At 40.0% G+C, this 72,089-nt stretch overlaps 1 protein-coding gene across 4 annotated transcripts; it reads left to right on the top strand.

Annotated features, from left to right (window-relative positions):
- Positions 1-20,029: 20,029 nt before the first annotated feature.
- Positions 20,030-68,801, top strand: ntrk1 (neurotrophic tyrosine kinase, receptor, type 1). 4 transcript variants are annotated; one of them, XM_085366686.1, is made up of 17 exons: positions 20,030-20,226; positions 27,530-27,604; positions 28,653-28,724; positions 31,820-31,888; positions 33,393-33,541; positions 36,102-36,244; positions 36,852-36,987; positions 39,410-39,736; positions 41,212-41,229; positions 41,977-42,035; positions 42,124-42,226; positions 44,158-44,313; positions 48,555-48,685; positions 50,570-50,742; positions 59,591-59,831; positions 62,343-62,501; positions 68,616-68,801. In XM_085366686.1, the coding sequence occupies exons 1-17, from the start codon at positions 20,030-20,032 to the stop codon at positions 68,799-68,801; spliced, it is 2,394 nt and encodes a 797-aa protein (XP_085222812.1). The 4 variants fall into 4 exon arrangements, with proteins under 4 accessions (XP_085222812.1, XP_085222811.1, XP_085222813.1 ...); XM_085366685.1 differs by lacking the exon at positions 41,212-41,229 and adding an exon at positions 41,853-41,867 and having other exon boundaries at positions 36,846-36,987; XM_085366687.1 differs by having other exon boundaries at positions 36,102-36,247; positions 36,855-36,987.
- The last annotated feature ends 3,288 nt before the right edge of the window (positions 68,802-72,089 follow it).

The following is a 72,089-nucleotide window of genomic DNA, read 5'->3' as shown; positions in this document are numbered from 1 at the left end:
CTCAGCCACAAAAGATGCACACATGCAGATATAGAGGCATTCAGAGATGGGCAGTAACGTGTTACAAGTAACGTTACAAGTAAAGCGATACTGTAATCCGATTACTTTTTCAAGTAATGAGTAATGCAAGGATTACTATTGCAAAAAAGTAATTAGATTACTGTTGCTTTCCTGTAAGCACTGTGTTACTAAACCGTGATTTTGTTTGTGCGAGTGTCTCATGACAATGACGTAAGCGTGTGCGACATCCGTGGCAGCAACAGACGTGTGTAGATCAACAATGGGTAATATGGAGTGCAGGAGAGAGTTTCAGTTTTCAGTTTTATTTGTCATATGCAAGTTAGCCCAGGGTCAACATTGCAATGAAATGTGTTTGACGAGCAGCAGTCACTCAGCAGCATGATACAGTAGGAGAAAATATAATAAAATAAAATAATAAAAAAAATAGAAAAATAGTAAGGAGCAAAATATTAGAGAGACATGGTAAAAGAGAAAAGATGACTAAATATATATGTATCTATAAATATAAATATATGTACACTAGTGATTAAATAAGAAAATCTTTAAAAGAAATATGACGGGAGGGCAGATGGGATATTGCACAGGAATGAGCAGCAGAAAATTACAGTATTGCACTTTTAAATATAAATATCGATAACAATAAAGTGAAGTGACCAGTGCAGATTAAACAGAGTACTTGTGAAGCTGCAGGGTAGCTTCTGAGTGCAGTGTTGTGTGTGTTTAAGTGTTGTGGTTGAGGTGTCGTATGGCTTGGTGGTAAAAACTGTTTTTAAGTCTTGTAGTCCGAGCAGACAGACTCCTGTAACGTCTGCCAGATGGTAACAAGGAGAACAGCTGATGTGCTGGGTGGCTGTGGTCCTTGATGATGCTGTATGACGTATGAGTATGACGATGCAGCGTTAAAAGCGTGGAAGTACACTTGCATTACAAAAACATTAGCGTCTGCTGTGCACTCTGTGTGGGAAGAAAACTTCTTTCTACAGCGAAAAATTAAACTTCAGATCTGAGCGAGCACCGAGCACGCTGCTATGGGAATGTGACGTTCACAGAGAAACCCCTAGATCCCTCCTCTGACATGACCACTGCGGCACTGGGCACATCTCCAACTGCTCCACTCCTGCTAAACAGGTGAAAATAGATTTAAGAGTGACAGGACTTAGTGCAGCTGAATCTTTGATTTTTTTTTTCCCTGTTGTGTTTACTTGCATCTATTTGAAAGAGTGAGTGTAAACACAAAAAATGATTTCATTTGATATGCTGGAATATGCAGAAAATAGGTTTAAATGTTAAAGAAATTTCTTCAAGTCAAAGACTGCATATAATTTACTTTTTGCTTAATGTAATGTGCATAAAATTAAAAGATTAAAACCAATAAAACAAATTTTAAAAAGAGATTTTTCCATTTGATTCAATTTTATATGATGGATTATGCAGAAAAAAATTGAGTTAGGCTGAAATGTCTATTGCTTTATTCAGGTTGGGTATCATGTTTATAAAAAGTAACTAAGTAAATAATTACTTTTTGAAAATAAGTAATCGGTAATAAGTAACTAAGGGCGATCGTGGCTCAAGAGTTGGGAGTTCGCTTTGTAATCGGAAGGTTGCCGGTTCGAGCCCCGGCTTGGACAGTCTCGGTCGTTGTGTCCTTGGGGAAGACACTTCACCCGTTGCCTACTGGTGGTGGTCAGAGGGCCCGGTGGCGCCAGTGTTCGGCAGCCTCGCCTCTGTCAGTGCGCCCCAGGGTGGCTGTGGCTACATTGTAGCTTGCCATCACCAGTGTGTGAATGTGTGTGTGAATGGGTGGATGACTGGATATGTAAAGCGCTTTGGGGTCCTTAGGGACTAGAAAAGCGCTATACAAATACAGGCCATTTACCATAATTACTTTTTTCAAGTAACTTAAACAACATTAGAGGGATTTCCCTTTCTTCCTCCTTATACACACACACACACACACACACACAGGTCCTTTGTGTTTCACTCTGCAGGGTGCTGCACAACTTGGAAAGAGCTGCTCTGACTCCTCCTGGCGCTGTAACAGCTGATCTGCCATTCTGCTCACAGAGTAGCAGCCAATCCTTCCTCAGTGGTCTCCCAGCAGCTTCTTGTTCTCACAAACGTTCAACCAACATGTGGCAGAATGAAATGCAGAGAATCTGCTTAGATGCATTTGTTCCTTTAATTGAGTACAAATGAACAAAATGTGTGTTGTTTTGTGCAGACTTGATTTCATCTGGCACTTTGTAATATTGTCATTATTTTTTTGTAAATGGCACAAAAACAAGATTCAGTTGTCAGTATTAATAATAATAAACCAGAGGGGAAATTTTTTTTTTTTGGGCAACTGGTTCGACTAATATTTGGGCTGATTAGCCCAAAAACAAGAAGCAAAAACTTTGACCATGCAAAAAATGGAAGATAATGCAGCGTCCACTCATTGTGGAGCATTATCTTGACTACTAATTGGAGTGGAAAAGCATGTATAGGTCTCTAATATGAATTCTTACTGTGCAGGAGAAACAGGACAAACATGTAAAGTTGATGATATATATCAGAAAGTTTTGTCTGGAACTCTTAAAAAAACAAACAAAACAATAAAAAAAGAATTCCAGTGTAAAACTACAGGTGCGCCAGGTAAAGCCAGCATCGTCTGCCAAAGCTGTGCACAGTCTTCTGAGAGGACTTTGGCAGTGGACCAGCCTTCAAGCATCTCCTGAGACTTCAGGCGATATAAATGACATTAAACTGAAAATTATGTTTGTTTTACAAAGGAATTAATTACTTTTTGGGGCTTTGTTTCAGGTCAGAGTTAAACCCGAGTTTTGCAGCAAGTGGTCACCTGCTCAACTTCTCAGCTAAGGCTGCATGTGTAGAAAGGAACTGATTCATCAGGAAGGAAAAATCAGACTCGACAATTAGAGCTGTGAAAGCTTGTTTTGTGTTGGTGAACTCATTCCTGTGTGAATAATGAAAACAGCGACTAACAGTGAAATTAACCATCTATTAAAACTAACTGCTTGATGAATCTAATCACAGATTACTGGGCTTTTTCTTGTTATTCTGAACATACCGTCCATGAAAAAACAAATATTTCATAGAATATGATGGTTTAAGAATGGAGAGCTGCTGTCTGTCACCTCAGGTGGCTGTTATTTTTCTCCATCAGTTGGGTCCGCTGTGCTGGCTGTTACGCCGTACTTGTAATTTATTTTCCACTAATAACTGGCGGCATCACAGAATGAGAGTGGTTTGTGATTATAACGTCCCTGCTATGTATTTTTCTACATTACTGACTTTTCCAAGAGCTGCAGAAGCTCATTCCATGAGCGTCTTTGGACATACAGCTTTTACTTTTACTGGATGAGTCAGAATATGCTCGCAGTTAATGCTATGAACAATTCTAGTGATTCTGGGAAGTTTGTGTGTGTCCTGAGAGGCCAGTCATAAAAATAATTCATCCGATGAATCATCACTTTGTGCGTACTTGTGTTGTGTGTGTGTTTTTCTTGCTCTACATAGGTTTTCTGGAAGCCTTTTTGTACATATAAGTAAGTAAAACTTTATTTATATAGCACCTTTTAAGATATAAAATCACAGCCAGTAATGGATCAAAAAGAAATTAATAGAAAGCAGATTTAAAGAGATATGTTTTTAACTGGCTTTTAACAGAGACCACAGAGTCCACCGACCTCAAATGGAGTTCCAGAGTTTGGGGGCAACTGAACAGAAGACAGAGCCTCCTTTTGTTTTCAGCTTAGTTTGGGGCACCATCAGCAGGCCCTGGTCACAGGACGTCAGGGACCATCCAGGCACATATGGGTACAGAAGCCCTCTGATATAACCTGGTGCCTGTACGTGAAGAGCTAGTCGGTAAAAGAATCTTAAATTGCACTCTGAAGTAAAACAGAAGCCAGAGTGGAGCTGGAAAAAATAAATGTACGTGTGTGTGTGTTGTTTGCTTCTCAGCAAACTGTAAAATATTATAAACTGTAAATGATTTAAAAAGCATAAATATGGATGTAATATTTGTAAGACAGAAACATATAAACAGTTTTTATTATTTACTTTGTCATTGCTTTGGAGTAATAGGGATTTGTCGTTGCTGCCCCTGGGTGAACCTTCATGAATGAGATGAATAGATGGGTTATGGCCACGTATTGTGAATAAAGTGGCACTTTACCCTCATTTTTCAATTAGGATAATGGAGAGCAGCTCTTTATAAACATGGATATGAGCTGCAGGGAGGGAGAGGGGGGCAGAGCAGGACAGCAATGGTAAACAAAGAGGAAATCTGCCATCTTTTTATTCTTCTCAAGTTATTTTTGTCTTTTAATTTATCTCGTCCTTGGAATAGAGTTTATAAAAAATGAATCTGCCCAAATGCTTATTAATATAAAAACTGTGTTGCAGCAAGCAAAAATGTGTCACCTCGTTTAGAGCCAGTGTGATACATAATAATATAATGTGATGGAACAAATACAGAAACATATTTCTGGGGATAATTTGGTAACAGAGTACCACAGGAAGCAGGGATTTTTTCAGTTTTGGGTTGTCTGAAAGTAAGTTCGGGTTTGACATGAGTCTAGACATGTTTTCAGCTTAGTTTGGGGCACCATCAGCAGGCCCTGGTCACAGGACATCAGGGACCATCCAGGCACATATGGGTACAGAAGCCCTCTGATATAACCTGGTGCCTGTACGTGAAGAGCTAGTCGGTAAAAGAATCTTAAATTGCACTCTGAAGTAAAACAGAAGCCAGAGTGGAGCTGGAAAAAATAAATGTACGTGTGTGTGTGTTGTTTGCTTCTCAGCAAACTGTAAAATATTATAAACTGTAAATGATTTAAAAAGCATAAATATGGATGTAATATTTGTAAGACGGAAACATATAAACAGTTTTTATTATTTACTTTGTCATTGCTTTGGAGTAATAGGGATTTGTCGTTGCTGCCCCTGGGTGAACCTTCATGAATGAGCTGAATAGATGGGTTATGGCCACGTATTGTGAATAAAGTGGCACTTTACCCTCATTTTTCAATTAGGATAATGGAGAGCAGCTCTTTATAAACATGGATATGAGCTGCAGGGAGGGAGAGGGGGGCAGAGCAGGACAGCAATGGTAAACAAAGAGGAAATCTGCCATCTTTTTATTCTTCTCAAGTTATTTTTGTCTTTTAATTTATCTCGTCCTTGGAATAGAGTTTATAAAAAATGAATCTGCCCAAATGCTTATTAATATAAAAACTGTGTTGCAGCAAGCAAAAATGTGTCACCTCGTTTAGAGCCAGTGTGATACATAATAATATAATGTGATGGAACAAATACAGAAACATATTTCTGGGGATAATTTGGTAACAGAGTACCACAGGAAGCAGGGATTTTTTCAGTTTTGGGTTGTCTGAAAGTAAGTTCGGGTTTGACATGAGTCTAGACATTATCTGATATTGTTTACAATCATAAAATATGAGTGAGTACTATCCCACTGATAACAAGTACGAAACTAAATATTTTTAAAATCTTTTCATAAAGGTTTCAGTCTTATTTTTTTCACAGAAGCATGTTTTTGAAATAAATAGTCACTTTATTCGTTCATGTTATCGATCTTGAAAGGTAAAACGGTTAAAAAATAATTTAAGTAATAATTTAAATTATTTTAGATAGAGAGTGCTGTGTGCTGCTTATGGACGTGATGTTACAGGTTGTTTTATGGGCCTGCTGTAAACTCATTGATTTCCCCTTTACTAATTCATCTGTGTAGTTGATGCATCTTTTGCCGTTGCCTGCCAGGTCTGCTGCTCTTGACCTGTATTGAAAACTATGATGAGAAGGAGTAATTGACACTGGAGGCAGACAACGCTGAATATAAGACTGCTGTATGTGAAAAATAAGGAAGACAATAGGGTTCACCGGGGATGTTAAGATCGAGATAAACAGCTGGTAGCAGCAGCTCTTCAGTCTGGAGAAGAACTGGAAACCAAACCACAAATATTTCTCGTCAGTGGAGCAAAGGCTTAAGTCACATGCTCTATGTATCTCAAAGTTAGTTTATAATGAATGAAAATCAGTTCACTCACAGAAAAACAATGAAAGCGAGCGTCATAAAGCTTCAGCTCCTGGATCAAACCATGAAATGCTTCCTGCTGCTACTTTCTCTTGAGAATTGAATGAACCCAGAATCTCTGTTTCCTTCTTTCACCAGCTCAAAATTGCTTGAGCATGACTGGTGTTGGTCATATCATTAAAATATCATAAAAAAGTTGATTTATTTCGTTAATTCCATTCAAAAAGTGAAACTTGTATAATTTATACATTCATCCCACACAGACGGATGCATTTTAAGTGTTGATTTCTTTTCATTTTGATGATAATAACTGACAACTAATGAAAACCCCAATTCAGTATCTCAGAAAATTAGAATATTGTGAAAAGGTTCAATATTAAAGAGACCTGGTGCCACACTCTAATCAGCTAGTTAACTCAAAACACCTGCAAAGGCCTTTAAATGGTCACTCAGTCTACTTCTGTAGGCTACACAATCATGGAGAAGACTGCTGACTTGAATTTTGCATGGTGCATAAAGGCTTTAAGCCTAAAAACCGAGTCCAGTCCTTTTGTTTACTGGAATAGTCTAATCCCTTATTGTCAGGATGTCCTTAAAGTTCCCTGAGAAGCATTCAATTGGTCCAAATTCAGTGAGAGTGCAGACTGTGAATAGGAAGAGAGATGACCTTTCTCTTCCATTGTCTTTTCCTCACTGGCTTCCTGTTAAATTTAGAATTGAATTTATGTCCTCGTGTAAAAAGTCCTGAACAATTAGGAGATGTTAAAGACCTCACAACAGAGCACTCTGCTCTTAGACGTCTGACTTACTTGTAGTTCCTAAAATTTCTAAAAGTGAAATGGGAGGCATGAACCAGCTCCCAGTTTAGTTTCAGGAGACTGGGACCCTCTCTACTTTAAGATCAGGCCTAAAGCTTTCTTTTTTGATAAAGCTTAAACTGTCCAATGCTGGGCCTCCAGATATGCTAGAGACCTCTTTTCTGTACTGCCACGAAGCAGTTGTGAACTGGTGCTAAAGAACAAATTAAAGTGAAGAGGGATGGGTGTAGATAGATAGCAAAAGAATGAAAAGAGAAAAGAGACCCTGTTATTCATTACTCCCTACCCCCCCAGCTCCTACCACAGCTCCTCAGATTTCTGCTCATCTGCATGAGCCTCTCAGAGGCCTCTGGTGTCCATAGCCCGGGTACTAATGAGGGGCTGAGACAGGCTTATCTGGTTACACATGCACCCACACACAGCCCATACACACACTCACACATAAACCTTCTTCCATGGCCTGCTCCAGCACATTGATTCTGGGTTTACCCCTGTGATCTACACACACAGATGCATGCACACTGTTCTGGGCATTACTGGTTGGGTGTTGATGACCCAGCCACAGATGAAAATAAGGGGGTTGGGTGACATTAAAAAAAATGATGAAGAATTTGAGACGACTTCACCCAATAGTGTTGTTTTGCTTGGTGGTGTATTGATCGGGGAGGAGAGGATTTTGTGTGTAGAGAGGCCGCGGCTGTGATGTCCAGATCTTTAGATAAAGACTATGCATAGGATGCTTGCTTACAAAGTGTCCCCTCTCTGTATCTTGTTCCATCAGCTTGTACTGATCTGATAAGACGCAGAGGACATATGCTCCCTAGTATACGTTGTTTATGGACGGGGACTGGGGATCTGGTTATGGTTCATCTAATCACGCTAAGATCTCAGCATCACTACTTTGAAACATGACAGCTCATCCTTCTGTGTTCCCTCATTTATGTCTTCATGTTTAGTGTGAATTTTTTTTTTTTGTCTGTTTTACAGTGGTCCCTCGTTTATTGCGGGAGAAACGTTCTAAAAATGACTCACGATAGGTGAAATCTGCGAAGTAGCCAGCTTTATTTTTTACAATTTTTATAGATGTTTTAAGGCTGTAAAACCCCTCACTACACACTTTATACACTTTTCTCAGACAGGCATGAACTGTCACTCTTGTTCAAACACTCTCAAAGTTCAAAGTTTCGTTGAAAAATCAGTCCAGCATTATAGAATGAAACGAAATGAAAGATCAAACCCTGTTTTCAGGTCCAGAACATGAGAATAGAGCAGCTGCCAGAGAATGCAACATTAATGAGTCAATGGTACGGAAGCAGAGGAAGCAAGAAGAATGAGTGAGTAAAGTTTGACTTATCTGACTCTTTTGTTTTGGTTAATGCACTTATGGTCCGAAAAATACGGTAACTTCTACATTCCCAGCATGTCCAGAAGTCCAACTTTTTGTGCGATGGTTAGCATCTTCCTCTGCCTTTTGGGTGCTACCGCAGGTGCCTTTGAGGGTGCAAAACGTTTTGTCGACATTGTTGTGTTTGCTGGGGGAAAGAAAACTTACAAACATACAGTACAGCACTTCAGAGTCGCACTTCTAGCGATCGAAGATTTATGTAAATTTGACGCAATCTGTACTGTACAGCAGCGGTCCCCAACCCCCGGGCCACGTACCGGAACTGGTCCGTGTCATTTGGTACCGGGCCGCAAGAGTTGAGGCTTGGGTGTGAAATTTATGGTTTTCAGGGTTTTTATCGTTAACTCTGTTTTCCTGGGTCTTTTCCCGTGTTGTAGTTGTGTCTTATTTTGAAAGAAATGTTTGCACGTTACCATAGCGACCAGAGAGCATTAAGGGGCGGAGAGGAGGATGTTACTCTCAATGTTGTTGTCATGGTCCTGGGTCGTGTGACCCAGTGTGTTATGCTTAACCTATTTTGATGTTTATTGTTTGCTTAGGTTCTTTAAGGTAGTCCAGCCCTTTTTGTAATTATGTCACCCTTGCATTACGTCTCCCTTGCCCTTCGTGTGTTTATGTCTGTGTGTCTTGTACTGTCAAGTTCATGCTGTCAGTTATGTCACCTCCCCCTGTACTACGTCTCCCCGGTTCATGTCTCATGTTTCCTGTTTTACTTTGAAGGCCTGCATTCACTGTCTGTGTATTCAGCTCACTCCTCCTGTCCTGTCGTTAAGTTCATGTGTGTCAGCTGCGTTCCCATGTGTGGCCACTTCCCCTGATCATCCCTCATGTGTATTTAGTCTCTGTGTTTCTTACAGTCTGTGTCGCGTCGTCTGTGTTATCTCCCCTACCCCTTGTCATAGTTTCCCAGCCTTAACTAGTCCTAGTTTGTACTTTGTTTAGCCATAGTTTTCCCAGTCTATGTTCAGGTTTTCCCTCAGTTGCTTTGCTGCCTTGTTCCTTAAGTTTTCGGCCCTAAATAAAGGCTCGCCTTCTGTTAAGTCCGGTTTTTGTGTCCTCACCTCTGTTTGCTCTTGGGTCCTCCACTCACTCCACACGGTCTGCCCCGGTGGCCCGTGACAGTTGTTGGTGCATTTTCAGGAGGACGCTGCTAATAAAGTTACACAATTACACTGTGAATTTGGTTTTATTATTATATTTACAAAATACCACAGTTTTTGTCTGGGTCGTATCATTTTATTTTGTTGTATTTATCCGCGACACATTAAAGGCCAGTCCGTGAAAATATTGTCTGACATTAAAACGGTCCGTGGCACAAAAAAGGTTGGGGACCGCTGCTGTACAGGAGACACAGCACGGAGGGGATCAATTGACAATGGTCTACAGCCAATCAGGATGCAGAACACAATGCGCTGTAAAAACAAACAAACAAAAAAACCAAAAAAGCATGCAAAATTGCACAAAAAAATCTGCAAAAGGTGAACTGCGTTATAGCGAGGGACCACTGCATTGGGTTTTATGTCCTGTCAGTTGATTGTCTTGATTACTTTTACCTGTGCCTCATTCCCCTTTTGTTCGTTCTTCGCAATCAACCCTGTGTATAAATAATCTGGTTGTCTTTGATTGTCTGTTGTTACTACAAGTTTTGACGTGTGTGAGTTTTTAATACTCCTGGTCATGTGCTTTGTTATTTTTGTATGTTTTTGCATTGGTTTACCTTTTTATCTATTGATTTATTTACTTTCTTACGTCTGCATTTAAGTTCAAACAGAAATGAACCTTAACACATTTCACTGTTTCTTTACATTTCAAAAAATGCCGTGGTCAGGTAATAAAGTTTTTCTTCATACCACAAGTGATGTTGGAGCTTCAGGCTTTTTAATGTTTTCCGTTCCTGCCACCTCTGTGTTAGTGGACAATCGGGTACGTCAGCTAGTTCCTGTTCGTCCTGTGTGAAACAGTGAAGCAGTGAAGTTCTGTTAACTGTAGTTGAGGTAAGAGGTTGAATTAACTCTTCAACATTTACCTCCAAAAAGCTAAAAGCGTCGAAGAATTTTGTTCGTTAGTATCTTGCTGAGAAAATAGTGTGAAGGCAGGACAGCGATTTTAAAAAGTCCCTTTAATATCAGGAACCGCTGTTTATTACAAAGGAAGAAACTATTGTTGTTCCTCTAATACTAAAATGGATTATAGCCTTTGAATTGAAAAGCGTTGTGCTTTTTAATGATGTATACATACAGAATGGATCTATACCATTAAATGTACAGTTGAAGTAGTTAATTTCACTTTGTGGTTTGCAAAGTTTAAAAACTTTAAAAGACAAACTGAAACAAATATTTTATTCGTTTTTCAATGAACCAGTGAAGTTCCAATAAAAAACAAATGCCCAGCCCATTCAATGAAAATGTTTTGAAGGAAAAATGAACATCTTCAGAATTAAGTACTCCGTTGCAGGGCTGCAGACCACTTCAATACAACAAAAACTTTTTTTTTAAAAGGGAAAAACCTTCAATACCATCTGAAACAGGGTCATTAGTTTGGAATTATATTACGATTTAGTAGAAATGACAAATTTAACCTTCTGTTTAATTGCCCAAGGCTTCCACATGTCCTAAGAATAAAGGGGGACGTGCTTTCAAACTTGCAAAACAAGAAGTGGGTTGTAGTAGAGAGGTATTCCTGTGATTCAGTTTTTACTTCCAAAACAACTGGGGGACTCACATGTGACAAAGAGTTGATCAAATCACTAGTATGTGTCGGTTTCTATAAATACTGGATGCTTGACATAATCAGGATTTTTAAAAAAATTATTATTATTATTATTATTATTATTATTATTATTATTATTATTATTATTATCATCAAAGCTCATTTCAAGGCCACACTGAGAATTTTAAAACCTCTACCTGCTACAGCCATAGAGTCCATCCAAGGCTTCAATCACACAGCGCTGGGGACTGGGGAGCAACCACCGGCCACAGGGGAAACGATTCTCCAACTGGTTGGTGAGTGGTTCTGGGAGGTTGCTGGCTCACACTCCCGGGAAATCGAAGAAGCCCTCCTTTTCAAATTTCACAGTAATAAATAAATAAAGATAATAAATGAAATAATATCAGGAATATCAACTGAGAAAAAATAGTCTTGATGGATTGGGGGACAAAAATTGATTTATTTTTCAATGTGAAAAAGATTGGTGATCATCTTGTTTAGGAGAATTATTTATCGGAGCAATGAATCATTGGATAATTAGATTTTTCTGGTTGTTGTTTCGAGCATACAGCAGGTAACATGATCCATCGGATCACTCTCGCATACACGAGTCAATGCAGAGCGAGTGAGCGTCAGGGTACATACAAACATGGCTGCTTTGTGCATTTACCACTTCAAGTGTAAAAGACTTTCCTTGTACTTGATCCAAAAGAGCTTTTACTCACCCGCTCGTTCTCTCATTACGCTCCCTCTCCGTTCTTCACTCTCTCTCTTCCTCCATTGCTGGACTTAAATGTGAAACAGATTGATTATTGTTTAAGGTTCTGGCAGAAGCGCTGCCTCTCTTTCACTCTTCCCATCCACATGTGTTTAACCTTACACGCGCTCAGATGTGTGGGACATATTACACATTCACAAAACAGAAAGTGTGTTTTGATGGGCTTTATTAATATTATTATTATTATTATTATTATTATTATTATTATATTTTTAATCATTGCATGATGTAGGTATGTTCTCCTACATTCCCCAGACTTTTTGAATCCACCCCCAACACTGTATATATATTTTCTATGCTTCAGCATAATTGTTGTCTTAAGACAACGGTAATAGGTAAGACAAACACATTCAGTTTTCTGATGTTGCTACATCCCTGATTCACAAATATCCCCCACTAGCACTTACCTCTATACTTTATGTTTTCCTTTCAGCTTTACTTTTTGTACAATATGTTGACCAAAAAGATAAGTACCGTATTTTTTGGACTATAAGGGACACTTAAAATCCTTTAATTTTCTCAGAAATCGACAGTGGGGCTTATAATCCGGTGCACCTTATGTATGAATGCTGGTTGTGCTTACTGACCTCGAATCGATTTTATGAGGTACATGGCACTCCATCTGTCAAACAATGTTTTAGTATGACTTTGGTAAGCTACGAAGTCGTCCCGCTTGATGGATTGTCGGAGCATTACGGCTGCCGTAGTCAGGAGCCTCGTGGAATAATCTGGGTCCTAAACTCCGCCTTTCAGGTCACAAAGTCAAACAAACACTGCGGCATCACTGAGAGTTACAAACTGTCTAAATTCTTTCATCTTTAATAAAATGATCAGTGTTGCTGCTTTACCAGGTGTAACAATTAAGTTTAACATCCAGGCATCCATGAAAACAGAATTTATTAAATTTAACGGAGTTAGAAGTTAGCAGGAAGTCAGCTCGCTAGTTTCCAACTAAACATGATACAGCTTGTTCTGACTGAGATTTCTGAGAAATCTCAGAGAAATCTCTGAGAAAACATACAGCTCTGTTATCACTTCCAACATAAATGAAGACAGAAAACTAAACAGCAGTGACTTTTGTAGGGTTACTGAAGTTGTACTAGCTGGTATATAATGATGTGCTACACAACTATATTAGCATAACATAAACACAGTGAAGTTGGATGATGAACACTAACTTTTTTCCACTCGATAAAAGTTTCCGTGAGGGTTCCCGGTGGTTAGGGACAAATGCGATCGCATGGCAGGATGCAGTTAAGGGATCAGACTTCAGTCAGGAGAACAACTGGGATAATCCATCCACAATATGAGGTTAGTCATTAATATACTGCAAGAACATGGGAATAGAGCAGCTGCGAGAGAATTTAGCATTAATGAATCAATGTTACGGAAGTGGAGGAAGCAAGAAAGTTTGACTTATCTGACTGTTTTGCTTTGCTTAATGCGCCTGTGTTTCTAGATGTGGATTTCCAACCCTTATTTTACTCCCATAATTACACATAAGGTCCTCTTTTGAATGATGAAAAAACAGGAAGCTGCTGGCTTGAGACATTTTTCACTTCTTAATAGGACAAGATTTCTTTTTAACACTTCTTTTGTATTGTTTTAAATACTGTATGAATATATTATTGATTCAAAATAAGTTATTAATTAGAAAAAGGTATTTGGTTGGGCAGTATTGCTGCCCAACCAAATGATAGGTTTAGACAATAAAAGCTGCTCGATAAGGTTTGCGTAACTTATTTTAAAGCTCAGTTTTCTTAGTTGCCAAGAGACTGGGTTGATGAATAACAGCCCCCATGTCAAAAACACAAATATGATGTTTGCCTTCTGGGGACCATGAAAATCTTTATGTACTGAATGTGTAACACAGAATTTTATAAACACAGTTAAGAAATGTTTGTGTGGACCAAAGTGGTAGAGCACTAGCCGACAGAAAGGCAGCTAAATCCACAGAGTCGAACGGCGACTGTGGCTAAAAAGGCAAAAAACCTTTCTGTGCTGTAGTTCTCAAAGGGGAATAACATGTCATTTGGTAGGATTTTTATACACGTTTGGAGCTCCAGTGTGTACTTAATGCAACATGCATGTGAGATTAAATCAAAACAAAAAAGAAGGAACATGCCACTCATCGCAGCAGTGTAGCTCACTAATGCATTTTTAATAGTTTTTCAGCAACAATGGAGCTCCACAGTGGAACAATACAGATATTTTTCATTGGATTTGTTGACAGCAAGAAAGTATAGAATGTTACTTAGCTTATCTTTAAATCTGCGTGTAATGACTGATTTATTGAGGCTGTTTTCAGTGCTGCTGATTGTATTATGCATGTTTCTGTGTGTGTGCATGTGCACCAGAGAGATAGCGACAGGACATATGTTATAGATACGGCTGCTAACATAGTCAAGTCTCTCAAACAGGATACAAAAACGTCTGTGTCTCGTCCCCATGAGTGGTGTCCTAACTGCTGTATTTGTCTTTGACATGACGGGGGAGGTTGAAAAAGCCAAGTGTCACAATTAACCCCTTCTGTGACCATCAATCACCATAATGCATAAAAACAGTAATCTAATTAAACAGCCAGAGAGAAATGAGGCCGTTATTATCTGTCAAAAGTTGACCGTTTCCAAATGACATGAGTTTGAAAAACTGTCTTACGGCTTGTGGGGAAATTAGATTGTTTTTAAATGAATTGTGTGGATTTTTGTGGGGAGGGGTGCAGAAATAAGCAGGATACACGTTTAAACCAGCTCCATCACTTGGAAATCAAAAGACAGATCAGGGAAATGTGTGAAGTTTTTCTCCTCTAAATCGCTGCTCAGCTAAAACGTAAAAAGCAGAATGAATGTCCACTATGTTATGACAAGAGGAGTATTTTTGATTTATTGTTGTTCATTATTATAAGAGTAGTTGATTGTTCTCATTCTTCTTTTGTTTTGAGCAGGGAAATTTCAAAAGATGTTTTGTTGTAATTTTCAACTTTTGGAAATTAACTAGAAACTCTGGAGGAAGCTGATGATGTGTGTGGGCAGTAAATGTAAATTGCTTGATTGGTTATTGTTTTATCAGGAATTATATTGTATCCAGCCTGAACCGAGGGTCGCTAAATTCTTTGTCCCTCTACTTAGCTTTCATTTGGATGTAAAACTGGCTGCATCACTGCGGGGAATTCAAGAGAAACAACAACAGGGCAGCAAATAATGATAGTAGCAAAAGCAAGAGGGGTTTAATAAGTAAAGGAGATTTAAAGTCTGCATCTGTAGTACTATGTAAAAATTACAGCTACAGTGCAATCTACCAAAATCTGTTATTTATAAACGTATCATAAAAGCATAAACAAACACAAAAAGAAGGTGCTTTACAAAAGGAGCAAATCATCAGCACAACAATAACCAACACTCAGGGGAAAGAAAATAAGAAGAAACTTGTATAATGCTGCACTTTGGTCAAAGCAGTGGAGCCAGTTAAAAATGCTACATCTATATGTCAGTCTTTATTCTTTTGACACATATACAACGTAGATACAACGTAGATACACGTGGGTCTATGTTGGTCTGCGTGGTGTAACTTTTATCATCGACCCAAGTTTGAGATTTGAGACTGTTTTTTTTTTTCAGGTTAAAATATTTTACATGGATTTCTCGTTTTCCTGCTGACAGGAGATAGCAACATTTTTACAGGTGCACTTGTGGGATGTCAGCATGTACCTCTGCAGTGTTGTAAATGGACAATTAATTTTTAGTATATTATGGACCTTGCATCTTCTTTTGTTGACAGAATTTGAAAGAACGAATGCTGTGGTTTTCTCTTTTATTTGGGTTCTCAGACTTTTCACATTAACAGGGCATCAAATATGTTTTGTAAAGTTATCTGGCATCTCTCAGGTACCCACAAGGTGTTCTTTGGCAACAGGTTATGGTAACAGGAGGAAGAGAGAGGAAAATTAGTCCCAGGTTGTCACATATGGATGCTTGTACAGGAACCATCACATTTTTGGTGCCTGTATAGATATATAGATATATAGATATATCAATATCTCTCTCTCTCTCTCTCTCTCTCTCTCTCTCTCTCTCTCTCTCTCTCTCTCTCTCTCTCTCTCTCTCTCTCTCTCTCTCTCTCTCTCTCTTTTGGCACATCTTTTCCATCAAGTTTCCTATGCCAAAGGAGGCTTGTGTATGTCTCTCTGACTCCAGTGGCATCTCACAGAAAGTCCTGTAATTGACGCCTTGGGAACAAGTTGGTTTTTTTGGACCTGTTGCGATTTGCTCTCTTTCTCCCTTCGTGGGTTCTGCACAGTTATTTTGCAGCTCACTCCATCTGGAGGCCTGTAGGAGAAACATTGAAGTACAATTAAGAGATGCTGAGACATTATTCTACCTTTAAATCCTGGGCCCTTGGTACTACAGGGAAAATTATAAAGCTGTTTCTCCAACAGCTATTTTAGTAGAGCCCCAACTAAGTGCACCTATGCAGATATGCAGATACGGGAAGAACAAGCGACTCCACACAGAAAGGCCTCGGCCTGGATTCAGAGCCTGGACCTTCTTGCGATGCAGCAGTGGTGCTAACCACCTTGCCACCAGGATATCCTTGTGTCAAACAGAGCTTGGAAATTATAGAAATGTTTTAATAAGAATGTAAATATGTTTTTAATTTTTTTTAAACGAGAAAGCACACATTACAACCTGCTTGCATTACATAAACCTCAAAGAAATGTATCATCTTCATCTGCTACGTCTAAGCTTTCAGACACTTTATCGTGTGAATGAATGCTTTTGCTGAGCTAAGGCCAAGCAAAAGGAAGTGCAATTAAGCCACCAGATAATCCTGATGACAGCAGCAAAAAATAGCTATTTAGCTTATGGCCAGTAACTGTGGTCAGGACATTTTGACCTTACTCATGTGCAGAGTGACCAAGAGAAATGGGGGTGGGGCACAGTGCATGGCCCACTGATGAAAATTGGCTGCACTCATCTAAAGAATATATGAGTGATGGACAGTAACGGGTCTCTGCAGCAGGTTAATGTTTGCAGCTGCAGGATAAATCACACCGTCAGTGAACTCGCCTATCAGCATGGTCTCACTTTGCTTTTTAGCTCATACCTCTTTCATGTAGAAGATGGTTTGAATATGTTGCAGTTTATGCAGAAAAACAGCAGAGGTTGTGAAATAAGTAACATAATGCAGATCTACGGTGTTGTCAGTGATGTTCTTTGACAGCTTTTGGTGGTGCAGAGGTTGGAATGGGTTTTATACTATTAGAGTCTTTACTATAAAATACTGTGAGACAACGGTTGTTGTGATTTGGAGCTCTATAAATAAAGCTCAATTAATCAGAAGTATCTGTAACCGATTGATTGAGTGGTTTACGGTACGTAGATATGGTGCAAAATATGAAATTGTAATTCTTTAGACCTGCAAATTGAAATTCTGCAAGGTATTCAAAGAAATTTGTCCCACACATCATTATCTATTACAGATTTGGTGATAATACTCCAGGACATCATTAGTCATGAAAGTTTATCCAGATTCAAGCAAAACATGTCAGAATAAAATTTGTGTTTCTGCTGCTTGTACTTAAGAAAAAATCGTATCTAACGGATGTGAGTCATCTGGAATTTCTAGTGAGTTGTTCCTCTTGTATACAAAGGTTCTGGTCTATAAATATTTGTAGAAGTCTTAATATATTTGATATATTATATCGAGCTTCCAGTGAGTCAAATGTCCTAAATTCCCCATTCTCAAAGAGGTCAAAGATTCTAACAATGCCAGTTCTTTGTCAAAGTGTAAACTTTGCAAGATTATCTGTCAGTGTTGTTATACGATAAAGAGGATGAATATTATAAATATTTTTGTTTCCTCCAGGCCCATAATGCATAAGTTATCACATGGTTGTTTTTCACAATGTGTGAGAGCTCTTTCAGGTTCCAAGGATGAGGGGCTACTCGGCTGAAAGCTCATGGTGGTCAGACGAGCAGATGGTATGATAGGAGTAACAGAGCAGGAGGCTCTCAGAAGGGAAGGAATGGTGATGTGCAGAAGAAAATTAAAAATGAGAAGCAGAATCTTAAAATGAATGCGTTATTTTACGATATTTTGGTGGTTCTAATGTTGTCATGTTTAGATTTACAAACAGCTCATGCTACAAACCCCGACGGTACCAAGCAGCAAGGCTGAATTCAGGCTGGTTCATTATTTCTTCCACTATTTAGGATAATTATTGCCAAATTACTTTCTACCTACATATTAGCCTGATTTCTTCAACACATTCAGTTAATGCTGCTAATTAGTGAGAATCATTTGTTAATGTCAGAACAATGTCATCGGCGTACAATAAAATGTTATTGTTTGTTACCCACTGTTATTTCTTGAATATCTGGATTTAGCCAATGCTAAGGCTCCTAATCAGCTGTGCCTCTTTTTATTTTGAAGGGAGCAGATAGCAGACACATATCTTCCCATTCAGTTCTACTGACTTTTTCAGCCTCAGTGGAAACAGCAGCACCTAACTTTTTATGGGTGCTGAGATAATGAATGATATAGAGTAGGCGTCTTTTGTTATGTTATAGGATTCAAGCCCTAATTAATCTTACCTCATCTTTTATTGAAGTTAGAACCTTCTCTCCCCTGAAAGCCAGTATCTTGGATAATACTTATACATATTGGCTCTGTACACTCATTCAGGGAGTCTGGAGTCCACAAATGGGTTGTTAAATACCTCTATCAGTAGGTTATAAATTTTCTCCTTGTTTCTCCGTGTTCTCCACGACATTTCCCCGGCTGAATTGCAGAGAATGGGTTATCCATTTCCAGCATGGAGATGGGGATACCAAGAGGCTTTGATAACTGTGATACACGAATGATCCACAAACCCACCTACACCCGTATCGATCTCTAGGCTCTACGATTTAGTGTATAGAATATTTTAAAGCTCTCATTAATTCAGGAATTATTGGCTTGTCTTTGTTTATTCTCAGTATAGCTGTTAATGAGGTGAAACTGGTTTAAACCTTCCTGGTTTAATAAGGGCTGCTTCTTATTTTGTTGTATAATAAGCTTCCTTTAATTCTAATTGGATTCTTTTATTTTACTTAATATTCTATTTCAGCTTCTTTGGCAGCACAGTCCTTTTTTTCCTGACTTGTATGCAACATAATCATGCCACTCATAGAGAGTAGCATTTTATTTAATTTTTTTATTGGGTTGTATGCAATTTGTGGGAAAAAGGACTCTCAAGTCTATAGTGAGCAATAGTTTTTGAAACATCTGATTAAACAGATGTTATGTCTTAATAAAGGCTGTACTATAACATTTGGCAGAATGTTCAGTGGCTACTAGTTTAGATGGACTCCATATAAATCAAGTTGATACTCATTTGTCAACATGAACTAGAAGTCACTTTTTTAAAATGACTGTGAGCTAATGATGTGGGGCTAACGACACTTTAAATGATCCATTGATGGAAAAACAAACTCTAAAGACCTACATTCCTCTGCTTTTGCTTCCTATTATTGAATCCTGTTGGGAGTTTTTGGAAAAACAGCTTACTGTAAATAGAACACGCGCCTCCACAGCTACTTAGTCATCACTGACCTCCTAAGTGTCAACAGTCATGAACCTGCCAGCAATTGGGACACAGTCACTCCCAGAGCGCTGTCACTCCCGGGGCATAGAGATCCATCACTGCAGCCGGATGTTGCTGCAGTGGGGAGAGCGTGAGTCCGCTGCTGTATACATCCAAGCACCCAAGAGCCCTGACTTCTTGGCTTGGCTGGCGGGACAGCAGACTTCTCACCCGGGAATGGGGGAGGAGGAGGAGGAGTAGGAGATGAGTTCACCACCGACCATATCCCCATCTCCTCTGCTCATTATCATCAACACACACCCTTCACCTCCACCCCTCCCTCTCCCCCTTTTCTGAGGTGTCTGGTGACTCTGGCCCGTGGTATATTGCTCCTCCCTTCATCGTGGAGGAGAGAAAAAGAGGCTGCAGCCCACTACTACCATGTCCCAAGGGCCCCTTTGCTTGCTTTGCCTGCCTGCCCCTCCTGCTGCTCAGTACAGCTGTGGCTCAGTACCAGACCCTGACCAGCTGGGATCTCAACCCTTCCAGAGTCAAGAGGAGGATTGTGTGAAAGCTCTTCAACACTCTTATTCACTCTGCATTAGCTGAATTACACTGACTCTAACTACAACTGCCAAGGCTACTGGTGGAGCTGAGGAAATCCTTTTTTGAGATGGCTATGGCACCTCGGGCCCTGGCACTTCTGCTGCCCCTGGTGCTCATCCTGCTGAGCCCGGCACCGACTCCCACCCTGGGCGGATGCCCATCGGCTTGCCGGTGCTCTTTTGCCATGCTGCAGTGCCTGGAACCCAATGGCATAACCAGCATCCCGCCGCTTGCTTTGCAAGAGAGCGAGAACGTGACAGAGATGTGAGTACGATGTGCACCTGCTCTGCATGTTCCTCTGAATGAGCATGAGTGTGTCAGATGTGCTCACATGCCTTGATGTTGGTTGTCAGCCAAGCTTGATTTTCTCAGTTTGTGTTCACCTTATGTTGTCACTAAAACTTGTTTCAGTGCCAGAGTTTTGGTTCTAATGGGGCAATTTTCCAAAGCCTTCACATCTGATGTGAATTCTCACATTAGGGCCACATTTGTAAATAATTTGTGGGCTTTTTTCAGTTTAAGAGAGTTTATATGTCTGCTCTGGGTGTTTAGCTCTACAGTCATAGCTAAGGTTGTGCATATGCGTGAGATGGAAGCAGAAGTAGCCCATAGACAGAGTTCAGTAAGACACATTGACTTTATTCTTCTTTTAATGCTAATGCGTTATAAGTTTCTGAAGTTTAAATGCACATGTACTTTAGTTTTTCATTATTTTCATATTAAAAAGTCAGATACAGCTTGTACTGTGGTAAAGTGGTCTGTCACAACGCTGGTGATGTCTGGTTGTGCCTCACAACATCTTCCATAATTTCTCATCTCCAGAGAATGATGTCATTGCTAGCCAAATTTAGGTTCCTCTTGAGGTAAAATAAAGCTTCTGCTATCTGAGATGCATTAGAATGTCAGTAATTTAGACACTTTGGCTATTGGCAATCAATATTGGATCTGGAGCTGACAGTAACTGCCACAGAGTGATGGAAACTGATGTCTTCCAGCCAGTCTGTGTCTGTGTCCCTCAAGATCTTCAGTGGATCTCCTCGCTCTACTTTTGGCAGTTTCAAAGTTTGACCTCTTTTTGCTGATGATATCTCAGGTTTGAGTGCAAAGTTTTCAGAATAATACAAATTTATCGCATCACATAAACTATGTGATGATTTCTTGTTAGTTATATTTAGGGGAAGGAAAAAGAAGTTGTAAAGGTGCATTATAAAGTTTAGGTGGAAAAAATATTTACTTGATGTGTCATAGTTAAAAACACATACTAGACTATACAAACCATGTGTAGAAAGTATTTCTTAATTTTTGTGGCTCTAATATAAATTCCATTCTTGAATGATTGTCTGACCCGCTAAGGTTGGTCTGACCGAGTACGTCTTCCTTTAGTGGGCTTCAGTATGTTGGTAAAATATGAAATGGAAGATGGCTGATCTGTTGATTTTTTATTTATTTATTTTTTGGTTAGTTAGTTCTTCACAACCAGACATCACGCTTTAAAAAAAATAATCACCCAGCTGATTGACAGGCAGGCCCTGGGGAATGTGCTTGAACAAAACTCATGAATAACTGAGATGAATTGAGATTTCTCAGTCTGCGACAGCATGTCTGCAGCAGATGACTGTTATTTAAAATTGGCTTTTTAAAACTTCGCACTGAAAAAGAAGTAGAAAACTGACCACCTGTGATTCAAAGAAAGCTGCTGTATTATTATGCAACCCGCCATCAGCTCCAACATGGAAAACTAAATGTCACTCTCCGCACCGCCACGCTGTTCTCTCTTTGTTCCAGTTCCCGGATCTGAGCAATTAGCACCTGTTAAGGAACTAAACTTCTGAAATGCTATTTCGTTGGAGAAAGTCAATCCACTGCCACTTTCTACTTCTATTCACCTATACTGCACTTCTTTTTTCCACTGTACTATAGCCCCTCTATCACACCAGGTGTTTCCTCGTATCTGCAGCTGAACATGCTTGGTAGGGCTCAGGTTGAGGCTTGACATTCTCTCTGAAATCAATAAGCGAGTGGGCTTCTGTTTAGCGTGGTGCTCTACATGGCAGCAAACAACAACACTTCTCTGTATTGGCGGTGCAAGGGAATACAGCCGATATGTGGAACAAACAAGGGGCCATTAACTGTGGAACACAGGCTGAAATTCATCATAAGCTGAGTTATAAATTCAATTTTGTGAATTGCCAGTCAGTGCCCCCACCCGGGAACAATAGATGATATACAACCCACTTGGCTCAATCCAATAAGTAAGGGCGATGGGTGATCCTGGGCCCACCTGCCCTGTAATCATATTATTGCTGTGTGGGTCAATCAGACATGAATAAAAAGGTTTGTGTGTTGCAGCTGACATACAGCGAACTGGGAAATTGAAACAACAGCACACGCTGAAAGTGACCATCATTAATTAGAAATTAGCACAGGTATGTTTATGGCACAGGTCCAGTCTTCTCTTTCTTTCTTTCTTATTCATTTTTTGATTGCATAACCTCCACTTTTGCTACAAAATGACACATTTTTCAAATCTGTGAATCATAAGCTGTAGCATAACCATAAATTATCGAGAGCTGACCTTTCTATTTGGTGTTTGCATGCTCATCTTTTGCCTTTGTGGGTCTTTTCGGGTTCTCCTGTTTCTTCCCACAATCCATCGATGCATGTTAGGTTAGCTGGTGATTCTAGATTGACTTTTTCTGTGGATTTGACAGTTAGGGAAGGCTGGTGACCTGTCCAGGGTTATCAAAAGGTGACTGTAGTTACTGTGACGTCACCTATTGGTTTCTGGCATCCCATTATGAAGCCTGGAGATGAGCATTTCCTTTCATTTTGAAACATAGTATCACCAAGATTTACTAAGTAGACTTCTATGTTTTATTTAGAGTGACCGGAAATGAGTGACTGGGCCAAAAAACTTATCAGGAAAGTGTTTACCGGTGTGAAGTCAGACTTTTATTGGACCAAAGTTTTATTGTCGTTTCAGATAAAATGCACATTTAAGGCACTTTAATTTTTCCAACAGAGAAGCTAATCCAACCCCAACAAATAAATTCAACATCAAACCTTTATTAAGAAAACTGGAGTGGAGCAGAAACCAAATTGTGGAGTCTAGAAACCCCCGTGCCTACATCCATCTTTTATATACCGTCTATGGCAGCAGTCCCCTTTTATTCGCCACGGACCAGTTCAATGTTAGACAATATTTTCACAGACCGGCCTTTAGGTGTCGCAGATAAATACAACAAAATAAAATGATATGACCAAGACAAAACCTGTGGTATTTTTAAAATATAATAATAAATGAGAATTCACAGTGTAATTGTGTAACTTTATTAGCAGCGTCCTCCTGAGATGCACCAACAACGTTGAGAGTAACATCCTCCTCTCTGCCCCTTAATGCTCTCTGGTTGCTATGGTAATGCCTAGATATTTTTTTCAAAATAACAAAAACAACTACAACACGGGAAAAGACCCAGGGAAACCGAGTTAACGATAAAAACCCTGAAAACCACAAATTTCACACCCAAGCCCCAACTCTCACAGCCCGGTACCGAACGACTCACGGACCAGTACCAGTCCATGGCCCGGGGGTTGGGGACTGCTGGTCTATGTCACAGCTAATGTCATTTCAGCAGAAAAGTTAATTAAGCAAAAATGTAAATGTTGTTTGATGTTTAGAGCAGTGATATCCGATATCCTTGCTCTCAGGGATTGCTTGTAGATAATCTGTCCTCTTAGCTTAAACTTTGGCTATCGTCAGCGTGAGCATCCATCACAAGGATGCATGACAGAAAGTAAAGAAAAGCATTATAGGTCCCCTTCAAGCAAACAGCATTCATCAGCTTTTGAATCATATGTAGGATCTCACCTTCAGGGTCGTTCTACACGTCCTCACATAGCCCTTTCAGCTCATGTCACAGGTTTTGTTGGAGGAAAATGGTTTGTTAGTTAGCACGAAGCTTTTCTCAAAATATCGTTTCCCATTTTAGGTAAAGGTTGTATTTGTGAATCTTTTTTTTAGCGGCTTGGATTGAAATTTCAACAGCTGAACTCTTCTGAATAATTTGCAGCTACGTAATCATTGCTGAATGTTTTTAGTAATTGCATTAATCAAAAATACTCTTTTACCTCAGTGAAAAATATTTTATTTTGAAAACATGATATTTTCAGTGTTTTTATTCTTTGTAAGTATTGCTTTTTTATTGCCTAAAATGTGTTGGAGAAAAAAAGATCACACTGATGATTTAGAATTCAAAAACTCACTAAAACTTATCAAATATGGCACACTAGGCATTAAGGGGTTAAGATATTTGATTATCATTCAGTGGCATTGTTTCATAGGTACATAACCACTCAAATGTTTGATCAGAAAGGCCATAACTGACTGTCATTAATCCAACTAGTGATCATAGATATTTATTTTCTATTTAGATATACAACAGGTTTATCTAATGCAACTTCATCGTATCAAAATACTAATTGATCACTGAAAGAAAACATTTTCTGGTTGTGTTAGCACAGCCTAAAAGTCCTGTGCTGATTAAGGAAGCAGTTTGGCTAGTCGAGCCTCTGGAGCTTTTTGTGGGTTTTATGAGAAATTACTTTCTTTTGAAATTTGTCAGAGTATTCCTGGTCTAAGAAATGAAGGCTATTCCATGTGGAAAATTGTCCCCGAAAATGGAAGATTTCATAAAACAGTGTGTACTACTCCCATCAGAGAGCAGGGCAAACCGGCTCTAAACAGAATAGAAAGAGAAGTAAGAGGCCACAGTGCACCGCTGAGCAAGAGCACATCAGAGTCTGAGAAACAGATGCCTCATAGGTCTTCAACTGGCAGCTTCATTACTCTCAAAACATCAGTCTCAACAGTGAAGGGCCAACTCCAGGATATTGGCTTCTAGGCAGAAAAAGGTACATGTGAGATTAAAGACTAAAGAGAACAGATAGAAATGGGCAAAAAACACAGGCAGTGGGCAGATGATGATGATGGGGAAGGGTGTTATGGACAGATTCTAATGTTTAAAGATGTTCCCACTAATGACACAGAACATGATATTTTGGGGGGTGTTGGTGGTGGTAAAGTGGGAGATTTGTACAGGATAAATCACTTCATTGTACAAGACCGTGCAATATCTTATGGATGTTAATTGGTTTGAGCCAACAGGACAGTGGCACAAAGCACAGCTCCAAACTATGCAAGAGCTATTTAGAGAAGAAGCGGTCAGCTGGTATTGTCTTCAATGGAGTGTTCAGCACAGTAATCATATCTTGACTATGTGCTCATCAGACCAACTAAACCAATTATAGCCTCAACAGGAACCATGGGGTGAAAAATGGATCCAATGCACAAGTGGCAAAAACAGCAGTTATTCAAGTTGTCAAAAGCAAGTCAGTTCCCTTAGAGCTCAGCATTAAAAAGCATCAACGCCAGCAACAACTCGCAAGTCGTCGAAGAATGCACATTTTTCCTCGAGACCGGTGGTAGCCAGTTGGTCACTGACTGGCTTCCATGCTGGTGTGACTGGTGTCTAAAGTAAACCTCTGGCTTTGAATAACCAACATGGCGGGTGCCAAAATGCTAAAATTGAAACTTCGAAATGCAGAGGTGAGGCGAGTTTTGCAAAAGCAATGTTGTTTACTGGTGTTATTGCTCTCAGTATTCTGTTACTGTTATTTTTCATAGTGACAGTTTGTTTTTTACATTTCTGCATATTGTTTCATCTATGTACGATAGAAGTGCGTTAATACTGCAGAGAACCCATCTTTCTTATTATTTGTAACAAAAAACTTGTGGTTGTTTAAACATTCCCTTTCTATTTTTCATATTCTTCTCTATTGTGCTTGCCTCAAGGCAGTCTCCAGAAAAGGGCATTATTTTTATATTTTCTATTGATTCTGGCCATTTGGTTCATTTTACACTTTCTGAAGGATACTATAATGCATTCAACAAAGGGCTAAAAACACTCACATAAATAAAATCCTTCAATTTTTGTATCTACACATCTTTTTAAAAGCCCATTAAGTAAGTGTCCTCCTGAGCAAAATGAGCAACATTTATATGGAGCCTAGCAGGGACTGGAGAGTTGGAGAAGGGCACAGAATGAGGTGGACAGATCTCCAGTGAGATCCTTGGAAGGTCTAAACGGGCCATCTATTCAGATATCTCCTGAAAAGAGCTGGCTGTCCTTCCATCGAGTGCTACATCGATCTGCGGCTCACTAGTTATTCTGAGGTAGGCTCTGTCTGGAAAAGTGGAAAGTGACTCATTGAGAAGAATTTCCCGTTCGCCTGGCACATCTTAGGGCATTATTTTTCCCCCCACATGAGTGGCACATTCGCTTTTATTAGGCTTTGCCATTTGTGCGTCCCTGGACTTCTTGCCAGGGTTTGTCATCTGCTCTTAGTCTGTTTTGTGGGTGTTCAAGTTCCAGGGTTGCATGTCCCAAACTGTTGTTACTGATGCTTTTTGATATAACCTTCATTAAAAAAAAACCTTAATTATATTACACTGGACCTTTGTGCACATCTGAAACAACAACAATCGCTTTCCACTCCGATTAAGACAACTTTATTTTCTGTGCTCAAAGTCAGAGTGCGCGCCTGAGGTGACCATACTAAGAATATCTGCTCTCACTGAAAGTTTGAGCTTTTGGTTGATATGAGCTGATCTCATCACTTGAAATTTAGTTTGATCTTTGTAACAGCATACATATGAGAGAACATTAAAGTATAATTGTTGCCTTTTAACTAAGAAGCTGGTATTTGTATAACGTTGACATACTGCAGGTCAGTTTGCTAAGAGTGCAGAAAAAGTGTTTTAGCTTTTGCTCATGTGTGACTTCCAATCTTTTGACCGGATAGTATATTTTCATATCTGTTTAAGATAACTCTCATGTGAGGTAGATCTGATACATGTCTGACATACTGACCCGAGTGAAGAACCACTGGGATGAAACTGGTTTCCATGATGCTGTTCACGTCACATCAAGTAGCTGCCATTGCTCTTCAAAAGGCCATAGTTACAAAGGTGGCTGGGATCCTCTTCCTCAGTGTCATGATGCTGACTTCAGTGGCTTCCAGGTTTATTTCTGGACAATGTTTCGTGTGATGTTTTTGTTACTGTTGTTTTGATTGTTCAGTTGCTGCAATCTTATATTGACTATGCATAAAATAATTGTTACCAATCAGAGGATAAAATCAAATCTGAAATATAAATCCTGCTTTAGCTTCTTTTTGTTTAATTTAGAAACTTTATGTCTTTTCATCGTGTTTCTTGGGGGTTTGAGTACAAAGCACCTGTTTTTTTAAATGTAGTTATTTCTCCTTGTTGCTGTTATTCCTGCATCTTTCCACTGTTGGAATTCCCCCAAAGAAAACGACTTCTTTTCTGGTCTGAATCAAGTTCAATCAATCCTTTTATTAGTCTTTTTTTCTTTTGCATATTTCCTATTCAGTATGAGCTTACAGTATATGAATGTCTACATAACAAAAGACTGAAGGTCACAACACAATACCTTCATCTAACTCTCTCTCCATCACTTTCTGTCGTCCTTTCTTTGTTAACTAGTTACATAGAAAACCAAGCCAGCCTGGAGAACATAACAGAAGTCGACCTTATCTTCTACAGAGAGCTGAAAAACCTGTAAGTCATTCTTTTCTCTCAACTTATTTTGAGTTTGTCAACCTATACAACTGACTGATCTGTCCTCTTATCATTGTTGTGTGTGTCAAGTTTTCTATTCTCACACTATACTTCAGTCAGAAAACTGATGTTTGAAATGATTTTCCTACAGCAGGAGAATAGAGGTAGACTGGAGTCTAGGCTCTGAGCACATTACTTCCCGCAGATATGATTATCTTGCTCAAAGCCTACAGGTGGATGCTTAGGCAGAGGAGGGGTTGAACCAAAAGGGAGTGATGAAGGGCAGCAACACTCACATATCAGAGGGATAGATGGGACATTTTTAGTTTAAATAGACTCACAAAAGCAGGATTGGTTTATTACCCCTGAAGAAAGTGAGGCATGTGCCTGAACTAGTTTGCAGGATTTGCTCCATTTAGTGTTTACTCTATTACGAGACAGAAAGAAAGCTCAAAGCTAAGATAAAACAGTCAAAGCTTATTTTTGGGAACAAAATTAAGCTCCAGCCTCAAAAGTATGTTCGCATACTTCCCAGACTGTGTATCTGAAAGTGAAATGATCTTCTTACTTCTGAGTTTGTGCAGAAATAGACAAACGTTGAGGTTGTGTGGTGATGCAGTGGTTAGCAAGAAGGTCATAGGTTTGAATCCGCTGGCTGACTGAGACCTCTATGAGGATTTTTGCATGCCTGCATGGGTACTCTCCTGATACTCAAAGGACTATGATGTTGCATGCATGACATGTTTGCTAGTTTAACTGGTGATTCTAAATTGGCTGCAGGCGTGAATGTGATGGGCTGCTCCAATGTTTACCCCACCTCTCAACAAATGATAGTTGGGATCGGCTCCAGCACCACCATGCCACTCTAAATTGAATAAATGGTTAAGAATGAAAGGATGAACTAAAAGTCAGATACACTGTGTTCAAAATGATTAAACGACAAGGATTAAAGTTGTTTTCTTTCCAACAAAGAAAAACTTGATTATATTCCAAGTGTTTTTTTGCTTCTTGATTTTTCATGTTCATTGTGCTTTATCATCCTCTGCAGCACGGTCACATTTTGCAAGCTGAGGTTCATCTCTGCCTACGCCTTCCAAAACAACCTCAAGCTTCAGTATGTGTAAGTGTCCTTGTTGATACCGAAGGATTGTGTTCCCCGTGTCGTGTTTTGACCTGTGGGCCGGTCATCCTGTTTGTCGCTGTCAGTCAGCCGGCTCTTTGCACATGTCACATGAGATTCAGACAGCTGTGTCCTCCAATCTGGAAAATCATTTTGGATGCACATTAAACCATGAATGACTTTTTTTTTTGCATTTTATTAAATACATATTAGTTTATACTTTCATGGCTGATTATATTATATGGTACTTTTAATTCAGTTGTCTGCCTGTGCAAAACACAATTAATATATAGCTTCAGCTTTCCATATTATGTGGATTTATGATCATTGATTAGCAAGAAATTGAATATTACATGGATCAATAGTGAAAATGGTTCATAGCTGCAGTCCTAAAGTCAGTTATTACTGATAAAATATCTGCAATTATAAAATTTGATCCAGTTATAACCACCAAAAAGCTAATTAGCAAGAAGCCTCATTGTTAATTACAGCCTCTACATTGTGTTGCATGAAATTATTTTTTCAGTCTTTATTTTTCCAAACATTGTAGCTTCACGGTCCATTCCCAGCAATAAATAATACCAGGAAGCCTTATCGACCGAAACCATCAAATCTGTCTATTCATCAGCCAGCGACCCTTATCGCCACCATCTTGTCCTCATCATTTTACTGAGCGTGTGCAACATGTCCAGTGTTGTTTATCTGAAAGACAGCCGGGTTTCGAGGACCATAGATGGAGGGGTGGTGGTGGTGGTGGTGGTGAGGCAGGCAGGGTGAGCTCAAGAAATTGGAGAAGACATCCACCAGTCACCTTTTACTCGCTCACTTTGGCGGATTATCGACAACTGATGCATAATAAATACACTCCACTAAGGGTCCATTATCACTTAATCAATATTTCACTGTGGAGGGAGAGGGCGGCTGGGTTTGGGTGGAGTGTAGGGCTTTCTGTGTGACAGATGTGTTTCTGAGATTAAGGCTGACTGATTGCAGCCAAACTAAGCACTGAGCAGGGAAGCTCAGTCGACTCCAACCCCTCTTTTCTCTCTTCCTGCTCTCATTGTTGTACGAACAGCAAAAATGCATTTTGTAAAAAATGCTCATATAAATTGCAAAAAGAGAAAAAGAGAAACGAGCTGCTGTTCGTGCCTCTGCTCTGCCCCTGTGGACCGGGGGAAGAATCGAGTCTGGTAATGGATAAGCCCCAATGGCTAACCCATCTGACATGAACTTTTGGGGGCAAGGAAAACAAATAATTGAACCCTTGGTCCTGTCAGAGTGATTATGTATTGGTTTCCATTTGGACGCTCCCCAGTGTGGCTTTCTGTCATCTTCAGAGGGAGGTTTATTTACAGGCTGATTCCTGGGAAGTCTGAGGATCATTTGTGGTGATATTCAAGTGGCCTGAGAGGATTGACTAAAGGATATGTAGCATTCGATTACAGTGTTATTATTGTAAGTCGGCATATACGGTATGATTTGATTCATCACCATATTTGAAATGTTTTGAAATCTTAACGAGGAAACAGAATAAGGAGTGTGTTTGGGTTGGTAGGTAAAATGAAAAAGACTCCCGTTCCTACATTTGAGGTCTGGCGTATTGAAATTTGAGCTAAATTGTAGTGGTAATAGTAGATATTGATGATGCTGTAGACAGCTAACACCAATGTGATGTCTCCGTGGCGTGAGGCACAATGATGTGTGCCCCATGCAAAGATGTTCATGATGATATTGCTGATGTACTGAAGTTAAATTGGCCTTCTTATACTTTTATTTTACATCAAACACATGTACACATAAGGCTTTAGACTGCTCTGAATGCTTGATTTGACACTGTTGTGTTTGTTCTTGGCTCCGTCTGATGTCAGTAAGAGCAGATATTCTAAATATAGAAATCTCAGCCACACAGCAGGGGTGCAGCCAGTCAGAAAGTTAGCTTAAAGGGAGGATAGCCCCAAGGGAATAGGACAGGCTTGTTAAAGACAGCTGTCGAATGGAAAGGCTGCACTGGATGAAAAAAGGAAGGATCAGAGCAAAATATGTCCCATTTAAAAAGAGAGATTATGTCATTGTAATCTTTATTTTCTTAATCATCTTAATTTAGCATGTTAACAATATTAGCATGTTCACTGTTACAGCTAAGGCTGGTAGGGATGCAAGTAATTTTGTGTTTGTTTAAAACAAATTGTAACCTATTAAAACTTTCTCAAAACACAGTTGACCTTCTAAATGATCAGAAACGCAGAATTGATGACATTTAAAGGAGCATAAATGTCTGCTCCAAATTTAGCAGCAGTTCATCCAGATGTTTAAGAGACGTGAGACATACAAGTTAAGATAAAGAAAGAGTCTGTGACTCATTCTCATTGACTCATTCGCTGCCTTTGCTACAGCCGTTTGGCCAGTAAAAACCCAGATGTCTCGGCGGTTTTCATAGACATTTTTCAGACATTTCTTCGATACATGTGAAACTTTTTTTCTCGATATGTATTTCTTTAGCGTATTTGACTCCAAAGAATTACTGCTGGGCCCTGTCCCTCGCCCCAGAAGTGTTTGCGAACTGAACTAATCACCTAATGTACTGAACTCTAAGCAAACACTGAGAGATGTGCCGGGGGTGCTTGTGAATGTGGCTTCTCGGCTGGTGTGAAATACGTGCCAAGGTAATTGATCAGGACCCATTTGGATGCATTAACGTTTTCCACTGAGTGTAATTCAAGGCAGGTACACATTGTTCTGAAAGCGAGCAATCAAATCACAGCGTGACTCAACTGCAGAACAGGACCAGATTACTACAAAGAAAAATAACATATTTACTCGAATCTTTCCTTTATTTCGACTCGTAATAGCTTTGTTTTGGTTTGGTTTGTTTTTGGAACCGCGCTCCTTCACAAAGCAACATTTGAACAGACAGCACAATAAGACAACTATTGTCTGTCTGTGCTGCTGGAAAGGTAAAATCCAGACACAGCAAAGATGTCACATGTAAAAGCTTAAGGTTAAATGATATAATGGCTGCATATCAATGGAAAATGCAACAAAGGAGAATTAAGAAGTGTTCACAATGTCACCTGTCTTCTCTTTTTGTTTGACAGAAACTTGGCATCAAACTCTCTGGAGCACATCAGCTGGAAGGTGTTTCATTTTCTGCCTCTGCTTAACCTGTGAGTCTATTTAGAATTTGGAGTAAGAATACTCTCTGTCATCTAAACCATTTTAAATTTGTGTTAGCTAGCGTGGTAATAAAAATGTAATAATTTTCAAAGGTACAACTTGGGTAAGCAACTGTTCTGCAGCAGCAGACCGCATTAAAAAATATGGCCATTAGTGCCAACACATGACAGAGCTTTGTGGTTACCCTCATAGTTGACCTCAGCTCTCCATCCACACAGTGTGCATACAGTCAGTTGGTCACATTACCTTCACAGAATTGCTCTACAAGCTTTAAGTTACCCAAGTTGAATTTTCTGGATAAAAATAGAGTGCATTTGGAAGAAAACTTGACTGCACCAGGCGCAAGAACCTGCAGCTGGATGGCTTTGAAAGTGTGACAATTGCAGAGACAGAGAAGGAGAGCACAATCTTTGGAGTTTTGATTATACTTTGCACCAGAAACTCATATTTCAGAAGTCAGAATGTGTGTTTTATCCAGCCTTCGTATATCTGTTTTCCACTGACTGAGTGCTGGAGCTGATGCAGGGGCTGTTCTACGCTGGTTCCTCTTCAACACCAGCCTGCAATTGGAAACATTTTTCCAATTGCAGGCTGTTGATTCTGTTCATCTGGACGTAGAGTTTTCAGTGGGTTAAACGTTTCATAACTAATCCAAGTGACTTCTTCACATCATGTTTGCATCAAGACAATTTCATTTTGTCTCATTAGTTTAAATTCATTTAGTTTCTAGACTAGATATTCTTATTTCACTTAGTTTTTATAATTTGAAAATAGTTTTAGTTTAGTTTTTATTTAGTTTCAGTGTTAGTTTTAGCCCTTTAAATTATTATTTCTTATTTTTGGAGGGCATACAGGTGTAAAATGAGTTCATTTGTGGATTTCACCCACTTTACTTAAAGTTGGGCTGCAAGTGAGCTGGTCACTCCTGAACTAGCAACTGCCCAGTATAATATGGTCATGTGACCAGCATGTCAGGCCACAGTGACCTCATGGCCCAGTGCTGTTCCTGCTGTTTCTGTTTCTGATGAGAACTTTGGTCAGTTATACTTTTGCTGTTAGCTTTTTCTAGCCCAAGGACAGAGGTGTTATTCAGCATGAAACTAAACTAACCTGGGAAACAGTCTTTGTGCTACATCTATAACTACACGTCCTTAATTGTTGATTCAATTCAGAGGTGAACATATTTAGATATTGTAAAGTTAACTGCTTCTTTTCTGAGTTGATTGTCCTCTTTCAGCATGTAGTTTGTAAGGTTCCTGAAAGTATAGAAGCTTGTCTGTACGGTTATTTTCTAATTAAAGATAATTCTTCAAGGATTTATATCAATTATTTTATACATTCCTTGTCATGCACTTGTATTAGAAGCTTTCAAATGAAACACTTGGAGGGTATTTGTATATAACAGTGAGTTAAAACTGTTTGCATGAGGACTGAACGTGTTTTTGATTCATGTCTAATAATTTCAAGTCATTGTTTGTTGGTTTCTCTTTTCAGCGTTTTGAGAGACAACCCTCTCATTTGCTCATGTGAGCTCTACTGGCTGAAGCAGTGGCAAGAACGCGGTGACCTGGATAACCAAATGTTGTCTTGCTTGTCCGATGGCGAGAAAATGTCCCTTTTCAATTTGATGATAGAAAACTGCAGTGAGTATGCGTTTCATTGTTTCTTGTTGAGAAAGCTGTAAAAGGTTTGACACCAGTCAGCTGTTATGATTTAACACAAGCCAACAGGTTTTATGACATTACCAGTAGTTTATTGGCAAGTCATGCTACACGTGTGCTGGTTGCACACGTGAGATCTGGTCAAAGGTTTGGGTTTTTGTTTTTAAAAAAAATAATGTTCTCACCTCATGCGCAGTTAAACCCTGTTTGCCAAAGCGAACCTCAGGCTTCAGATTGTTGTAAATGTTCGATTTTCAATATTTTTCTCCGTCCTTCTGCCTGAGCTCACACGACTCAGCACTGATTTCCTTGTATGCTCTGGCTCTGCCATAGATTTTAAATAAAAGATGGACTTAGCCACAGTGATGTCACCCAGTGGCTTCTAAACTCTGCATTTTGAAGCATCCACTTAACTTTATGGCCGTCACAAGTCACCATATTTGCACAAGAGGATGAAGTTATATAGACTTTATGAGCACATTGCACAGCTACACAGTCCTGCTAAGTAACAGTAACTATTAAGACTTATTTCAATAAAGCTGAAACACAAGCTTAAAAAATCAGACTCGCTGCCATAAAAACAAGGAGATGCTTGCATGTATTTATGTTTTATATCCTTTTTAAAAAGCTACTTTTATTCCTTCCCAGTTGGGAGGTTGGGAGTCACCTTACTACCATGACAAATATAGACCCTTAATCCTAATCTTATTGGATAGTCTGTACATCACTATTACCAGTCACTATTCATTGGTAATTACATAAATAAGTAGAGCATAAGACTGCCTGTGAGAATCAGAGCACTCAGGCTGATAAAGGTAAGCCTCTACTTAGTCAAATGGGTCAGTTATTAAAAATGTAGACTTAAATAACTGTTTGTGGTTTGCCTAAAAATCTTTATTAGTGCTATGATTTGGGGTTTCTAACTATGGGAGTCTATAGTGATCGTCTAGATCAGGGGTGTCAAACTCAAATACACAGTGGGCCAAAATTCAAAACTGGAACAAAGTCGCAGGCTAACGTTAATATTTATTGTAATATATTTATTCCTCCAGATATAAGAATGAATCTTTTCTTATGGACTCAAACACGTTTTGCTGAAAAACTGAATATCGAACAAGCAAAACTTAATACTAAACAATATATATATTAGCTGTATAATACCAGTAGGCCAGCTCTAATAGTAATTTGGTATGGCTTCGCGGGCCAAATGTAATTAGTCTGCGGGCCAAATTTGGCCCGCGGGCCAGAGTTTGACACCTATGGTCTAGATTTTGGAGCCAGTCTCAAGTGGCCACTCGAGGAACTGCACTTCTTGGCACTTGAGCCCCAAATTTTGCTTCTTGTGCTGTGTGTGAGATGAGGAGGAAGCCAGGCGAGGAGCAGCCAGTCAGAAGAAATTGGACTTTTTATGAGGTTGAACACCAGTCGAGATGTGCTGTATGTGAGAGCCAACAGAGTAAGATCACACATAAAACAGTCTTTAACTGCACGCTTACTAGTAAAAGTGTACTGTCTCATTGTGCCAGTATAATAGGGTAGCCTTTTAGAGCGAGTAAGAAGCACCTTTGCCTAATCCAGTATTTCTGAGAAGTGAGAATGTTTCTTAGAGAGCGTCTCTCCTGTGGACTACATGTGAGAAAGGTCAACTCTTCTCCAACCTGATTCTTCAGAAATTCTCCACAATTCATGTGTGAAAATGACACAAGATAAAAAGCATGTTTTAAATATGTGAATAACGCGAGGCTCAAGTGGAGCCCCTTAAAAGTTGCAGAGCTGGAAATGCGCAGCCTGTAACACGACTTATGGATTTTTCTTTAGGGCAGAAGTTGAAAATGTAAGAACTTGTTTCATTTGTATTTGTTAAACCACATGTGGTGGAGATTTATTTTGTAAAGTTCATCAGATCGGGGCGATCATGGCTCAAAGAGTTGGCAGTTCATCTTGTAACCGGAAAGTTGCCGGTTCGAGCCCCGGCTTGGACAGTCTCGGTCGTTGTGTCCTTGGGCAAGACACTTCACCTACCGCCTACTGGTGATGGCCAGAGGGGCCGATGGCGCGATATTACAGCCTCGCTTCTGTCAGCCTGCCCCAGGGCAGCTGTGGCTACAACTGTAGCTGCCTCCACCAGTGTGTGAATGTGAGAGTGAATGAATAGTGGAATTGTACAGCGCTTTGAGGGCCCCGAAAAGTGCTATATAATTTTTTAATCATGTTTTGTAAGCAGTATTTGAAATAATGCATCTACTTCAAATTGTCTTGAAAAATAATATGTTTTTGTTCCTATTCAGGATATAAAAGGCTGCAAAAAAGCAGGTACACCAAAATGTGGGGAAGAAATTGGCTCAACATTGTTGCTCTAATCACATACAGCAGGAACTTCTTGTTGCCAGGAAACATATGAGAGATTTTGTCCCTGTGCTGTTTTTCTAAAGAGCTTTGAAAAAAAAGAGGAGGAGTTCAACTCTATACTTAGTTGCACCATCACAACAGCAACCTGTGTTTATTGCTATGTACTCTCATGCTGTCTGTCCTGCACTCTCAGGCCTGCCTGAGGTGAAGATTACCGCCTCACAGGATAAGATTCTGGAAGGAGGCAACCTTACATTCGTATGTGAGGTGGAAGGAAGTCCCACTCTCACCGTGAGATGGCAGACCGAGGCCCTCCACTCTCACTTTTTTACCAAGGTAGCTGAGAATTTTCAGCATGTGCTCAACAAATACAAAATTAGTTTTTCTTTGTTTTTTTAAGATGTCATAGTTTTTCCTCTTCCTATGATCCCCGATGGACTGGATGATGCTCAGATCAGAGCTCTGTGTTATGAAAATTGACTTTCTATTAGTTTTTTTTATTAAATTTAAAAAGAAATTTTTAAATTTAGTCTCTCTCCCCAACCAGATGCGACAGATGGCCCCGCCCCTCCCTGAGCCTGGTTCTGCCAGAGGTTTCTTCCTGTTAAAAGGGAGTTTATCCTTCCCACTGTTGCCAAAGTGCTTGCTCATAGGGGGTCATCTGATTGTTGGGTTTTTCTCTGTACGGTCTACCTTGAGGTAATTGCTGTATCATTGTAGTCAGGGTTTTTACATTGTGGTTCCATTTCTGATCTGCTGTAAAGCTCTTTAGATCAGCTACATTGAGCCTAAAGTGACATAAATCACCTTCAAATGCGGCTCTCTAATCTATTGATCCGTACTAGAGTAAATTGGGTCTCATTTCATCGTTGTAACACGTATACCTCCAAACGATGTATTTGTAGTTAAACACCTTGTCTGTGTGTGCCGGCGGTAGCTGCAGGAGAGCAGAGACTCTGCGCTGGAGCTGGTCCTTTACCTCACCAACGTTTCCTCCAAGGACAACCTACACAACCTGACTTGCGAGGCCGAGAACCAAGCTGGGCCAGGGGAGAGGATGGTGCAATTGGACATTGAGTGTAAGTGCCTGCAAAATAAAACCGAGCTCTTGAAAGCTCACAGGCTCAATACAAATCGTCGGGCTTAATGGAGGTTAGGGCGAGAGCACACTGGGGCCATTTTCTAGTGCAGGCAGGGTGGACAGCCAGAGAAAGGGAAAAACGCACTGCACTGATTTCTTCTAAATGCCCCTTCTACAAATACGAGTATGTACCCACCATGCTTCTAATGGAGCTCTCTGTCACCTGCCACTCACTCTGCCGACTGGTGAGTAGTGTTAAAATAGTATAAGTGAAGTGCAGCGGGTATGGCTTGCTTTTTAATGCAGGGATACAATGAGAGGACAAAAGAAAGTGAACTCACCTCACCTTGCTCTTAAAGAACTCCTTCACCTCATGTACTTTTAAATTACACTTGCAGCTTGACCCTGGAGGTTTACTGTTGTTTTCTCCTTTCGGATGCATTAGTGCATCTGGAAGTTGAACAATGAGGAATGACAGCACCCAGCGGTCCCACTGAAGACAGAGTCAGATGCATTAGTGATACATTACTGACAATACTACCCAAACAATATCATATATCACCAACTCAGTGACACTCATTAGAAAATAAAGCCAAAAAGAGCAGGGGCGCCAATCAGCTGAGGCCAAATGCACAAGCATCAAGGGACAGATAATGAGCATCAGGAAAATGAGGCTGATAACCCGTGCTAAGATCTGATTTGAGCCTGTGCTAATGGACTTTTCCCTCCTACACCGGAAAACCGCTTCATCCGCAGTGATTGGCAGTCTGTAAATGCGTTAGTGCAGCTAATCTATCAACATCGGCCCCCCTGGTGGACGGACACTCGTTAACCGCTAGCCCTTTAATTATTCTTAATTACCTCCCAGAACAGTGGGTGTTTACTGCTGAGTGGCTCTCTGTGCCATTGATTCATGGTACTCGTGTGGCTTCCCTTTCATATAAAAGAGCTTTTCTAAATTGTGCTTTTTTTTAAACTTTAAGTCTGAAAAGGTGAAAGCAAATCATCATTTTTGTCAACATCTACTGTCCCAAAAGATGGTGTCTTGCCTGCAAAGCATCCAGTTAGCACCGACTCTACCTGGACTGGGGCCAGAAATCATTTATTGTGTTTGCCATGTTTCACAATGTTCATTGTATAATTCTGCAATGAAGTCTGAGAACTGGCAGGCTCATTAAACATAATTCTAGCCTTCCTTTTCACCCCTGCAGTGAAATTGCTTGTGTAAGATTAGCAGAGGTCGCTAATGGATGATTAGTTAAATGTGATAAATAGCACTAATTTTCACTCGGTGTAACAGACTTTAGCGAGCCCTCGGTAAAGAGACGAATGCCTCGGTATCTCCTTAGCGCAGCACTTTCTGGGGTTGGGTCACGGGTTAAGAGCAGCAGAATGACTCGTGCACATCAGGGGTTTCTGCAGTCGAGAGTTGTGTTCGATCTAAACAAAGCCATTTCCTGTAACTTCACGTCCAGAAGAGCTTCCAGGTAGCATTTGTGGTCAGGGGCACGACAACGACCAGGATTTCATTATTCATAGCAGGTCAGCGCAGGTTTGCAGTGCAGATGGAGAGCATTGATTCTTGGAAACTCAGAGGCAACCTATAGAGTACTGACCTGCTTTGTTATGTGTGAGTAAAATGCACATTCAGCATAAAATCAGGGCTGAGCATATATAATTATTATTTGACTGTAAGTGTATCTATGTGTATTTCGTGGGAGAACTTTTTTAGTATGGGCAAAGTTGCAAGCATAGACTGTATACAAAAGATGGACATGACCACAGGTCGAGTGTCTTGTTATTTTTTAAGTCAGGGTTGGCTTTGATAACTTTGATTGATATGTTGGTTGCAATAATAAGACTTGAAACAAATGATTGAGACCTTAAACTTTTCAGTAAAATGTTAATTTGGGTCATAATTTAAGTGAGCTGTAGCCTACAAAATCTGACTTCCTGACTTTCATCCAGAGAAGTTCCCAATGAGGTAATTTCATTGGTTAATCTTTCTCTGATTGATTGTTTTGCCTATGACTGAGTGTTTTAAGTCAGACGCAAAACCACAGAGTCTTTATAGATGTATTATATTATATTATGACTATGTTGTATATAATATTAAGTGCTTAGCTGAAAGACTGGAAACGGGTGGAACCAACTAGTCAGATGCAGTAGAACTGAGCTAAGCTAACTGTCTGCACTACACAAACATGAGGATTGAGTCAATATTCTCATTGAACTCTTGCCAAAGATTTATTTCCCAGACTACCTTTTTTACTTTCTCAGTTGATTTTTTCCATCTAAAAATACATTAAATCAAATCACCAGGACACCATAGACAGTTTTTGAGCTCATCTTTTCTTTAGAAACTCATTTATGTCTGTGCTCTGCTACTTCACAACTCAAAACTCTGTGTCTCCTCGCAGTTCCAGTCAGAATAATCTTCCTGAATAATGCTGTGCCGCAGCACCACTGGTGTTTTCCGTTTGCCGTGGACGGCAATCCCGAACCGAACATCACCTGGCTTTACAACGGCAAGAAATTAAACGAGACCAGATACATATACACGCAGCCCATCGTAGATTCAGGCGATGGATCGGAGAAGCACGGATGTCTCTTCCTTGACAAGCCAACCCACGTCAACAATGGCAACTACACTCTGATTGTGGAGAACAAACTGGGAAGAGATGAGGCCACCGCACTTGGGTTTTTCATGCACAACCCCTTTGACAATTTTGAGGGGGTAATTCCATGTGAGTTCCTGTTTTGCTACTCTAAACTAAACTACTCACTGATTACTAATTATCTCCTAGAGTCATGTCTCACTTGGCGCCATCTTGAAACATCTTGAAAGCCAACTCTGAGCACATTATTTGGCCAGTTATTTTGAGGCCTTATCCAAATGAGCCGGGACATAAAACCTGGATGTGTAGAATTATATGTTTTATTAATGATAAATGCTACTTTAAAAGTTTGCTGATATTATACCAAAATTGTAAAAGGTTCTAATTCTGCTGTCTTTGTAATCACTTAAATGTTATTAATTAAAGTCATTAGAAGTTGTTCATCATCCTGTAATATCAACTATAGCTGCTGGGTTTCCCTATGGAAATCACATTAAATCCATTACCTACCAGAGATGAAAGAATTTGCAGACATCTTAATCATCACGTGTAGAATAAATATCTTTAATTCATCTCCAGGTTTTCTTTGCATTATAAGTCACTTTAAAAATCAATCAAGTGAACAGCGTATGTGCCCGTGCACTGCAGTGGAAACCACTGATTACCAGCCTGATTCCTAGATAGGGAACCAAGATGACCACCATCATCTAGAGAGGAGGCATCTACTCTTTCCTGGTGCCAACCTGTCACATATGCAGCTTTGTGTCTTTGGTTTAAGTTTGAAGGAAGAAGAAGGGCATGCCTTTTATTTTGAGCAGTTATGTTATTTATGGAGGTAACCTGCTATCATTTAATTTATTGTTTTGGCCTTGGCCTACCCTGACATTAATTTAAACTCCCGCTTTTGTGGCTCTGTGATCAATAAATACAACATATATTATCTGTGGTTCTTGTGGCTGCTGAGGGCAAGGGAGATGGATGCCTTTTATATTGTGTCTTGGCTGCCCGTTGATGGGGTTTAACAACAAGGTTGGAGGAAAGTCCACTGGCAGCCATAGTGGAAAAGCCTTCAGTCAGTTATTTGGACGGTTGGTCGCTGGGACATAGAAAACTGTATAGAATCACCACAAACTACACATGGAAGCCCCAGGAAGCTTACATGTGCAAAAATCTACATCTACCTACGTCTTTACTATGATTATCAGCATCGGCTGCAAAGATCACAGTTGAGCGACAGCCACGAGGCCGGTGGCATTTCATACGCTGAATGTGAGACGTCAAATCCAAATGGAGAACGCAACATTGCATTCACAGGAGGGTGATGAAAATATATAATATATAAGAAATAATAATAGAAATAATCCAACCATCCATCCATTCGCTACCGCTTATCCTTTTCAGGGTCGCGGCTCCCAGCTGTCATAGGGCGAGAGGCAGGGTACACCCTGGACAGGTCGCCAGTCTGTCGCAGGGCTAACACATAGGGACAGACAACCATTCGCACTCACATTCACTCGCACATTCACACCTAGTGGCAATTTGGATTATCCAATTAACCTATCCCCACAAGTTGCATGTCTTTGGACGGTGGGAGGAAGCCAGAGTACCCGGAGGGAACCCACGCAAACACGGGGAGAACATGCAAACTCCACACAGCTGGGATAGGCTCCAGCGCCCCCGCGACCCTGAAAAGGATAAGCGGAAGCGACTTTATAGTCTTTATATCTATATCTATATCTATATCTATATAGATAGAGAAAAAAATATATATATATACATAACTAACAATGCAACAAATGAAGAGCTTAATGAAAACAGAATGGAGAAAATGATATGAAGTGTTGATAAAGAGCAAAGGTATCATCTGGACTTAAGTGTGAGTGAATTATATAAACTGTACGATGATAGTACCAAGTTATGTGCCGGGAATTCATAGCAGTGCTCAAGGTGTGTTATTGCCCTTCAGTGTTAAAGTGATGAGGAGTGAAGAGGGAGCACATTAGATATCTGACAGAGACAATAATGTAAGTGTCACTTAAAACTAATTGATCGTCACACTAGTTCTGGGGATTCTTTCTATGTCGTGAACTGAAAGGTGTCGACCTTACTGCATTGTGATTCAGTGCTTGATATGTAGAAATAGCCAAACTAAACAGAGTGAATGCACCGTGAGAAGCGCATGTTGCATCATGGTACTCTGTGCTGTTTGCTCATAAATGTGTTTTGTGCTTTTCCCACATGCAAGACGTCGTGGGTCAAAGTAAGTGTTCAGTTGATTTTGAGTCTATAAAATATCTCAGCATGTCCTTTGAACACTGAATGGAGATCTACGTGTCATTTTATTTGTTGCTCTCACTCCTGCCCCGCAGGTCCTACAAACAAATCAGACATGGACGTCACAGAAAACCCGGAGAGTCGGATGTATTTGGTGCGTCTGTGCCAACGCTTCTCAATCCCAATGCAAAAGCAGCAGCTAATGAGTGTTAGTGACTGAAAATGCAATGTTTGTTTGACAGGTGTATGTGGCCGTGGGTCTCGGTGTGTTTGCTTGCAAACTTCTGCTCATCATGGTTTTGGTTGTCTACAAATGTGGCCATCATTCCAAGTTTGGAATTCACAGTAAGTTATTTAAGTTTGACTGCAAGCTTGAAATTAGGCACGAAAGTTAAAGGAGAAGCCTGATGACACTCGTCTTTTAATTGGAACTGCAGTCACAGACAGTAATTAGCTCTAATTAGTCTAACGGCTATTTCCATAATAAGAATCTTAGCTCTGTCAAAAGATTTAAAAAAATAACTTAATGGGGCTTTTAATGTTCACTACTTATTGTATATTAAGTCTGTTGCTTCATCGTGACTGGAGAAAGGTGAAAAAGGACTAGTTATGGTTTTAGTTATTCCCTAACCTGCCCGAGAAACTGGGCATCTAACCCCAGGATATAAGAGCGATATCAGGCTTCTCACCTATTGTGACTGTATCGCGCATGAATGACAAATGTCAATAAATGATATGACTGGGACAACTTTTGTATTAAAAGGAGTTTGAGAGGACTGAGTGAGCTGCACCTCTGCAGCTGCCTGCCGCTCATCTGCCTGAGGTTAGCGGCAGACTTACACATGTGCCTTATGACAAGTCAGTGATATTCATTTCTGCTCAGAATTAGACTCCTTCCTGCCACTTCAGTCACCTATAATTTGGTTTCTAAAGGTTGAAAACTTTTCCCAGATGTGTTGCAAGACTTGTATTTCTTTCAGTAACAATGTGCTAAAAGGTTATTATGTTTTTTTTTACTTATTGCAGAAACATGTTTTCATACTCGAACTTTTAGAGTCGAAGGGAGAAATGAAAGTAAAAGCTTTGGTAGGAAAACACTGACGTGCTAGAAAATAAATGAATTATGGAAGGAGGTAGGTTTATGCCTTGTTGGCATGCTGTCAGACATCCATCAAGAAAAAGTGACCACAAACATTACACAAACGGATTGTGGTCACATGAAGCACAGGCTTTAATCACATGGTTTTTCTATAATGGACAACAGTAGCTCTGTTTTATATATATATTTGCATCTATGAAGATTGCATTCATTGCTTCCATCAAAACACACCTGGATCCCCAACCAAACACTTTGTTCAGTTGTAACGGGAGAAAATTGTGAAGATTTTTAAAAGTAATATAGATGTATTAGAGTGAACGGAATCTAAGGCTTTACATGATTTTTCTATGCGCGCCTCTGAAGAATGTATATGGAATAAGTCAAATGTTCTGCCAAGTAACTGTTTCAAATCACAGATGGTTCTGTCAGTCTCTTAAAAGGTAATGCACAGGAGAGACGGACTAATATAGGATTTCCACTGAGCTGTAACTTTGCTCGCAGGCAGCCACTGTGTCGGCTAAAGTGCCTTAATTATTGCACGAGAACGGCGGCAGAAACCTCCCCTGGCCACCGCCACGGGGTGAGGGCCATTAAAGGGGATGGCTGGATGGATGGCTGGATGGATGAATGCAGGAACACACACACACACACACACACACACACACACACACACACACACACACACACACCCTTCTCACTCTCAGAGTGCCTAAGTGGCCCTGATTGCCTAAGTGGACCCTGCTCCCTCTTTCCTTCCTTCCATCGCTTCTGTGCTCTCTTATTGTTGTTCCATTTTCTACCATGTTGGACTCTGGGGGTTCTGTGGTTTGCCTTCCTAAGTGAGGTTTTACAATTTGGACCCCACTTGTTTGGCTTTTAATACGCACTATAGTCGGGAGTTGCTAACCGCCCAGGCTTCCTGTATGGTCATATTTTTTTCACTTCAGTGTGCCCTGATTGCTGCATGGTTGATGATGGTGATTATTAGAGCTTGTCATCATCTGTCACCATGGTACCAACAAATGTGCATCCAAGTTAGTAATAGTGAATGCCAGTTCCTCGAAAGGAAAAATGGGTTCTGAATTGCTTCTTTTGATGGCTGCTGCAATCACAGATGGTTGGAGACTGATTAGGTCTCATTTCTCTCATTTTTATTGGCTTTGCTCCGTTTCATTAGGATCATCAGTTCTGGGGAAGGAGGATGACCTGGCCGTGTCACTGCGCTTCATGAACTTTGGTACCAGCCCGCCTTCCTCCGATGAAGACTCTGGCTTGTCTAGCTTCGTAGAGAATCCACAGTACTTCTGCAGCATAATCAAAGACAAAGACATGTGTGAGTGCTTGCTGATGAACTTCTGTAATGTTTTATTTGAATGTCACAGAAAAGTAAACAGAATTGTTGAAGTGTAGTTTTACTGCGAGCAGGACATAGAGGCTTTTTTCTGATGAATCATATTTTATATTAGATATTTTTTAAGAACATCATAACCAACATAAGACTAAAAAAATACATGCACGAGCTTCTCATGTTCCTTCTTTATGATGTTGCAGTCATTGGGAACGGCTACGTCGATCACTACGGCCGTCTTCCTTTGTTAGTCTACCACCACTATGTGTGGTTGGTTAGCCACCACCATTTTGTCCATGTCCGTATATATATTCTCCAGCACCCCATACACACACATATATATATATATATATATATATATATATATATATATATATATATATCCTATTCATGTAGCCCCTTCCGCCAGGGTTACTTGCGTACCAAGGGCTCAGAGAAGAGCTCGAGAGGATGTGGAGGGTGAAGGTAACGGTGGTCCCCGTGGTAATCGGAGCACTAGGTGCGGTGACTCCCAAGCTAGGCGAGTGGCTCCAGCAGATCCCGGGAACAACATCGGAGATCTCTGTCCAGAAGAGCGCAGTCCTGGGAACAGCTAAGATACTGCGCAGGACCCTCAAGCTCCCAGGCCTCTGGTAGAGGACCCGAGCTTGAAGGATAAACCGCCCGCAGGGGCGTGCTGGGTGTTTTTTTATATATATATATATATATATATATATATATATATATATATATATATATATATATATATATATATATATATATATATATATATATATATATATGAGATCACGGGCAGGGCGTACGTGTTGATGGCCCGGATCTTGTTCTTACCATTCAGCTGACTCCTCAGGACTTGCCTGACCCTCTGCAGGTACTTGGTGGTTGCAGCTTTTCTAGCGGCCTCTTCATGGTTCCCATTCGCCTGTGGGATCCCCAAGTACTTGTAACTGTCCTCTATGTCTGCAATGTTGCCTTCTGGTAGTTCAATCCCCTCAGTTCTGACTACCTTCCCTCTCTTTGTTACCATCCGACTACACTTCTCCAGTCCGAACGACATTCCAATGTCATTGCTGTATAGCCTGGTAGTGTGGATCAGTGAATCGATGTCTCGTTCACTCTTGGCATACAGCTTGATGTCATCCATGTACAGGAGGTGGCTGACAACTGCTCCGTTCCGTAGTCGGTATCCGTAGCCAGTCTTGTTAATGATCTCACTGAGGGGGTTCAGGCCTATGCAGAACAGCAGTGGGGACAGAGCATCTCCTTGGTAGATCCCGCACTTGATGGTGACTTGTGCTATGGGCTTGGAGTTGGCCTCTAGTGTTGTACGCCACATCCCCATTGAGTTCCTGATGAAGGCTCTTAGGGTCCCATTGATCTTGTACAATTCTAGGCATTCCAGTATCCAGCTGTGGGGCATTGAGTCATAGGCCTTCTTGTAATCAATCCAGGCAGTGCACAGGTTGGTCAGTCTGGTCTTGCAGTCTCGGCTGATTGTTCTGTCTACCAGTAGCTGGTGTTTTGCGCCTCTGGTATTCTTGCCAATTCCTTTCTGTGTCCCGCTCATGTATTGACCCATGTGCCTGTTCATCTTAGCCGATATGATGCCTGACAGGAGCTTCCATGTAGTACTGAGGCAGGTTATTGGTCGGTAGTTGGAGGGGACCGGTCCCTTCTTGGGGTCCTTGGGGATCAGGACCGTCCGGCCTTCAGTTAGCCATTCCGGGTGTCTCTCGTTAACTAGCAGCTGGTTCATTTGTGCTGCCAGACGCTCGTGGAGTGCAGTCAGCTTCTTCAGCCAGTAGGCGTGAACCATGTCGGGCCCTGGTGCTGTCCAACTCTTCATACTGGAGACCCTTTCTTGGATATCTGCCACTGTGATGGTTACTGGACCCTGTTCAGGGAGGTCGCTGTGGTCTGCCCTCAGATCCTCTAGCCACTGAGCATTGCCGTTATGGGTTGCATCCTTCTCCCATATGCTCTTCCAGTATTGCTCCGTCTCCAGCCTTGGTGGTGCTGTTCTCTTATTGTTCCCTTGCCACTGAGAGTACACCTTTGCTGGTTCTGTGGAGAACAGCTGGTTTATTCTCCTGCCTTCTATCTCTCTGGTGTACCTCCTCAAGCGGCTGGCCAAGGCTGTGAGTCTTTGCTTGGCAGTTTCCAAGGCCTCAGGTATGGACAGCTTGCTGTATTTCTTAGGCACCTTATTTGTCGCACCTTTCTGCAACTCCGTTAGTTGGCTAACCTCCCTCCGTGCTACTTTGATCTTGCCCTCTAGCCTCCTTCTCCATGGAGGGTACTGCCCCTTGTCGCTGTTCAACTTGTAGCCAAGCATCTCACTGATCACTGTTGCCGTATTGTAGATGAGCTTGTTAGTGTCGGTAATCGTGGTTGTAGGTATTGCCCGTAGTGCTGCATTAACATCATCTAGCAGACCTTCTGAGGGTACTTCACGTAATCTTGGTAACCGGCTACGGGGGATCCAGGTTTCAAGCTTGGCCATGATCCTATTTTTCAGGTCAGTTCCTCTCGCACTCAACGATCCTTCTCCTATCGCACTTGGGGCTATGTACCCAATCTCGGGTGATGATATCTCCCCCCTGACCTGGCGTCCTGACTCCTCCTTGCCGTAGCATTTGTGTTGTACCTCGTCAATCTCTAGCTGTGAGAGCAGTCCCTTCTTTCGAATGTTGGAACACTGAGCTACTAGTTGTTTCGCCGTCATTGTGGATGTTGGGTATCGAAGAATCCATAGGTCCCTCATCCTATTCATGTAGCCCCTTCCGCCAGGGTTACTTGCGTAGTAGCATTCCAACAATGCCCTGTTTTCGTCTCTTGCCCACCGATGCCTTCTTGTTCCAGTAGCCCACTTTTCGTCAGGGTGCCCTGGTTCCTCAACACCTGACGCGGACCTTGTTGATCCGGGCGACGTCCGAGCCGGCATGCCTTCATATTTATCTGTCTCGCTCATATATATATATATATATATATATATATATATATATATATAGGCCTGAATATAACTTAGTCCAGAGCAGGTTATGTTCAATAGATATTACATATCTAAAAAAATTTAAATCTGTTTTTATTTATTCATTCCTTAAGGAAATTATGTAATTATTCTTACTTTTAGACCCTTAAAGATCACCACGACTCTTCTTTGTTTATTTTTAATATCATAGTTTTATCTTTCTTTTTAAAATCTGCTGCTCTGCTTCCAGTCCATCAGTCACACTGGTGCGATGCTTCCAACACCAACCCTTTCATGTGAACTCACATGTTGGGAAACTCTGGGTTGACCTATTGAGTTGATAACCACTTTTGTTTGATTGCTTAGCCTGACCTACAATTCTCTGGATACCGTTTGGCTCTAAACACGTCTTGTACTTAAAGGCAGTAACGTACGACATGAGTAGCTACAGCAGTTTCGCCTTTAAGCTTAACCCTTTAATGTCTGGACAGCAGCCACTGCATTCTGTCAATGATCTCAAATATGTGTACGTCTGAGGAGGCGAGTTGTTTGTGTTGTTTGTGCATTTATGCAGTTTTGAAAATGAAATTCCAAAATCACACCATGTGTATTTTGCATTGACGTGATTGTACATTGCTAAGACTGGCTGTAGTTCAGACCGGGCTTAAATTTGTTCGAGGGGCTTATGTGAAGTCCAATTTAAAGACCAGTCTTAACAAAGGCCAACTTTGAAGTTAAGACCAGGCTTGGTAAAAACCAGCTGGTGGATACGTCACACTATCTGCATTATAGTTTAATGGAGTCCCTCCACTACCAACCCAAAGACACGGACCACTTTTCATTTTAACACACCTGACAGAATTGTGCAGATTCTGAAATAAATCTAACTCAGTGTCACTTCTCTTTCGAGTGCATGCTCTCTACTTTGTTTTGCTTTCAGTTTCTGCCACTCTCACCCTTCTACATTTATTTCACTGCCTTCCATCGGCTGCACCAGCGAGCCTTAATTTTCCTGGTGATTATGCTGGATTATTTGGTGTCAGACAATGTTGAGACTAACAAAGGGCTTTGTGGTTTACTCAGACTTAAAATGTCTTTGTGAAAGTTTTCAGGATTTCGGATTATTACAAATTGCATTTAAATTTCATCCTGTCTCTCAAAAAAGGAGGATTTATGAAAATATTGTATGATATGCTTGAGGTGGATAATCTTTCCCCAGAATTCTTTTAAGTCATTTGTGTTTTTATGATCTCAGGTGTCCAGCATATTAAAAGGCAGGATATTGTTTTGAAGTGGGAGCTGGGGGAAGGAGCGTTTGGCAAAGTCTACCTGGCAGAGTGTGCAAACCTCAGCCCCGACAACGACAAGATGCTCGTAGCCATCAAGGTGAGTAGCTGCCAAAAAAAAAAAAATCCTCTCCGCCGTTTTTAAAAGGTAATTTAACCATTAATCCGGCTTTGTTCATTGGCATCGGTAGTGAAAATGTCAGCAGTTAGCATGAGGTCTGAGCAGCAGAGCAGAGCATGTTGAAGTGATTGACAAAACTACAACGCACAAAAAAGATTATTACTGCAGCATTTGGCTTTTAAACCTCATCCTGGTGCTTTTACACATGACTAGCTTATTTAATACAATTGAGCGAAACATCAAGTTCCTTTTTTTTCTATGCAAACGGTAAAATTCACTGTTCTCATATCACTGGTTTGCAGTTTGAGACTTTAGGACAATATCTGAGAGTCAGTCTGCTTTTTATCCTACGCTATGTTAAAAAAAACAAAAACCCTAAAGTCCTCATTAAGGCTCTCAGCACTAACAAACATGACGCTACAGGGCACTTACAGTTAATACTCACATGCTGAAATTACATCCTGCGGTTTCAGAGAGTTGTTTTTGTTTAAGAACAGTCAGCTGATGTACTACGCGGCTCATGTTACAACAGGTTAATGCAAACCGCAGCGGATTAAAAAACGCGATTATATGGCTCAGCTCAGATTTATCATCCCATTAATCAGACGTATGCTTTTATAACACATCGTCAATGAGCTGAGGAGGGAAAGTCAAGGCCCAGACAAAGAATGAAACTGTTTTTAAAATGTATGAACCACACAGTCTCCTTTTATGCTCCACACTGTCTGTTGATTTTGGAACTTTTGAAATTTTAAAAGGAAAAATTTACATTTTTATTTGTCACCTGCACTAGCTTTGAACTGTGACACTAACTGTCACAGTTCAAAGTCATTTGTATTTGTGTGTTTTGCTATAAATCCAACACTCTGCTTTTTATTTATTTATTCTTTTTTAATGCTTTTCTTTACCCCTGTCTAAAAGCTCAAACGCAGTCCCTGACAGGCTGTGGCAGGTGTCGGAATGACAGAAGCAGAGACGACTTTAGCCAACAAGAATAGCAAAACTAACATATGTCTGGGAACATTAACTTTACTTTCTTTGTTTTTTGCTCCTTGCAAACAAAATATCAGATCAGCTGCTCTGCTCACAGCCGGAGCTGCTGGTCTGAGGGATCCACTCATGACATCACACAGAGCCAAGAACAGAAAAAACTGCCTCAAGTCTGATATGTTTGACCAAAAAATGAGGAAAACCATAAAGGGGTCATTTTAAATAATGAGTTAACGTTTTACTCTCTCAACCCGACATTTACTTATTTTTCTTTATGTGCAGAAGTATTATTCAGATATTTATTACAGTTCAATAAGTTAAAAATTAAATCTAAAAATGCATTTTTATAATGCCAGACAGACTGAACATCCTCATCTTTTTTTCACATTTTTCCTTCAGAGATTTTGGTGCCAAAATTATATCACACGACAGTTTCACAAATTTTCAAAATATTAAGTCTTCATATTCTCTCTCTCTCTCTCTACATATATATGTGTAGAGAGAGAGGGGGGGAAAGAGCGAGAGAGTGTTGTTGTATTGTCATATTGTCTTTATAAAATAATTTACAAACAAAAATAAAAACAATAATAATTACATTTAAGTAAAGCCTCATTATTATGTCATAGCAAATGAATACATTCAGTTGTTTGTCACATAAGTAAGTAACTAATATTATTTCCTTAGCTGTGTGATAAGGAGGCAGCTGTAACATCACAGTAAAGAAGACTGAATTTGAATACAGTGTTGTTCATTTTTGACCCCCCAAAAAAGCAGTAAATAAGGACCAGAGCTGCAGCTGAGTGCCTGGTCAATTGTTTACTACAATATAGCTTCTAGTGTTATTGGAAAAGTACAATCTGCACGTATTCACAGACTCTGAAGGACGCAAATGAGTCCACCCGGCAGGACTTCCAGCGGGAGGCGGAGCTGCTGACGGTGCTCCAACACCAGCACATTGTGCGGTTCTACGGCGTCTGTACCGACGGAGAGCCGCTGGCCATGGTGTTTGAATACATGAGGCACGGAGACCTGAACCGCTTTCTTCGGTATGTAACAGTACAAACTCCACATCAGACCATGCCTGCTGAACAAAATGCTGATCCTTTCTGTGATCATAAAGTGTGTTGTAGATTTTCCCAACAAATATTAGCCTTTGAATATGTTCCTCGTCTGTGTGGCTCAGAAAAAGTACTGGATGAAAGGCAGCAGAGGCGGCAACAAAAGAAGTTATTACAAACACCTCATTGCCTTTTTTCACAGCAGACTCGTCAGAAGCCCCGAAAATCTCAGTAAGAAAGTGTCTCAGCGAGCCATCAAAGTGTGACAGTGTTACAGCAGCAACACAAACGGAAGCAGATAAATATGATTCAGTCATCACTAAAGCTAAGATGAATAGCTGATTAATCAATTATTTGATTAAGTAAATGTTTTATCCTTGATTAATTGCTGCCATTTACAAGCTGAAGTATTTTTAAAGAGCAAGTGCTAAAAGAAAAACTGTTTCTGGCTGTGACATGTGAATGTTTGCTGATTTGTTCGGCTGATTTACTGCATTTGGAAGGTTTGTAGGTTTTTTCACATGTTGCTATGTTTCAGACTCATTTGATGCTTGATTCAGCTTTTACAATTATTTCATCTAAACTTCATAAAAGACTAAGAGAGTACTCATACCCTCCCATTAGTACTTGGATAAAGCAGTTTGTCATTGAATTCATCAGGAGATCAGATTTGCCCTTGTGTAAGAATCATTGAGGTGAATAGTATGAAATATTGATACATTTATTAGTTTTTTTACTAATTTCACTTGATATCAAAGAAAACTCTACTCCCCCAGAGTTTCGTAAGCTCTCTCACATTGTCTCTCCAGATAAGGAAAGACTTTATGTGTACACACTGTCTGCACTGTGCTGATGCTGCACATCATAAAGCCAAAACACCCAGAAACATTAGCAGGCAGAGGTCATCACTGTCCCAACGGTTTCACTGGGACTAGTTTTTTATTTTCAGGCCTTCACATATATCGAGACCCTCCCAACATGCGGTAAAAACTGAAGCCTTCTTTGAACAATTCTACAAATTTGGCACAACGTTTTGGAGGTTCCTGCTTTCCTTTTTGGGAGAATTGTCCAAGCTTTGCCAGGCAGCTCAGTGAGTTTTTGAGCAGAGATGCACAAGATGCTTCCGGCACACAAAACTACTTCTGTGTTTTTCTGACTGCTTTGGGGAAATGTAAATCTTCCCCTCAGCCTGAGAGTTTTCATTCGAGATTACTCTCTGTTTTTCCATCTTTACCTTTATCTTGTGTGGGCTGAATAGGTATGAATACTTATATTATCCTGGTCTTGGTGCAGACAGAAACACTGTTAAGCTGCTTTCACTGTTTGACTATAGGGATAGTGTTATTGAGCTCAGCTTTTGGCTTCCTCCGCATGTGCTGATGGGAAATGTGGCCAAGTGGTTCAGTCTTTGTTTGATCAGACCGGAGGACTTGTTTTTTGTGGTCTGGAAGTCTTTTAGGTGCCTTTTAGGAAACTCCCAGCAGACTGTCAATTGTCTTTTAGTGAGGAAGGGCTTCCGTATGGCCATCTCTACCATAAAGCGGGGAGTAGAGGAGTACTGCACTCTGGCTCATTCCATCTCCAAAAAGAGAAACGTCCTCCAAACTTCCTCCATTTGAGAATCACTTAAGGAATATCCTGTTTTTTGGGGGCTGCAGTTTGAAACCTTACAGCATCTGTTCTTTTCCTAATTATGCCCATTAAATTCAGTCAAGCACAGGTGGAGTAAAGTTGTGCAAGTAGGAACACTGATAGAAGCAGGATGCACCACACTCAGTTTTGAGTATCATAACAAAACGTCTGAATATTTCTCTAAATGCTGTGTTTGAGTCCAAAGTAGTAACACCGACTTTCACCTGGCGCTGCCTGTTATGGTCATGTGGAGACTCACAAGAAAGAAATGAACTTTATAATTTTCAGGATATAAAAAATGTGGAAAATAATAATAATGGATTGGATTTATATAGCGCTTTTCTAGGCACCCAAAGCGCTTTACAATGCCACTATTCATTCACACACTGGTGGAGGCAGCTACAGTTGTAGCCACAGCTGCCCTGGGGCAGACTGACAGAAGCGAGGCTGCCATATCGCGCCATCGGCCCCTCTGGCCAACACCAGTAGGCGGTAGGGTAAAGTGTCTTGCCCAAGGACACAACGACCAGGACAGAGAGCCCAGGGATCGAACCAGCGACCTTCTGGTTACAGATGCGATTCCCAACCCCCTGAGCCACGGTCGCCCTGTGGCCCTGTGGTTGGGAAAACCTCAGGGGGTTGGGAAAACCTCAGGGGGTTTTCCCAACCCCCTGAGCCACGGTCGCCCTGTGGCTCAGGGGGTTGGGAAAAGTTAAAATGTTCTGAAGAACATTTGTTAATGTACTGAATAGAGATGGCACGATACCACTTTTTTATGTTCGATACCGATATCATAAATTTGGATATCTGCCGATACCGATATGAATCCCATATAGTGTTTTTTAATCAATAAAACTGTTTTTTAATATCTCGCTGCATTTTGTATACGTTCATACTAAAGTTTAAATAAACAACAACACTAAAGCTATTCTGTTATACCTGTATGTAAAAAATACACTGCACCCAAAATAATTCATAGTTCAGCAAAACTGATCAATTTAATAAACGTAAACCTGCACCATCCTCCCTATTCTGGTATTTTAAAGAGTACTTAGCAGAAATATTAAGCAACCTAACTAATAGGGTTGCAAACTCCCTCGATGCTTAATTGACGTGATCAACTTTAATTTGATGCAGTGTGAAAAAAAATGCACAGAAATAAATAATTTTTCAAGAATAATTAAATAGATTCAACATCTTTCTTCAACAGAACTGCAGAATGCACAGATGGTACCTTCCCAAAGGAAAAAGTACTATAGCTTACTAGATATTACTAGGTATATTAAACTTAATAGTTACTATATACAGTAATGGACTTCTATACATTTTACATAAGATTAAAACTTTGGGTGTAAGATTCAGATAATTATTTATTAAAAGCTAGACATTTTAAATGAGAATAAGAAAGAAATGCATGTCTTTGTGCCCTCTTTTCCCTGTTCATGCCCTATCGGCCCCCCAGGCTAAACTTTGCTAGATCCGCCCCTGCACAGTTACCAGCGTCAGCTACATAGAAAAAGATCCTGGTGTAGAAAGTAATATTAAATAAATTCTAACAACAGCTTATCAAGCTTAAACGTGGTGCTGTTGTTCAGCCGCTGGTTTCCTCTTTCTGGTGCAAAGTGGGCCAAAAACAAAGAAGAGACACGGACTCGCGACAGAAAAGCCGATCAGCTGATCATTGATCAGTTTCATGATTGAAGTAGCAGCAGCAGAGGGAGGGAGAGAGAGGCAGTCGCTCCATATATCGGTTGTTAAGCTTAACGTGGGAATGCTTTATAAACATTCAGAGATGAACTTACACACTTGCTTTACTTCTCTCTGGGATAACTTTCTCGGAGATGAAATGCCGGTTTGGTAGCAAGGCTACAAATACACACAGCTGATCAGGTGAGCACACGGCTCCGACGTGCTACGGTTATGAGGAGAGTTACGCCCTGTTGCAAGTTTTGTGAGGTGCTTTTTTGATATTTAATGGATCGGATTAAATTTTTAATTTCTCTCCGATATCCGATCCAGTAATTATGTCAGTATCAGACCGATACCGATACGTAATATCGGATCGGTCCATCTCTAGTACTGAATATCCTAGTTTTAAATATTTGAGTCTGGACCTCAGGTGTTTTTCATTTTTCATTACCTGCTTTTTAAGACCAAAGAATTAAAAACTGTGTTTCCCATTGTCTCAGCCCTCACTTCCCCCCTGCTGGTTCCATTAAGCCCCTGCAGGTCAGAACCACCTGGTTTATAAGCGCTCTGCAAACATTTCACATTTTTTAAACTATAAATGTAGTTAAAAGCTATTTAAACCTGTTTATTAATTTAATGTAGAGTCTTTGTTAGCAGTTAGACGTATTTTACATCATGTAACTGTTTTACAGTGTTGTCATACGTTATCTTTTTGTGCGCCAACCTCCACTTACACAAGTACCAACACTTGAATCTGTTTACAACAACATCATAATATGTAATTTGTTAAATGATCATATACTGCTTTTAGATGTGCTTCAGATGTTGAAAATGGGACTCGCTCACACAGATAAATGACTGCAGCTCTTTAAAAGCTGCCATCTGTGAGCTGCACTGCCTTTATCACTCAAACTTGATGTGTGTTTAAAAGTTAAACCCACTCAGCTGACCTCAGTGCAGCATGTGCGGTTCCGCCGGTCACTCGGCGTATCGGTGGATTTTGTGTGTTTAAGTAGAAATGCCACAAGGAGTCATGAGGACAGCCGTGGAAGTGTTTGTGCTCGACTTCACAGACTATTATATTTGATATTTTTGAGGCGGCTGCGTTTCCTCTCTCTCCACACTGTAAGGTTTCCGAGGTCCTGTTTGAACGGTGTTTAGATGATTTGGAGACCCAGAAATAGCCAGGGTGGTTTTAAATCTCTCTGAAATTTGGCGTGTGTTTCTTTTCAAGTCAAGCATTTCACATGAATTACCAGCTCACCTTTAACATCATCTATTAATTATTTTACATCATAATTTCTCTTCCATTCCCTTCCTCTTACGATTCTGTGAACCTAATGTGTCGGTAAATGTATGGACCAGTTTGCTGAATTTGAAACAGGAAGAAATTAATTTCATTCCAGTGTTGAAACTCACCAACACTGGACCCATCTGCTCTAAGAAAAACTGACCAAACTTTATTCACATATTAAAACACTCGAACCAAAGCAGCTGACAAACAACAAGAACCAGATATTACACCAAAAGCATTTTAGTCTGTTAATTTCCATGCCAGGTAGATGTATTGTAGTCTTGTTTTCATTTCATTAGATATAAAAGGTGCTTTGTATTCTTTGTCATAATTTTCTTTGTCAGCAAGCTAAAACCTTCACCTGTATGTCATTCACGCAGTTAACAGTTGGCACTGTGAGGAGGAAGCTAGAGACTTGTAAGCTGGTGTGCATCTCCTTAGTCACACATGTAAATGTTGTTTGAGAGGTTTGTGAAGCTAAATATGTCCAGCAGGGAGACCTGGGAGGGGAGGATGGGGTGAATAAGGGGATGGCCTAATTTTGTAGTCCTGAAATAACATTTTAGCCACATTATTGTTTAGATGCGTACCGCAGAAAACGCCTCCACTGGTTTGCTAGATAAAGATTGGTGTTTTATTTATTTATTTATTTACATTTATGGACAAAACTCATCAATAAGCATTTCTGTAAATGCACCAGAGTTAGCCATGGGCTAGTTTTCATCTGTAGTCCCCAACTAGATCTTAAAAGCAACCTAAAAACAAAACAATATATAACATCAACATTATAGAAACAAATAAAAGTTAGAAAGAAGAAAAAAACATAACAGAAAACTCATACAAAAGGAAAGCAAGGTGGAAACAGGAGAATCAAACCAAATCAATGCTGATAAAACTGATGTTTGAAATTTGTATTCTGCTCTCTGATGTTGATGCGTACAGTGTTTCACAGCCTTTACAGAAAATGCAGACCGACCAAAAGAACTGAAAGCAATAATACACTCCTGTCTAGTCAGGTTCCTTGTAATTTGGTTTCTGTTTACCTCAGTGGCAGGAAACTGACTAAATTAGCTCAGTACTTTTAGCCTGTTTGCCTTTTCCATTCAAATCCTGCATGTGCAGCTTGGTATTGGATCCAAAAATGTCTGCATAAAAGAGGAATGTAGCAAAGATTTCAGCTTTATCAGCAAAAGAAAAAAAATAGTATGACTTATTTGAACAAGGATACCTGCCTAATTAATTCTACGTAACACAGAAAATACAGTACTCGAGTTTAACTCACCAAAACAAGAGCAAAGACTTCATGGATGGTCTGTTAATAGAATTAACCACAAAGTGAGCAAACTTATGTGTGATCATTGCATTTAAAATGCCCTGAAAAGCACCAATGTCACATGAGGACATGACAAGTGTCCATCAGAGGAACTGCAGTTTCTCTGCCGCTCTGGCGGTGCCTTCATTTCTTCACGCACAGATGTTGCTGCATGGTTCGATTTTTACCAGCTCGAACAATAATGTGAAAAAACACTGTGGTTTTTATCAAATGTGATGTAAAAACAACTGAGAGCCACATAATTCATTTGAGTGACTGCTGACAAGAAAATAATTGTTACTGTGTACGTGACGGGTGGGGGATTGTGCGTGTTGTAGAAGAAGAAATGTTTTCTGATTAAAATTGCATACTATACATAAAACACTGTGTATATAAACCATTCCCAGGGCCCTTAGGTGAGCCACTGGTGCCTTACAAGTGATAGCAACCCACCAGTAAAAACAGCATTGTAAATTTACAGTATGGATAAAGAGATGCAAATTATTACCCAGGGAGGCAAAGAGTGACTCACAGATGAGTGAAAAACACAGACATACAAGAACTCAAGCCAAACATTCATACCATCACAAGAAAAGTAACCGAAGACACTGAAGGAGAGACAAAGAGAGAGAAATGTAAAAGCTGAATCTCCTGGATAACTCACAACATGTCAAGGCATGGGTCAGTTTTTATTATTTATAAGAAGTCCTCGCATCAATAATCTTAAATGAGAGTGAATTTCAACTATCCAAGTGTTTTAGCACTTGGATAGAAATAGAGAAGATTCCTTGAACTGTGCAATGAACTGATTTTTTTATCTGGAGAAGGGGTTATGTGGCAAATTAGGTAATGATAACAAATGATAACACTTGAATTGTTGCATAACATGGTGACAGAAGAGCTTCAAAATCTGTTTTTCAATCATTTAAAAAACCTTTGCAAACCTCTGGGGGGAGCTGGAGGAGAAGGGTCAGTGCTGAATAGCGCTCACTTGGCACCTGGGCAACCATCTGACGCTACGATTAGAGCAGACGGCGCTGATGCTGTCTGCCAGGTGTCCTCCACAGGAGGCAGATTGGAAATGAAAACACACAGAGAGGCGCGCGAACAGACTTTTCCCGAGATATATGTTCACGCAGGGATGGAAATCGCATTTTCAGCAGACAGCATGGGTGAGATGTCCGAGAGACCCCACAATGCAGCTGCTTTCCCACCCTGCCACCTGCCTTTTAAACTAATAGTGATTGTATAGACAACTTCCTTTGTAAGGAGGGGACAAAGTGGAGAGGAGAGATATTAGGATGGATGGAGACACATCAGCTGTGATTTGCTCATTTAGGCAGGAGTTGGACGTGAGAGTGGGTGTTTATGGTCCACGAAAACCATGAAGAGTTAATGCACTCTGCATCTCTGAATTGCATTATTGCAAATCAATTGTAGGCGTATTATAAGCCTTGTGTTTTTGATTAAGCATCACTGTTAAATGGCTTTATTATGGTGTGGTCGTGCTCACCATGTCTGGGGAGTTCTAGAGAGCTCGTATATGTCACAAATGTTCAATCTGCAGATTACGTGCTGAGGTCATCGTCCTTCAGGTCACCCAAGGTTGGTGCCATAGTTACAGCAAAAAAATACAAAAGCCTGAATTGCTCATTCAAGTGTTTGATAACCTGCACAGCCACCAGCAACAGAGAAGAATATCACAGCATGTCGAGTTCATTCAGTTTACGGTCCACAGTGGTCAGAAGTTCCCATCTAATGCAGAAAAAGTGCATTTAATAAAGTATTCATTTCAAGAGAAAAGGAAAATAGGTCATCAAATAGTTAATGAGCAGAAATGACTTACAGTATTGTACACTATAAACAAAGAGGAGTCTCATTAGGGTGTCTCATTTGCAGCATGACACCTGAAGTCGCTCTTTACGTGACAGTAAAGCACAGACTTACTGCTGAAACAGATCAAATGCAGAGAATAAATTTGTCTGAAGGTATCAATAATGTACCTTTTCACTTCATGTAAATATTATTATCCTGCTTACTTCAATATAAAGTCTTTTGAAGACTAGACAACCTTCAAACAAGTTGGGTCATCCTGTGCCTGTGCTGCTTGACAACTTTAGTCAGTTTTGTTTTTTAAAAATATGACTTTTTTTCTGTTGTTCTCTTAGTCTGGAAAATAACGAAATACACTTTTTATTTGAAAATACCCAAGTTGTGTAAATCCACTTCATACTCTTTTTACTAAATTGTCTCTACTTTTCCCCTCTACTTTGACAGCAGTAATTACTTTTCAGATTCAGATTTGACATTAAAGACACTTTTAAAACTGTGCAGCACATTGTTAAAGATTATATCAGTGCCCCCAACCTATTTCCGTGTGACCTTCTGCAAAGAGTAGTGCTTTTCAGATGTGCACTCTTTTCCTCTCTAAACTTCTCAGAATCTTTTATATAAGTAAGAGAAAAGTCCACACAGTGAATGCAGAACTTTGTGTTTCCTTGGAACCGATGGCATTAATCGTCTCACGACTGCTCAGCCTCATTCTGTGACTGTTTTGAAAAGCACTCAAACCCACCCCCAATATCTTAGAACTTAATTATTTGTGTACTAAGAAGCTGAATCCACCTCTGTCTCATCCAGCTACAATAAACTGCTGCTTATACACTTGTGCATCTGTATCGACGGTCTAATAATGCCACATAAAGCAGTGTAACACACACCAAAACATTTGCTTTGGATGCATTAGGTACACTGTGCAGCTAACTCTTTTAAATAGATTTTGAAACTGTGGTATTTTTACTTTCACCTTGCGATCTTCCTACATTTTGATGAAGCTAAAATATTAAAATAAATTCAGACCAACAGATGTGGATTAAAGCAGCTGTGTGTCCTTTTTGTGCCCCCTGTAGAGCTCACGGCCCTGACGCTCACATCCTGGACGAGTCCAAGATGCCCCCGCTGGGTGAGCTCACTCTCCCTCAGATGCTGCACATCGCTGCTCAGATTGCCTCAGGCATGGTCTACCTCGCATCGCTGCACTTCGTTCACCGTGACCTGGCAACTCGCAACTGTCTGGTTGGAGAGGGTCTGGTGGTCAAAATCGGAGACTTCGGCATGTCCAGAGACATCTACAGCACAGATTACTATCGGGTAAACAGCTGAAACATAAAAGGAATACTTGACTGTTATTCTTAATGGGACTGTAAATTTAAACGAGACAGAAATATTACTCCTTTACTTCACTACTACCTTGCCATTTGTTTCTGTTTTATCTGCTCTGACGTATTTGTCATTAAAAGCAAGATTTCAGCTATTTCAGTTTACTGCAAACAACACTGTTTGACGCCGATCTAATACGTTTCAACAACAGGAAGTTTGAAGTATGTAAACCGTATCATGAATACATGCAATCAAACTGCAATTACTCCATTGTTGGTTTCCAGGCTAATCCCTCTTTGTTGCAGTCTGGGTCGCAACAGGAGGACACATCATGCAAATAATATTCTGGTTCCACAAGTGAAACCAGATTTCCACTTCTTTAGAATCCCAGAGATTTCATTTGATACATTTTACATGATACATAATTCATCTGTGTTTTTGGGGGTCTTTTTTCCCTCGTACATACCCCCACAAACCTGCATGTGTTAGACTGTAGTTCTGTTAACTGGTTAGCAAGAACTGGAAGTTCCAGTGTGGAAGTTCATTAATGCTACATTCTTTAATGGCCAGCAGATTTGAGAGAAGTTAAACTGTAAAGAAGTCTGTGAGAAAGTGAAACTATTTCTCACGTTGTGGCCTCAGTGAACATTTTCCTGATATCTTTATTTATTATGTTGCTATTTTCAGCCATTAATGAATATAAGGATATTAATTTTGTAGATGATGGTCACCATTAAAGTGAAAAATGACAATAAACGATGGTAGCGCTAGCAATCAACTCATCAAGAGTGATTTACAAAAGCTTCGATGGTGATGAGCAAATGTTCAGCTTGAACTGTTAGAAACAGGACTTGACTTGAAACAACGGGCGCCATCATGGCCATCATTTATATACAGCCAAAAGATATTCTTATATTCTTCCAGCCAAAAGTTTAAAGATGCAAAACCCTTGTTGTCACTCTGAGTATTTGACTATAATCTTGTGAAATATGTGAGTGTGAAAAGCTCTAATTCAGTATATGAAACAATAAAAATAATAGTTAGGTATATTTTTAAAAACCCAACTGAAGACTGCTGTTATCCTGCTGCTGTGTGAATGTATTTGAAACAAATCAAGGTGCGCTGTTCCTTTATCACATGTAACACACAGCAGGGGTTCTGATCTGCTCTCGGTACTGGAAATACTTAATCTGGAAACAGTGCAACCACTCACAAGCTGTGAATTCCCAATCTGACATCACGCAGACAAGTGAGGCTGCAGGTTAAAGATTGTTTCCTTTCTGTCTTGTGTTTCTCTGAAAAGTGAGGGCTGCAGTGCATGTGTAAACACAGCTGTACTGTTTTATTTTACTTTTATTACCCTCATTTTCATCTTCATACATTTATCCTTGGGTCTGTTAAAGCAGCTTAACACAATTCAGAGTTCAAAATAATCATTTTTTATCTTATACCAGTTCGTCCACTACCTGAAAGCAACTGTTTGAGCTCGCTTGGCTGCTTCACCCAAATCAAATATTTGAGCAGGAACAGGTAATTCGGGCTTCTGTGTTCACGGCCAGAGCTTTTTTCATGAGATGACCGCTATTTGGAACACCTGCTCTCTGCTGCATCATAACAAACCGGGAGTAGAAAAAACTGTCTGAAACTCAGAGAGGAGAATGAATAGGTATAATAGGCCCACTCCTTCTCTTATTGAACTCAGTGTTTTGGATTTGTACTTTGAAGTATTATAGATCAAATACTAATATTGAACTTCTCTAGTCTCGTAAGAAGAGATATTTCAATTTTTCTTGTGTGAGGGTGAAAACATGATGTTGTCTAAGAAGAAAAACCATGCCCTAATCAACTGTAATTCTGTTAAAAATGACTAATGGGTTATTATGATTAAGCTACATAATACATATTCTGAAAAATACACTAAGATAAGAAGCACATGTGCTTTGTCTTCTCCTGAAGCGATTTAAACTGCAGGAGCAGAGTATGTCGTGCATTTTGGATCTGTAAATCGCAGCATAACCTTTGAGAGACTGTGGAGTGTGTACTTTTAAAAACTACAGTCAAACCGGCTGAATAATAGCACTGGACTTTTTCATGTTGCTTCCCCTTGGTGGGATTTGAGAATTTGAAAATCGCTCAAATCTGTTACAGCAGGGTTTTTTTTTCAGAAGTGAGAAAGGTTCATTCCTGTTTTCACGTGAAAGGGTTTTACTCATTAACAGCATGTTGAGATCTCATAAATGCAATAAAAATTACAACCTAAGAGACTGTCTAATATTATTTTTGTGGCGGTTAATCTCTTTTCCTTTTTTTATTTTGCATGAAACTACTGTAATAATTTTTAAACAGTCTGCCTATTTTTGATTTCAAGCTGGTCTCCCAGCTTGTAATAAGCAGCTCAAGATGAGTGGAAAGGAAAATCTATTTAAGATTTAATCTCATCAACAAAGCTAATTAAGGTTTCCATAATTAAAGTTCACTTAGTATTCGGTTCTTTATCTTCAGGTGGGTGGACGTACAATGCTCCCAATCCGCTGGATGCCCCCTGAGAGCATCATGTACAGGAAGTTCACGACGGAGAGCGACATCTGGAGCTTTGGCGTGGTCCTCTGGGAGATCTTCACCTATGGGAAACAGCCATGGTATCAGCTGTCCAATAGCGAGGTGGGTTGCAGTGGAAAAAAACATTATAAAATTGCGTTGCAAAATTTCGGTAGCCCTTTCTATTACAGCTTGGTAATAATGTGGTAATAGCGTGGTAACAAGGCACATACAATCATGTAATAATGTGGTAATAGCAGGGTAACAAGGCAGAAACAAGAGTGTAATAATGCGGTAAAAGTTATTACACCTCAATTACAAAGTAAGACCAGTTGATATTAAAGTAATATCATAGTAGCAACAGTGGTTACAGTAATATTCCACTAACATTATGTAATGAGATAATAAGGGCCCATAACTGTGGCTATTAACTGATTATTACTTTGTAATTGAGTCGTAATAACTTAGAAATTACCAAATTATTATTAATTATATCATTCTTGTTTCTGCCTTTTTACCCTACTATTACCACTTTATTACTAAGCTTTAATAGAAAGTGCTATCAAAGTTTTGTTCCAGTTAGCTTTGCTTTCACACCGCAGTGCAGTGAAGAACTTAAAGCAACGTACCTTCATCCTGCTGTCTCTACCTACATGGGTTGTGCGCTCTCTGTACTTCACACTGACTGTTCTGATGATGGGCATGTGCCTGATGGCACCAGTTAGCCTTCAATCAGCACATAGTTTTTAATCTAAATGAATGGAATTTTAATTGGTCACCTGGATATAAAAATGACCTTCAAATTTAATTGAAAAAGCTTCAGAAAGTGTGGTGACTGTGTCCTAAAATACCATAACCAAAAAAGCTTAATTTCTGAAAATACTGAACAGATTCCATATTGGTTCGTGTTATGGATACAATAAACCAAATAAATATTTATTAAATTAACAAGAAGTAGTAGATTTTTGCAGCTTCACTGTTAAAACTAGTCTAATGTGCAAATGCGCAGTGCAACAACATGAATATTAATTGGTTCATTTGGGGTCAAGGGTGGGACAACCTCCATCTGTGGGGTTATCATAGAGCGCCAGTCCTTCCTCTTTATATGATGGCATTCTCTCACTCAGCCATAAACACCTGTGAGCTGTGCCTCAGACCGGTACCGGTCCCGGTCCGTGAGTCGTTTGGTACCGGTCCGCGAGAGTTGAGGCTCAGGTGTGAAATGTATGGTTTTCAGGGTTTTTATCGGTTTTCAGCGTTATTTTGTTATCGTTTTTATCGTTAACTCGGTTTTCCTGGGTCTTTTCACATGTGTTATGAATAAATCTTCTTTTTTCGGTACCGGTACTAGTTTTATTTTGTTGTATTTATCCGCGACACCTTAAAGGCCGGTCCGTGAAAATATTGTCGGGCATAAACCGGTCCGTGGCGCAAAAAAGGTTGGAGACCGCTGGTGTAGTAGTGTAAAAACCAAGTTTCAGTTGGATCTGGACTAAAGTCCCTCCAAGACTTTGGTTGTTTGGTCTGGACCCAGGTCAAGGAGAGGTTTCACATTTTGAAGTGTTAGTTTATGTCAGACTGAAAAGTAAGTCTGGACCAAACATGTTAGGTTTGATAGTTTCTTTAGATGACAAGACTGACAGCACTTATTTATTGGAAAATCACATGAAGCTGGAGCAAATAACTAGTTTAGTTTAGTCCCACTGGTTGGCTAGAAAGGAGGAAAACCATTCACAGTGTGGCCATGGGTGTAACCAGGCTTTAGAAATTAGAGAGGTCCACATTTTGTTTTTCTTGTAATGTTTAATATTTTAGGGTTAGCACCTGTGCTAGAAGGTCCTAGAGTTGCAATACAATCAAAACCATAAATTTTAAACACGGAGGACTTGATTTTATACAGCTTGTCTCTTTTACAGACCTCTGTAAAAGAGACAATTGTTTTATAAACAATATAAAACCATGAAATTAAAAATAAATAAATAATTAAAATGGCACAAAGGAGAAGGCTACCGGCCCTGACTCTCCTGTGTCTCTGATTCACTCCTTATACTTACAACAACCAGTTATCATTTCACTGAGTCATGCATAAAAGCCATCTCACGTCATGATTTATAACAACATACAGTATTTACTTACTTTTAATTACTGAGGTCCAGACTTTGGTAACCTTAGAGCTACCGGTAGTTACAGCTATGAATGCTGGGCAGTCTCGTCCAGTTCACAGTGGTTTTTTCTGAACGTTATGTTTTATATGCAGACATGCACATCATATCACTCCTCCATTCTAATTTTCCGTCGGATTTCAAATGAGCAATTTTACCAAATGTTAAAAATGTTTCCAAAAATGATATGTGAAAGTTTTTGTAGGAAAGAAAAATCACTCACTGCAGTTATTACCCCTCAAGGATTCACCGATTGCTTTATTTTTAAGGATTATGATCTATGCACGACTGCTGGACATAAACTGGATATCCTTTTTATGTGGTTTGTGTAAATGTATGTAGCTTTGCCCAGAAAGAGTTGCTAGGTCCAGGTTTCTGCAGAGTGCTTCCTTGCTGCATGTTCAGGCTTTAGTATTTCACTTTTTTAGCCTCGAGTTCAACACTGTGTGCTTACATTTCTTGATTTCAACTATTTATTAAGATAATGTCAAAACAATTAAAACAAACTGCATGAGTGGTGGTCGGCATGTTGTGGAAAACATGTTTAATTTAAATTCTGACTGTTCTGCTAATAGCATATACTAGCAAGCAACATTAAGTAGGATACAGAAAAATAGTTAACTGAAATCTTTAAAATATTTCACTTATGCACAACTTGACAGCCTACTTTTCCTTTGTTACGCTTTTTTTTAACAAGCAAACGAGGTAAGCTAGTCAACGAGCTAACAACAAGGTAACAAGCTAGTCAAGCTAATTGTAGTTTGCGTCGTGGTTCGTACTTGCAGATGTAAAAAAGGCAGACAATGTTTATATAAAGTTTAATCAGAGCATAAGAAAGAACTTTTCTCACTGTTGTGTGGAGTTTGTAAGTAATTTGAGTCTTTTGTTCTTTTAATAAATGAAGTCAGCTTGAAGTAACTTCATTCTTGAACATGCGCTAATGCAAATACTTCTGTAAATAGCAGCCTGAAATGTTTTGGTGCCTTCACATAATTTAAACTTGCAAAACAAAAAATTTTCACTGCAGTCTCAGATACTTTACCCGGTGCTCTTAAACTAATCAATAAATTCATAGTAATTAAGGGCGGTCCAGTCTAGCCTTTTCAGCTCAAGCACCAAGAAGTGGGACTCCATTGTGACCACAGTGATGCTATTACAGGCTGTAGCCCTCTCTCCTTTCAAGAGAAGGGTAGATCACTTTTCCTTTGCACTCAATTCTAATCTCATTGGCTTTCATTTTTGCCCCTGGCTAATGAGCCGTAACCTCGTTAACCTAATCCGTCTCGTCCAATGAAGGACAGGTAAAATTATCATGTTGCCTAATAAGTCAGTGGTGGAAATAAATCATCCCAAAATACTGACGTGACAGGCTGTGACGGCGGCGGACAGCATGAGTCTGCGTTCTGATTGATAGGCCATTTTGGTGCAAAGTGGCTGAGCAGCGACAGGCCTCTTGTGATCACCGGATCAGGCCGAGGTTAACAATGAAGAAGAGAGTCGCAGAGCACAGTGAAATCCTCTCTCTTATCCTCGACAGTGATGTATCCACTAAGCAACAAGAGCGTGTGAACTGAATCAGTCATTGCAGCGATTAGTGTTGGAGCTGGAGGTTGTTCATATTTCGGTGGCTCTCATTTGACTGCGAGGTCACAGCTAATTGACACATATTTGTGAATCTGTAGATAGTGAGGTTATTGTGCTGTTTATTAAAACATATTGTCCTTGGTGCAGCACATAGATATTTGGTGGTTCAGAAAGTCTCCGTGAATGAATCTATTGCATGCTCTTTTAAGGTTTGCTTTATAAGGTTTACATTTATCTCACTCTTCAAAGGTTTTTTTGTTTGAATGTTTTTGCTATTACTAACTTTTATAAACATCAGTCTATCAGCTGTTGTATTTTTCAGGCAGTGTATACAGTTATTAAAAATAGTTTTACCAACTGCAGCATGCAGGTACACATCCATGCTGTAATACTGAATAATAGTCTTTTTCTTTATGGTCCTTTCACTATATTCAAATGTAAGTTTCTACTTTGTGGTATTTTTACTTTATTTATTTTCCAGTTATTATCACTGACTACCAAAGCATCTAACCCCCGACTCTATATATTACAAAGCATTCAGTGCTCATATTTAAATATTTAAATCTGATGACAGTAACGTGTTTAAAAAAATAAAATGCAAGGATACATCTCACAGAGGAGAATCTTTCCTTTTCTCCATCAGTTGGAGTTTCAGTGCTGTGTAAATGACGTGTGTGGAAAAATAGTTTCACAGCCTAACAATGACATGCCTCTGTCTTTTGTTATTATTAAAGCATCAGAGAATCCAGAGAAGTCTCTGCAAGTGATGAGGCTGAATAAATGACCTTCAGATGGCAAATATCTGAAAACCTTTGTGGGTGAACACAGTTTTTCACATCACCCACAAATGCAAGTTTAAAACACCAAGACGGATCCTTTAAGGCTGCTTTCCTTTCAGCTCAAATCCTACAGAGAGCAAACACATTTAACTTTCAGAAATACAGAAACTGATCTCCTCAGCTCACAAAAGCTTACTATGAGGTGATGCAGTTGATACGAGTTGCACTTTCAGTTGTATCTTCAATTAAATATAAGCTTTCATTGATTTAAAGCTGCATTCTGTTTGTTTTACATCCGAACTTATTTTCACATTCTGACCAAATAAAGGTCTGAAAATAGGATTTAACTTGACTCTGGCAATGAACAGCCATGTTTAATATTGTTAACAGCTCCTTACAAAGATAATAACTTCAAACATAGAGATTCCTGACGACCCTCACTGGTCAACTTTTATTAGTACGGAGTAATTCTACAGAAGGGCCTTGCATCTTTGAAGTACTAAACTTAAAAAAACAAACAGCGTGTCTTTCCAGGAACGATGCTTTGTCATCCTGGGCAATAAACCGAGCAGCATAAACATTTCATTTAGAGACTAAATGTGTGCTTGCATGCTCGAGGTTTGGAGGGAGTACCAAGGACACTTAGTGCTAGAGTTTAAAATGTTTTTAGTGCTTTTAGCACCATACAGATAATTGTTATCCTCAGCTGTATTCAGGTGAAGCCGTGACTGTCAGAGAAAGATTTTCTTGGTTTAACAAATAAAAACCAAGACCAGAGCTGCATCAGCGTTGGACAGATAAATATAAAAAGATATTATAGCTTCTGCCCTCCTCACAATGTTGACAGGTTAATTTTTTATGTGTATAAAAAAACTTCTCAGTACATGTCATCACCGCTTGTTTCTTTTTAAATAGAAACTAATAAACAAGAAACAACAACTAAACTTTGCTGTAAACAACTTCTCCCTCCTGCTTTACAGCTGTAGACTTTTGCAAACATCCACCACCTGCCCACCTCACTATTCTAATAGCATGTTATTCATTAATTCTCTAACCCCACGTTTCTTCTGAATGGGATCTGTAATGTCTGATCAGGCTGCTTTTGTTAGCTTTCTTGTTTCATGTTCAATGCTGGAAGCGAGTCGATGCAGCCAGTGGATCCACGGTGCTGATTTACAAGAAAACTGCCCTCACTGAGTGAATTACTGGTGCTAAAAGATGATGATGCTGCGACGTCACTGTGTTGTTCTTCTGACAACAACAAATGGACCAATCACATTGTTGTGCTTTGTGTTGGATGGGTGAATGCAACACAGAACCTTCACATACAGAAGCTGGTTTCTTGTACTCAGTGTGTGAAATAAATTTAACAAACTTTACATTTTAAGTTGCATTTTGGTTCATTTTTAAAAAGGTGATCCTTTTTACAGCAGTAAGCATGTATTTAAAAAAACTTTCAGGCTTTATAGCAGTCAAACTTCTCTCATTTGCAGACTTTGCTTCCTGCTCAACATTAATGACTGAAGAAAAAGGTTTTGCTCATTTTTGATGTGAAACTTTTAGATCAGACTCAGATATAAAGGACTGGTAGGCTCTAACTCCATTAGAAAGCCCATTAATAAGACGATGTGAACAGAAGCCCTGAGAACAGATTAAGAATGCGTCTTTTATTCTGGCCATTAAAAAATGTATTTTTCCCTCCTGTTCCACAGGCCATTGAATGCATCACACAGGGACGGGAACTGGAGAGGCCACGCACCTGCCCGAAGGAGGTCTACTTGCTGATGCAGGGCTGCTGGCAGAGAGAGCCCCAGCAGAGGATGGTCATGAAGGACATCCACAGCCGTCTGCTGGCCCTGGTCAAGAACCCCCCGGTTTACTTGGATATCCTGGGCTAGAAGGGCCGAGGGCCAACCAGGCTGGGGAGGTTGGATTTTTGATTTGAGATATAAAACTTTAGTCTGTTACTCATTTAAGTTCAACTGCATTCTGCTTTTCCAGCTGTGATGCTTCGTGGGCAGTAACATCTGCTTTGACCTTTTTGGCTGCAGTTTTGCCTCATTCTAGCTCGACTTTGACCCCTTAACTGGTTACTGCCCCGTCCTTCTCTGGAAACCTGTCACATGTTTACCAAAGTGTTTAATGTTTATCTGAGGTGGGATCAGTCTGATGGAGGAGCGTGCATGGATAAGAACTAAAATAACTGCATAGGCTCTTGCTGGGAATCTACTGCCACATGGTGTCTGGAGTCCCTTCATCAGCTGAGCTGCGACACATTTTAAATGACTTTTAGCTGACGTGCTTGTGTTGGTTTAGAAAGCAAAAACTCGTTTTACAGATCTTAGTACAGCAGATAGTCATTTGTATAGTACCGTCACTGATTTTGGATAAGTTTTGATATAGAGGGTTATTAAGAAAACAAAGAAAAAAAGCTTTCATTGATGTATATAAGATAGTCACAGCCAAACTTTGTTTCTCACGTGTCAGATTGAGTGTATCATATGAATATTTTTCAGAAAAAAAAAGAAGAACAAGATGTCAGACGTTAGCAGTGAAAACGTTTCCTGGTATATCAACGACTGTGTTTACATTTAATTACTGTCAAATATGAACTTCCAAAGAGCGACTTTTCAGCCTGCGGCCGCTATTGGGACTCGCTCAGGAGCGGATTTTGGACAGATCAGCCATGTTTAACATGCTACTGTAACGACCTTCAGAATCAAAGTGCTGCAGTGAAATTTGGTAAGGGGGCAAGCTGGTGGGGAGGTGACACCCCGAGAGGTAACAGATGGGTTAAAGCGAGACTCCAGGAGGAGAAGGACAGATGGCACTGAAAGTGAAACTGGAGGTGAACCCACCACCGTAACATTTGTCATTCCACCAAATGGGGCATTGAGAGGGTGAAAGACCGGGTGTGTAAACCCCTGCGATGCCTTTAAGTGTACATACTGAGTGTATATACTCTGTATTAATGTCTAAAACAAAATATATATATATATATATATATCTTCATGTATTGTTACTCCAGCACTTTGTATATTGTCTGCCCTTAAAAATAAACAAACTTGATTAAAAAAACGAGGCTGCAGTGTTCGCAGGAACATCCCTCTGCATCAGTCAATCCATCATTATCGTATGCTTCAGACTAGAGCTGGGCGATATGAGATTTTTTCATATCACGATATGTTTTTTTCATTTCAGGCGATAACGATATCTATCACGATATAAGCCAAATAACTATATTTGTAAGATTTAAATGTGCCGTTGCTCACAAGTAAAATGTGAAATAATCAGCAGCTTGTTTTTATTTAAATATTTATTTCCCATAATAAGTTCAACAGGGTAGATGTACTTAAGGAACATGAGACTTTTTCAGATAAATAAAGACAAATATTGCAAACTACACAAAAGGCAGCCGCTAAAGCGTTTAAGTTTCAAAATAGAACAAACAAAACAGACTAAATTGTCAATTCCACTTAGAAACAAAATATTAATTCTAAAAATAAATCTTAGTTTGTTTTACAGAAGAACAGACAAAACTGACTAACTTTTGTCAATATCAAATAAACTGAGAAATAAAAGGAAATTCTCAACCTCTCCTTGTTGTATAGCTGAGCTTTTCAAACAGTTTTAACAGTTACTTTAGTCTGACAAAAGCCGAATGACGAATTAGCGCTTCCAGTCAGAGACTGAGGCTACGTCCACACGTACACGGGTATTTTTGAAAACGGAGATTTTCCGTTTTCGTTTTAAAAAATAATCCCGTCCACACATAAAGGCAGAAATGAAGGAAAACGCTGCTATGAACATGCCAAAGCAGCAGGTGGCGCTAGATTCCTAACCGTGCAGAAATGTTGGCCAATCAGAAGTCTAGAAGCCTCGGTGGGAAAAAGTAAACAAAGCTGGGGCATAGAAGCAGAACAGAGTCGTATGTGTGGAGGGACAGTAACTGTGTATATATGTAAGCATTTAAACACTGCAGAGAGTAGAATTAACAGTAACAGTATTGTAGAAATTCATTTCACCGAAACAATAACGTGGCGCACAGTGTGACGCATGCACCAGTTTATTGTATTTTCAGACTTGCTTTCGGCACAATTTACAGTGCACGCTACTCTGTTTTTTGTCAGACTTGAAATAGCCGAAATACCTTCACACTACGGAACTTCTATGGCTCTTCCGTTCGACAATCTCTCCGGCATTGGAACCATCATCTGTTTTCTCTTCGGTCACGCTCGGTTGATTTTTCTAGTCGGCACACTCATTTCCTCCATTACGCGCTGGCTCCATTACCCGCTGGCTGCTTCCCAAACAAACACACGTGCGGCTTGGCACTTGTGCTGTACGTAACAAGTCACGCGACGTGACGCTGCGGCTGTGATTGGTTCGGCTCTGCGCTGCTTAATTTGGATTGGCTGACCTTTTTTTTTTTTTTTTTTTTTTAAGAGGACAAGAGCGGCGAGGTCTATCGCGATAGCTTAATTTCTCTATCGAGTAAAAGTTATATCGCGATACATATCGTTATCGTTCTATCGCCCAGCTCTACTTCAGACTGAACAATGATTTGGACTCCTGTCTGTACTTAAAGTTAGACATCTTAACAAGGCTATTCAAGAGCCTTCTATTATTTTGACGAACTAATCAGCAACCTGCGACGTCTCCACGGGATGCTCAGCAGACGGTTATTGAAAAGGAATAATCAAGTTTCATATTGCTTTACCGCGGGCCCTCCAGCAAACAAACATCCTCCAAAACCCAACTCTCTCTTTCTCTTCATCTCTCTGCCTTGCCCCCTTCCTTCATCACCACCACCACCCTCCCTCGCTCCATCACTTCGTATGCAGAGCGCCTCCGGGGAGTGGTAATGGATTGTGAGTAATGCTATCATCCCCTTCTTTCTCTCGACCTCCTCTGGCGTACCGGGAGGGGGATGAAAAACACTTGGACCTGTGTCTGGCTCATTGTTTCTTGTAGTGTCTTACAAGCAGATTCTGGGGAGATAGGATTAGTACACTCTGTAGTATTTGTCCCTGTTATCCTTAAGGGCTCCATTTGTGGTTTCAGAATGAACCTTTTTAATAAGCACTCGAGGCTCCACCTTGGTTGGATGTGGAATATGAGTATAATAAAAGCTGGAAATTAGGCCATTTTTAAAATGGAAGTCCTATTAGAGCTTTGCAGCAGGA

The sequence above is a fragment of the Diplotaxodon limnothrissa genome, linkage group LG11 (assembly GCF_057381915.1).
Source record: "Diplotaxodon limnothrissa isolate DT_005_m linkage group LG11, D_limnothrissa_male_GT1.1, whole genome shotgun sequence".
NCBI classification, from domain to species: domain Eukaryota; kingdom Metazoa; phylum Chordata; class Actinopteri; order Cichliformes; family Cichlidae; genus Diplotaxodon; species Diplotaxodon limnothrissa.
Note: the sequence above shows the minus strand (reverse complement) of the source record. Positions and strands in the feature narration are given on the sequence as shown.

Coding starts and splice junctions, on each gene's coding strand:
- ntrk1 (XM_085366685.1), top strand. CDS start 20,030: ATGGCTATGGCACCTCGGGCCCTGGCACTTCTGCTGCCCCTGGTGCTC. Junction 20,227..27,529: donor AGCGAGAACGTGACAGAGAT/GTGAGTACGATG, acceptor TTTGTTAACTAG/TTACATAGAAAACCAAGCCA. Junction 62,502..68,615: donor ATCAGCTGTCCAATAGCGAG/GTGGGTTGCAGT, acceptor CCTGTTCCACAG/GCCATTGAATGCATCACACA.